Here is a 72,089-nt window from a genome sequence, read left to right as displayed (position 1 = left end):
CAAGCTAGCCCTTCAAAGCTCTACTGAGAGCTCACTTCCTCCAGGAGGCCTTCCCAGACTGAGCCCCCTCCTCCCTCTCCCCCTCCTCCAACTCCCCATTCCCCCCACCTTACCTCCTTCCCCTCCCCACAGCACCTGTATATATGTATATATGTTTGTACATATTTATTACTCTATTTATTTATTTTACTTGTACATATCTATTCTATTTATTTATTTTGTTAATATGTTTGGTTTTGTTCTCTGTCTTCCCCTTCTACACTGTGAACCCGCTGTTGGGTAGGGACCATCTCTATATGTGGCCAACCTGATTAGCTTGCATCTACCCCAGTCCTTAGTACAGTAACTGGCACAAAGTGAGTACTTTTCCCCCTCTAGACTGTAAACTCATTGTTGGCAATGTATATGTCTGCTAATTCTATTGTATTGTACTTTCCCAAGTGATCTGCACAAAGAAAGCACTCAATAAATTATATAATTCTACATAATTATAATTCTATTTCTTTTTATTAAATACAGCTATAATTCTATTTATTTATAATGATACTACTGATGCCTGTTTCCTTATTATGTTGTCTGTCTCCCCCCTTCTATACTGTGAGCCCATTGTGGGCAGGGATTGTCTCTTTTTGTTGCTGAATTGTACTTACCAAGTGCTTAGTACAGTGCTCTGCACAGAGTAAGTGCTCAATAAATACAATTGAATGAATACCTCTGATTAAGAAATGCCATAAACAAAAAGCTTATGTCCTTATCTTTATACTCTCTTTCTTCCTCCAAACCTGTAACTTATTTTAATGTCTGTCTTTAAACTGTAAGCTCCTTGAGAGCTGAAATCACTTCTGCTGACTCTATTATACTCCCATGCACTTAATTCAGTGTTCAGCACATTCAATCGTATTTATTGAGCACTTACTGTATGCAGAGCACTGTACTAAGCGCTTGGAAAGTACAAGTTGGCAACATATAGAGACAGTCCCTACCCAACAATGGACTCACAGTCTAGCAGCACACAATAGGAAGCAATGGGAAGCACGGAAAGGGAAGCAGCATGGCCTAATGGATAGAGCACAGGCCTGGGAGTCAGAAGGAACTGGGTTCTAATCTCAGCTCCACTATTTGTCTGCCATATGACCTTGGGCAAGTCACTTCACTTACTCTGCACCTCAGTTCTTTCACCTGTAAAATGGGGATTACGACTGTGAGCCCCATGTGAGACAGGGACTGTGTCAAATCTGATTAGCTTGTATCTACCCCAGTGCTTAGTAAAGTGCTTGACACATTGTAAGTGCTTAACAAATACCATTAATGATGATAATAAGGTCTCGATTGAGTGATAAAATGGAATGTTTCCTAGTTTTGTGGACTAATGCTGAATGACCCTCCCCCAAGAAGATAATTAGAACTCCAGAACAATGTGCTTCCCTACAAGCCACTGGCTGACACCCCCTCCTGGCCCTCCTCCCTCCTCCTGCCCCCCAAAATGCAAGGCAGCTTAAAAGCGTCCTGGCTTCAGAAGCAAGAATTGACGAGGATGTGAAGGGAGCTTTCTCTCCCCTAGATGGCTCCCAAGGGTATGTTACTGCTTTCTTTTTATTAACTGTATTTTCTAAAATAAGAGCAGAAGGGAAAAGATAAATGAATTTAATTCTTTCATTTGTAAAGTGACAAAATGCCTGTTTTTCAAATGGGTGACAACTCATTTTAAGAAAAGTCAACTAATGGTTTTCACTAATGCTCTAGGCCTTTAATTAAGATTAATTGATAATGAACTTCGATGATCTCCTGAGGTTTCTTTCAGCCTTATCATCTGAGGTTGGATACATTTATCATTGGCTCCCTCAGAATGCCACGGCCTTTTGCTGGACCACACATTAGATAAGCAATGGTCCCTGGCCTGAGTTCATGCTTTCTCAGAAGACTAGAGAAAAATGGGAAGAGGGACATTAAAATGCCATTCTTCATCAGTCAGTCAGTCAGTCATATTTATTGAGGGCTTACTGTGTGCAGAGCACTGTACTTTGCACTTGGGAGAGCACAATATAGCAATAACCAGACACATTCCCTGCCTACAATGTGCTTATATTCTAGAGGGGGGACTGAATTCAATCCACTGAGTGCAGGACCCTTCTGAGCTGGAAAACGACTTTAAGGAATGCATTTCTCTGACGGATACTGTTGGAGGATTGCCAGCCATATTGTGGGGGTGGGGGAGAAGTGAGAGAGAGAACAGATTCATTCAGGGCCTGGCCGATTGTCAGTGGAAGCAGTGTGACTGGTAGTATATGGTATTTGTATTTGTGGTATTTTAGCAAACACCACAAATACAGTACTTGCTATATATCAAGCACTGTACTAAGTGCTGGGGTAAATACAAGATGATCAGGTTGGACACAGTCCATGTCCTATATAGAGCTCAGAGTCTTGCAGATGAGGTAACCAATGCATGAAGAAGTGAAGTGACTTGCAGCTGACAAGTGGTGGAGTGGGGAGAGACAGGAGGCAGGGAGGTCAGCAAGAAGGCTGTTGCAGTAATCAAAGTAGGATAGGGTAAGTCCTGAGAATAATGTGGCAGCAGTTTGGATGGAGAGGAAAGAGTGGATATTTTAGTGATGTTGTGAAGGTCAAACTGACAGGATTTTGTGACAGATTGAAAATGTGGGTTGAATGAGAGAGAGGAGTCAAGGATAATACCAAGGTTATGGGCTTGTGAGAAGAGGAAGGATGGTGGTGTTATCTATAGTGATGGGAAAGTCAGGAGGACAGGGTTTGGATGGGAAGATAAGGAGTTCTGTTTGGGCACATTTAGTTTGAGGTGATAGCAGAACATCCAAATAGAGATGTCTTGAAGACAAGAGGAAACGTGAGACAGTAGAGGAGAGAAATCAGCACTAAAGTTGTAGATTTGGGACTCACATCTATGTAGAAATAGTAGTTGAAGCCATGGGAGTGAATGACTTTTTCAAGGGAGTGGATGGAGATAGAGAATATAAGGGGTCCCAGAACAAAGCCTTGAGGGATTCTCAAGTTAGGGGAGGGGAGGACCCCAGAAAAGAGACTAAGAATGAATGGTCAGAAATATAAGAGGAGAACCAGGAGAGGACAGTGTGAGTGAAGTCAAGGTTGGAAAATGTTTCTAGGAGAAAGGGGTGGTTGACATTGTGAAGGTATCTGAGAGGTCAAGGAGGATTAGTATGGAGCAGAGGCCATTGGATTTAGCAAGAAGGAGATCACTGGTGACCCTTGAGAGGGCAGTATCTGAGGAGTGAAGGGGGCAGAAGCCAGAGAGGAGGGAGTCAAGGAGAGAATTGGAGGAAAGAAAATGGTAGCAGCAGGTGTAGATTACTTTGTCAAGGAGTTTAGAGAGGAATGGTAGGAGGAAGATGAGCCGATAACTGGAGGGTGTTGTGGGGTCAGAGGTGGGTTTTTTTAGGATAAAGGAAACATAAGCATGTTTGAAAGCAGTGGGGAAACAGTCACTAGAGAGCAAACAGTTGAAGATGGCAGTCAGGGAGGGAAGAAAGGAGGATGAAAGCATTTTGATAAGGTGTAAAGGGATGGGGTAAGATGTACAGGTACAGGGAATGGATTTGGAGAGGATGTGAGGGATCTCTTTGAGATACTGCTGGGAAAGATGGGAGAGTTGAAGATGGGGCAGGAGAAGGAAGGGACTGGAAAGAGGCAGGGGAGATTTTAGGGACACCATGCTTGGTGGTTTCAATTTTCTCAAAAAAGAATGTGGGCAGGTCACTAGGAGGAAGAGATGGGGGAGGCAGATGCGGGGGGGGGGGGGTTGAGCAGGGAGTTTAACGTCTGAAATTAATTGACAAGCGCAATAGGTACTGGGGTCAATAAGGATGGAGAGGCAGTGTTGTTGGGCAGAGGAGAGGGCAGAGTTATAGCAAGCAAGGCTCAATCTGAGGGATGAATTCAGTTTGATTTGTAGATTTCCACCAACATTGCTCCGTGGCTCTTGCTCAGGAATGAAGGAAGCAGACCGTGGGGGTGATCTAGGGCTGAGGGTTAGTGGTACGAGATCGGCAGAGAGGGTGGTTTTGAGGGTGTCAATTTGGTTGTCAAGGGAAGGTATTTGGTTATGGAGGCTAAATGGGGCATGATGACTTGAGACATTTGGATGAGGTCAAAAAGACGGAGGTCTCCGTAGGGTCTCTCTAGAATTCTGCCCACAGAAGACCTAAGGGTTTCTCATTTGACTTCTCAAACAGTTCTGTCGGCTTTTCTTTTGATATGAAAATCCAATCAAAGCAACGTGGCAGTAAATGAAAGACCAAACTGAGAGTCCATAAAACATTTGCTGAGTTCAATCTGTGAGATCTGGATTTATCTTCCATGCAATTCCTAATTTGATTGCCTATCTAAAGATCACGGGCCTAGGTTCTAATTCTTGTTCTGTCACTTGTCTGCTATGTGACCTCAGGCAAGTCACTTAATTTCTCTGTTCCTCAGTTTCCTCATTTGTAAAATAGGGATTCAAGACCTGTTCTCCCACCCACTTAGACTGGGAGCTCCAGACACCTGTGTCTACCTGGATTAATTTCTATCTACATCAGTGTTTAGAACACTTCTTGACACATAATAATTGCTTTTTAACAAATATCATTATTATTATTACTAACAATAATCACAAGTAATTATTAATCAGTCAAATCCAAGCAATAGGAGCAAACAAAGACAAGGAGAGCCATAGTAGCTCCGTCTTACCTCCTTCCCTTCCCCACAGCACCTGTATATATGTATATATGTTTGTACATATTTATTACTCTATTTATTTATTTATTTTACTTGCATATATCTATTCTATTTTATTTTGTTAATATGTTTGGTTTTGTTCTCTGTCTCCCCCTTCTAGACTGTGAGCCTACTGTTGGGTAGAGACTGTCTCTATATGTTAACAACTTGTACTTCCCAAGCGCTTAGTACAGTGCTCTGCACACAGTAAGTGCTCAATAAATACGATTTGATTGATTGATTGATTGATAGTAACATTTTAAAGACATGGGGAAATGAAACCTCAGAAGATTTGGTAAACTGTGAAGAGCAGGGAGAGAAGGACATCTAAGAGTTACAGCCCTGGTATGCACCAGTGGGTAATGGAGTTGCTGTGATTTGAGCAGTGTCTGTAATATGAGAGCAGTATCAAAAGAAAGAAACCAAAACATAGCTAGGTGGTGTGGAGAACAAATTCAGTTGTGAAACCAAAGGAAAAGTTAACAGGCACATGGTTTGCATAGAATTGCCAGTCATATGTTCATCCTAATCACAGTCACTGATCAATCAATCAATCAATCATATTTATTGAGCGCTTACTGTGTGCAGAGCACTGTACTAAGCGCTTGGGAAGTACAAGTTGGCAACATTTAGAGACGGTCCCTACCCAACAGTGGGCTCACAGTCTAGAAGGGGAAGACAGAGAACAAAACAAAACATATTAACAAAATAAAATAAATAGAATAGATATGTACAAGTAAAATAAATAGAGTAATAAATACGTACAAACATATATACATATATACAGGTGCTGTGGGGAAGGGAAGGAGATAAGGCGTGGGGGATGGAGAGGGAGAGGAGGGGGAGAGGAAGGAGGGGGCAAAATCTCAAAATCTCTAACACACACACACACACATGCCCACATACACTCAAGTACACACATTCACACAATTCTATTTACATCTTTATAGCCTGTGCTCTCCATACAGGAGATTCGCTAAAATGTGTAAGCTCGTTGTGGGCAGGAGATGTGACTACCAACTCAGTTTATATTGGACTCTCGTGAGTGCTTAGTACAGTGACCTGAACACAGTAAGTGCTCAATAAATACGATGGATTGATGGATTTAAAAACTTTCAGAGATCATTCTTCTGGCAATGTGATCCTCTTTGGGGTTCCACGTATCAGATTATAGAAAAATTGCTTGTACACCTCCCTGACTTCACTTGTTCACGTCTGCTATGTCAGAGTGGATGTAGATTTTCCTCAGCAGTTTTTCAGGAATGCCACCTGGAATAATAGGATAACTCTGTGTGTGTGTGGGATGTGGGTGTGTGTTTGCATTCGAATATGTAGCTGCTCTGAGATTCACTGGTTTTAGAATGAACATTATTTCATCTGAAAGTACCAAACCTCAGGGTCATGCAGAAGATTTCCTTTTAGCCCTCTGCACACCATGGATAGCCACACACATTTTGTGGAGATTATTGGAAATGATTTGCTCAGTGTGGACTGTAAACTGGAGGCAGATGTACTATCTGGAGAATGCAGATCAGATTTGGAGCAAGCCCAATTTCCCCTCCTTTTCTCTCATGAGTCTCAGTGTCATCATTCATCAGAAACTGCTCTGCATTCTTTTTCCTCCAGCTGAATCAGGAACAAATTGCATATCTCTGTAAGAGGAATTAACACTTTCAGGACAGAAGAGTACTATTTAGAATACTTTTCAGAAAATTAACATTCCCAGGTACTAAATGCCTCCCTGTAGAAGGAACTTTTAAGATTAGTATTTAAAAATCTGATTAAAAATCAAAACTCTCTAATTTCTTCACAAACTTTCATCGAGAAAAGTGATAGAAACTGCTGAAACTGAAACCCAAAGCCTTCTGACTTTGAATTTCTATGCCTATCTATAAAATCAGTCTGTCCGAACACTTCACCCAAACGCGTAAGAACTAATAGTGATAACAATTTTGGTATTTGCTAAGCACTCTGTGCCAAGCACTGTACTAATCTCTACGCATGATTAGCATATTGGATGCTCTATCTGTCCCACATGGGACTCACAGTCTAAGGGGGTGGAAAAGCAACTCATCTGTACGTATTTATTACTCTATTTATTTATTTATTTTACTTGTACATATCTATTCTATTTATTTTATTTTGTTAATATGTTTTGTTTTGTTCTCTGTCTTCCCCTTCTAGACTGTGAACCCACTGTTGGGTAGGGACCATCTCTATATGTTGACAACTTGTACTTCCCAAGCGCTTAGTACAGTGCTCTGCACACAGTAAGTGCTCAATAAATATGATTGATTGATTGATCTGGTGGAGTTTGAAGTAAATATAGTGATTACTTTAGAAGCAGTCTGCTTTTCTGTCTTTAGTTCTTTCTGAGTACCTAGTTCATCTAGTGACAATGATGTGAGCTATTAGGAGGTACCATGGACTAGTGGAAAGAGCATAGGCCTGGGAGTCAGAGGACTTGGGTTCTAATCCAGGCTCTGCCACCTGTCTGCTCTGTGACCTTAGGCAAGTCCTTTATGCCTCACTTTCCTCATCTGCAAAATAGGGATTAAAACCTACTCTATCCTACTCTCTCCTACTTAGGCTGTAGATCCCATGTGGGACAGGGCCCGTGTTCAACCTGATTATCTTGTGTGTACCCCGGCACTTAGTACAGTGCTTGACACACAGTGAGAGCTTAATAAATACCATAATAATGATAATATCAGTCAGTCAATTGTACTGACTGTACTTGGGAGAGTACATGAGCTTGACAAATACCATCATCATCAATACGACAGACATATTCCCTGCCCATGGCGAGCTTAGAGTCTAGAGGCGGAGACAAACATTATTATAAACAAATAAATGACAGGTATGTACATATGTGCTGTGGGGCCAGGATGGGGGGATGGTGATGAAAGGGAGAGGAAGAAGAGGAAAGGAAGGCTTAGTCAGGGAAGGTCTTTTGGAGGAGATATGCCTTTGATAAGGATTTGAAGGGAGGAGAGTCATTGTCTGTCAGATATGAGGGGTGAGGGCATTCCAGGCTAGAGGCAGGATGTGGGTGAAAGGTTGGCAGCGAGATAGGTACATGGAGAAGGTTTTCATTAGAGGAGCAAAGTGAGAGGGCTGGGTTGTAGTAGGAAAGAAGCAAGGTGAGGTAGGAGGGGGCGAGGTGATTGGGAGCTTTAAAGCCAACAGTGAGGTGTTTTTGTTTGATGCGCAAGTGGATGGGCAATGACTTGAGTTTCTTGAAGAGAGGGGAAACATGAAGGGAATGTTTCTGTAGTAAGCCAAGCGAAGAAAGGACTTGAGTGAGGAGAGACAGGAGGTAGGGAGGTCAGTAAGGAGACTGATATAGTCATCAAGGCAAGATAGGATAAGTGATTGGATTAAGGTGGTAGCAGTTTGAATGGAGAGGGAAGGGAGGATTTTAAGGATGTGATAATATCAAATTAATATTATAAGAAAACAGTATGCATAGAGATTCAGATTTTTGTTTCTTTAAATTGTGAATCCTCTATTTCAGTAACAAAAATTTAATGCCACACTAAAGAGAAAATCTATGCCAAACCATCCCCTTTTGTGATACTTTATTTTTCTAGAATACTTTCCTTGTCAATTAATCTCATAACATTCTTATGAGGTGTTGAGAGGCAGGCATCATGTTCCATAATTTTATAGCTGAGAAAACTGAGGCGCAGAGAAGTGAAGTGACTTGTCCGAGGTCACACAAAAGACAGAGAAAAAATCCAGTAAAACCCAGGCTTCCAGACTCCCGGCCTGATGCCATTTCAGAGGAGCCAGCTGCCTGCCCTAAATTCCAAGTGTATAAAAAGTGATGAAAGAATTCTAGCCTCCTTCTTGAGCTCTCAAGTGCTTAGTACAGTGCTCTACACAGAATAAACCCCAGGAAATATGATTGATTGATCGATTGATTGGTCATGTCATAGAGAAGGAACATGGCTTAGTGGAAATCCAACGGGCTTGTGAGTCAGAGGACATGGGTTCTAATCCCTGCTCTGCTACTTCCCTGCTGTGTGACTTTGGGCAAACCACTTAATTTCTCTGTGCCTCAGTTACCTCATCTGTAAAATGGGGATTAAGACTGTGAGACGCAAGTGGGACAACCTGATTACCTTGTATCAGGTTGCTTAGAACAGTGCTTGGCACATAGTAAGCACTTAACAAATACCATTAGTTATTATGTAGTATCATGGCATAGTGGAGAAGCAGATATTGAGACTGTGAGTCCCACATGGGACAGGGACTGTGTCCAACCCAATTTGCTTGTAACCACTCCAGTGCTTAGTACAGTGACTGGCACATAGTAAGTGCTTAACAAATTCAACTGGTTTGGAGTACAAGCTAATCATCAACTATTTGAAAATCCTTACTGCACATACACCAGTTGCTCAACTAAGGCACTTTTTCCATGCATGAACTATTCTACAAAAGAGCTATATTTTCTGGGTTTTTAATCATGTTAGTGTTCTTGAATTTCAACTGGAATCTACCAATGATATAGTCTACATTAAATGTCCGGTACAATTCTTTCTCAAATACATCCAGTCCCTCCTCTTGAATTTCAGGGAACAAGGAAATGGCAACTATTGGTGTTTTGTCTATTCCCACATCATGTTTTCCTAGCTGATCTTGGCATACCTAAAACCCTGGAAAGTCACAATTCACTTCCCATGCAATCATCCCCGACAGCTCCGAAGCAGAACTCAGAACAGGATATCCAGCTATTGAAGGCTGCTGTCACAGGTGGTCAGCCCTGCAGCTGTAAAGAACTTCCCAGCAGCGGGGGGCGGCATGGGTCCACAGGAAGAAGTGTTCCCTTCCTCTGTCAATCTGTTTTCGGCTCTAGAGGAAGATACGGTCCACTCTCCTCCATACCTGCCTATGCAGCACTTTTCTGCCAGGGTGATGAAGAGGGCACTCTAACAACGAGTGTCAGAGGAGAGTCAAGACTTCAGCAGAATTTGGAGCTGGAAGCAACAAATCCAGAGGAAAATTGTCCCTGGAAAATCAGCTTTAGTATTGGCATCGTGTTTAAACAAATGCGGTATTATAAATCTTCTAGTCCATATATGAGATCAACTGTTTCTCTAAGAGGAAAGGCATGTTTCAGAGTTGGGGTTGTGTAAACCAGTTTCTGATCTCTACTAAATGTCAGGAATTTCCTGCTTTTCTTAATTTAATATTGCTAATTTTGTTACAATTTTTTTATTATTCACTTTCATCCAGGAGAGAGAGGGTAATGGGTGTGGGAGAGAGGAACACAGAGAGAAAACTATCAGAACTATCTTTGCGGTCTTGGTCCTTTATGGTTCCCTGTAAGGGTGGAGAGTCCCCTTATCCATCTCTATTTTCTTTCTCTTTCTTTGTTCCTGTCCACCTGTTTATGAAGTTAAGCTGCTGTTCTGGCTCCATCCCTTCTCTCTTTTTTCGCTCTCCTCGAGCATCTTCTCTGACTAGTCTTCCTCCTTTGTCCTTTACTGGCTGTGTTGGAGATGATTTCCAGCTTTTCTTTCTCTTGTGCTCCTCCAACCCATCCCTTTTGATTCACACTCATTTACCTCCCTCATCCCGAGTCCTGTATTACAATCATTGCCAACAATGATGTCATATAGAAGTCAATGGTGTCTGCCATGTGACCTTGGGTGAGTCACTTCTCTGTGCCCCAGTTACCTCATCTGCAAAATGGGGATTAATACCTTGAGCCCCATGTAGGGCATTTTTTTTCCTTCCCTTCCCACCTTAGATGGTGAGCCCCCTGTGGAGCAGGGACTTTAATTGAAGCCATCTCTATCAGTGCTTAGTTCAGTGCTCAGTACACAGGGAGCACTCAACAAATGTCACAACTACTGCTAACTCTACCACGTGTTGTGGCAATCAAAGAACTATGTAATTGTCCCCAGATGCAATAAGAGTTGGACTTTTCTTTTTCCCCCATCATTCTCTCTCTGCAGAGGAAATAAGATAACATGGTTTCAGGTGATTTGTAGAGAATACAGATTTGTAAGATCTGTCCTATTTTACACATTAACAGTGTAATTAAACACTACATTTCCCTGAATTTTATGATCATTTTGTCTTTAGATCATTGAGCTTTTAAACTACATCAAGGCCTAAAAATTAGGGTCAGAAAGAATTTTGGGGGCCCTATATTATTCAGGTAGATAAACCATTATGAAGTGATTAGATACCAGCTTGAAATATGCCATAGACCAACATATAATTAGTTTATGCTATTCATCTCTGTTTTGGATTAAATTGCAAATTTTCTGGTCCAAGATTTATTCACATGATGCCAGAGAAAATAAACACTGGCTTATCATCACAAAGAGGAACTTTTATCAAATAATTGAAAAAATAGAGCTAAACTTGTGTTTTATGGAGGGCAAAATCCTATCAGAAAAACAACTCATTTTGTGAAGTAGGTCCTGGGAGACAGCTGGCACATTCAGGTTGTAACAACCCCCACAGAGTGCAATGAATACAAATGTATACAACAAAATCTGTCAGTCAGTGACTAATATTCACGGACTATCAACATAGAAATCAAGTTCAGAAATGCAGGCTGAAAAGCTTATTTCCTGAATGGGTGTCTGATAAAACATAATCCATAAATGGATGATGAAATGATTAATTGCAGCAGTCACCCCCAAGGGAATTCTACCAGCATCGACCAATTTGTTAAGAAACGCCACAGGTAGAGTCAAAGGAGGCTGTTATATTTCTAACTGTTTTGAGGGTCAAATGTGCTTGGTCTCTGGTGGTTAGTGAGGGGAGAAACATACAGGAGACAACCTTCCCATCCCACTTAAATATAAGATGATGTCTTTGACAGAGAGATAAAATCCTACTCTAATCTTTTTGTAGTTCATAAGTATGTTCAAGGTGATCAAAGTTATGGCATACTTAATTAACAACACAATGATTCACTTATAAACTCATTTTTTCTTTCTGTCCTTTTCCTCCCCAAATTATTTCAGCAACATTACCAACTAACAGATGGAAAGTGTCTCAGTCAATCAATAAATCCATCATATTTATAGAGTGCTCACTGTGTGCAGAGCACTGTACTATACATTCAGTCATATATTGAGTGCTTACTGTGGATAGAGCACTGTACTAAGCACATGGGAGAGTTCAATACAACAATAGGTGGATACATTTGCTGTTAACAATGAGCTTTCAGTCTAAAGGGATGTGTGGTATTTGTTAAGCGCTTATTGGGTGCCAGGCACTGTATTAACTTCTGGGGTGGATACAAGCAAATCGGGTTGGACACAGTCCCTTTTCCATGGGGGCCAAGGTCTTAATCCACATTTTACTGATGAGGCAATTGAGGTACAGAGCAGTGAAATGACTTGCCCAAGGCCACAGACAGAGTAGAATAGTGGAGCAGCCAGGTTTAGAATCCATGGCCTTATGATTCCCAGGACTGGGCTCTATACACTGGGCCATGCTGCTTCCCTGAAGCGCTTGATTTCAGCAGATGAGCACTTCAAAGAGTTGAGGAGCTCAGAATCAATCAATCAATCATATTTATTGAGTGCTTACTGTGTGCAAAGCACTGTACTGAGGTAAGGCGGAGTGGAAGGAGAGGGGAAAGAGGGGGAGAGGAAGGAGGGGGGCTCAGTCTGGGAAGGCCTCCTGGAGGAGGTGAGCTCTCAGTAGGGCCTTGAAGGGAGGAAGAGAGCTAGCTTGGTGGATGTGGGGAGGGAGGGCATTCCAGGCCAGGGGGATGACGTGGGCCGGGCGTTGATGGTGGGACAGGTGAGAACGAGGCATGGTGAGGAGATTAGCCGAAGAGGAGTGGAGGGTGCGGGGTGGGCTGTAGAAGGAGAGAAGGGAGGTGACGTAGGAGGGGGCGAGGTGATGGAGAGCCTTGAAGCCCAGGGTGAAGAGTTTCTGCCTGATGCTTAGGTTGATTGGTAGCCACTGGAGATTTTTGAGGAGGGGAGTAACATGCCCAGAGCATTTCTGGACAAAGACAATCTGGGCAGCGGTGTGAAGTATGGATTGAAGTGGGGAGAGACAAGAGGATGGGAGATGGGAGAGGAGGCTGATGCAGTAGTCCAGATGGGATAGGATGAGAGGTTGAACGAGCAGGGTAGCGGTTTGGATGGAGAGGAAAGGGCAGATCTTGGCAATGTTGCGGAGCTGAGACCAGCAGATTTTGGTGGTGGCTTGGATGTGAGGGGTGAACGAGAGAGCGGAGTCGAGGATGACACCAAGGTTGCAGGCCTGTGAGATGGGAAGGATGGTGGTGCCGTCAACATTGATGGGAAAGTCAGGGAGAGGGCAGTGTTTGGGAGGGAAGACAAGGAGTTCAGTCTTGGACATGTTGAGTTTTAGGTGGCAGGCAGACATCCAGATGGAGATGTCCTGAAGGCAGGAGGAGATGCGAACCTGGAGGGAGGGGGAGAGAGCAGGGGCAGAGATGTAGATTTGGGTGTCATCAGCGTAGAGATGATAGTTGAAACTGAGGGAGCAAGTGAGGTCACCAAGGGAGTGAGTGCAGATCGAGAACAGAAGGGGACCAAGAACTGAACCTTGAGGAACTCCCACAGTAAGGGGATGGGCGGGGGAGGAGGAGCCTGCAAAAGAGAGTGAGAATGAACAACCGGAGAGATAAGAGGAGAACCAGGAGAGGACGGAGTCTGTGAAGCCAAGGTTGGATAGCATGTTGAGGAGAAGGGGGTGATCCACAGTGTTGAAGGCAGCTGAGAGGTCGAGGAGGATTAGGATAGAGTAGGAGCCGTTGGATTTGGCAAGCAGGAGGTCATTGGTGACCTTTTGAGAGGGCAGTTTCCGTGGAATGTAGGGGACGGAAGCCAGACTGGAGGAGGTCGAGGAGAGAGTTGGTGTTGAGGAATTCGAGGCAGCGCGTGTAGATGACTCGTTCAAGGAGTTTGGAAAGGAATGGTAGGAGGGAGATGGGGAGATAACTAGAAGGTGTGAGGTGGCGTCAAGAGAGGGTTTTTTTAGGATGGGAGAGGACATAGGCATGTTTGAAGGCAGAGGGGGAAGGAACCAGTGGAGAGTGAGCGGTTGAAGATGGAAGTTAAGGAGGGGAGAAGGGACGGAGCGAGAGATTTCATGAGATGAGAGGGAATGGGGTCAGAAGCACAGGTGGCTGGAGTAGCACTTGAGAGGAGGGAGGAGAGCTCCTCTGAGGATACTGCTGGGAAGGATGGGAGAGTAGCAGAGAGTGTTGAGAGCTGGGGGGTTGGAGAAGTGGGGGGAGTGACTTTGGGGAGGTCAGACATTTGTTCTCTCATCCACCAATATTTCCTGAACTCCTACTGTGTGCAGAGCGCTGTTAGGAGTACACTATAAAAATCAAAGAGACAGTGGCATCTCTCTAGGAGCTTGATTGCGAGGGACTCTACCTAAAACAAACGTCAAAAAGGAAGCGGCAGAGACTAGTGAAAAAAGGGGAAGCAGGGGAGAGAGAGGACGCAGCTTCTAATCCCAGCTCTGCCACTTGCCTGCTGTGTGACCTTAGCCAACTCACTTAACTGCTCTGTGCCTTAGTTTATTCATCTAAGCAGCATGGCTCAGTGGAAAGAGCACAGGCTTGGGAGTCAGAGGTCATGGGTTCTAATACCAGCTCTGCCACTTGTCAGCTGTGTGACTTTGGGCAAGTCACTTTGCTTCTCTGAGCCTCAGTTACCTCATCTGTAAAATGGGGATTAAGATTGCAAGCCCCACGTGGGACAACTTGATTACTTTGTATCTACCCTAGCGCTTAGAACAGTGCTTGGCACATAGTAAGCACTTAACAAATGCCATCATTATTATTAAAACTGGGATGAAATACTTGTTCTCTCACTTCCTTAGACTGTGAGCCAGATGTGGGACAGGGACTGTATCTGAACTGATTATCTTGCATCTCTCTTGGCGCTTAGTACAGTTCTTGCCACATAGTAGGCAGTTAACAAATTATAGAAGGGTTTACTGTTTTACTAAAGACATACATAATGATCTACTTATATGGTAGAGTGAGTTCCCCTAAAGCCCAGGAATTACAGTCACGAAGAACAGCTTGCTAAGGTGAAGTTTCTCTAAATTTTGTGCCCCTTAACCCTCTAGACTTTAAGCTATTTGCAGGCTGGCAATGTTTCTGCCAACTCTCTTATATTATGCTCTCTCCCGGGTGCTTAGTACAGGACTCTGCACACAGTAAGCACTCAGTAAATACCATTGATCGATTGATTGATTGATTGACCCAAGCCATCTGTATGTGCCCCTCCATTTCCTGCAGCGTATTGCATTGTATCCAGACTTATGTATGTTGTTGAAAAAACATTCCCTAATTCCTCAAGCCCCTCTCAGAATGGCTGCAAAAGAGTTTCCAGTACTCTACCAGTCTCGACTATGATGATGATGATGATGATGATGGGATTTATTAAGCGCTTACTATGTGCAAAGCACTGTTCTAGGTGCTGGGGAGGTTACAGGGTGATCAGGTTGTCCCACGGGAGGGCTCATAGTCTTCATCCCCATTTTATGGATGAGGTAACTGAGGCCCAGAGAAGTTAAGTGACTTGCCCAAAGTCAAACAGCTGACAATTGGCGGAGCTGGGATTTGAACCCATGACCTCTGACTCCAAATCCCAGGCTCTTTCCACTGAGCCATGCTGCTATGGGAGGGAGAGTCAAGCAGAGGCCTACCCATTCCACTCCTAGCTTGGCCAGTGGCTAGCGAGTGGAAGGCAATCTGCTACAAGTCAAAACTCACTTGTGCTCAATAAATACGATTAATGATGATATTATTATTATCATTATTGTTATCATTGCTAATAATAATAATACCCATAAATGACTTGATAGGACCAGGTTCTAATCTCACCTCTACCACCTGCCTTCTATGTGAACTGGGACAAATCACACGAATTCTCATTCAGACCTCTTTCGAGAGTCTGCGAAATCACGTGAGAAACTAAGATGGAGCAAGTCACCCCAACTCCACTTTGTTGGTTGAAATGAGATAAAAATCTGGTACTGACAATGCAATCTCAACCTGTGTAAATTGTATGGAGGAGAGTCAGCTAGAGTTTCTGGGAAAATAGAGAAAAGAATGATCCCAGTGCCATGAAATTGTCCCCCTTCTTTTCTGTAGAGAGGGCCCAGGGCCAAAGAATTCTTTCATTGCCACCTCCCCTTCCTTTGGCAGCTCCTTTAACTCCTTCAGGCTACTAAGATCAGTTCACCAAATCGTTATTTCATTGAAAATCGCACATCTTTGTTGTCCTCGGAGGGTTAATGCCCAGTTAAGCTGCGAGAGAACCTAATTTTACCAAATCTTGAATACAGTGTGATAAGGATAGATGAGCCTGATATACTTTCATCTAGTTCTTTATAAAAAAAATACCTATATACATACGTACATACATACAGGTTTATTATTTCTTTACAGGTTGACTATAGTTTTGTAGCATTTAAGTTTGGGGCAAATCAATCAACTATCAGTATTTACTGAGCACTTTGTGCAGTGCACTGTACTAATTGCTTGGGAAAATACAACAGAGTTGGTAGACATATTCTCTGCCCACAAGGAGTTTACAGTTCTATGGGGGGAAACAGACATTAAAATGAAGGACTGGGGCAAGTATCATAGCTTAGGGTACCAGTCAGGTATATAATAATAATTGTAGTATTTGTTAAGCCCTTACGAGGTGTCAAGCACTGTATTCAGCCCCGGGATAAATACAAGCAAAAGCAGTTGGACACTGTCCCTATCCCATTTGGGGCTCACCATCTCAATCTCCTGTTTATAGATGAAGTACAGATGAGACACAGAGAAGTGAAGTGATTTGCCCAAGGTCACACAGCCAACATGTGGCAGAGCCAATATTAGAACCCATGACTTTTTGACTCCCAGGCCTGTACTCTTTCCACTATGCCTTGCTGCTTCTCTGGTATATAAGTACATAGTCAACCTAGGGGGGAAGGTGGGAAGGAGAAAAAAGAGCTTAATCAGGGAAGGGCTCTTGGAGGAGATGTGATTTTAGAAGGGTTTTGAAGATGGGGAGAGCTATGGACTGCCAGATCTGACTATTGTAACTTTCTTGTACCAAATACCATTTTTATCATTATTATTATTGTCTGCTGGCCTCCAGCTTTCTTTATTCCCTATGGGCAGGGATTATGTGTGTGCAATGTTATTTTGTACTCTCCCAAGCACTTAGCACAGTGCTCTGCACACCGTGAGCATCCAATAAATACAACTGAATTAATTAATTAATTTATAGTATCTAAATTCATCTTCCACACTGGTCTGCTGCATTCTTTCTATTTTCCACTCTCATCTCTCCAATGGCTCCTCACTGTCTTCTAGATCAATTACATGTTTCTGATCGTTACTTTAAAAGTTCTCCATAAGGTAAAAGTTCTCCATAAGGTGGCCATACTTACGTTCCCACCTCACCTAATAAAAATATTCGTCAAGCCACTTAATATACTAATAATGGCATTTATTAAGTGCTTACTACATGCAAAGCACTGTTCTAAGTTCTGGGGAGGATACAAGGTAATCAGGTTGTCCCACAGGGGGCTCAGTCTTCATCCCCATTTTACAGATGAGGTAAATGAGGCACAGAGAAGTTAAGTGACTTGCCCAAAGTCACACAGCTGACAAGTGGCGGAGCCGGCATTTGAACCCATGCCCTCTGACTCGAAAACCCAGGCTCTAATATGTTTGGGCACATTGCTGGGTTAGATACAAGATAATCAGATAGGATACAGTATCTGTTCCACACAGGCTCACATCCTAAGCAGGAGGGAGAGTCAGAATCGAATCCCCATTGTATAGATGAGGAAACTGAGGCACAGATAAATTGTCACTTGTCTCAGGCCACACAGCATGCAGGTGGCAGAGCTGGGATTAGAACCCATGTCCTCCGACACCCAGCATTGTGCTCTTTCTACTAGGCCATGCTGTTTTTCTAATTAGAACATAGCTCCAAAGTCCTAACCATTTAGAATTTTGATATCTCCACCCTCAATCCTATCTCACCTGCTTTCAAGACTTTGTAGTGAAGCTCCACATATTTAGGTTGAAAAATTATAGAGGTTGGGAATCATGTCTGCTTACCCTGCTGTATTCTCTCTTCTCTACTATTTCTTTACTCTCTCAAATTTCACTTAAAACAGCCACCTCCTCCAGGAAGCTATCCACTGTGGACAGCACCCATATTCTCACCTATCAACACGGCCTAGTGGATGGAGCACAGGACTGGGAGTCAGAAGGATCTGGATTCTAATCCTGACTCTTCTACTCATCTGCTGTGTGACCTTGGGCCCGTCCCTTAACTTCTCTGTGCCTCAGTTACCTCATCTGAAAATGGAGATTAAGACTGTGAGCCCCATGTCAGGCAGGGATTGTGTCTAACCCAATTACCTTGTATTTACCCTAGTGCTCAGTACAGTGACTGGCATATAGTAAGTGTTTAACAAATAGCACCATTATTATTACTATTATTATTATGCCTTTTCCCCCAAACCCTTCTTGAGTAACTACTGTATTAATATGAACATAATTTATGTTTACTTTATGTTTTCTTCCTTGTCGCCTCTATTACACTGTGTATTCCTTGAGAACAGGTTGTTCTTTTATAATAATAATAATAATAATGGCATTTATTAAGCGCTTACTCTGTGCAAAGCACTGTTCTAAGCGCTGGGGAGGTTACAAGGTGGTCAGGTTGTCCCACGGGGGACTCACAATCTTAATCCCCATTTTACAGATGAGGCAACTGAGGCACAGTGAAGTGACTTGCCCAAAGTCACACAGCTGACAATTGGCGGAGCCGGGATTCAAACCCATGAACTCTGACTCCAAAGCCTGGACTCTGTCCACTGAGCCACGCTGTTTCCCCAGTAAATACTGTCTGGTTGCCTGGCTATACCAGGCCTAAAATACTATTGTAAGAACACTTTTACAGGACGCGGATTAAGTATTTGGATAGTCCTCTCTGACAGTTAATATCCCTCTCATGGGCCAAATCTTACTTATTTTTCAGGCCAACAGTCTAAGCTTTATCCTTTCTAACCACAGGACTGTAAAGCCATTTAAAACTCAGAAGAGACAGGATCAGGATTTTTGACATCACCCTACACATCTATAATAGTCATGTTTGTCCTTTTTCTTAGTCCTTCAAGTGGATCATTTTTGTCCCTTTCCAGGAAGTATTTTTTTTCCATTTGCCTAATGCTATCAGTCTTCCCACAGTTCAGATGTAGATAGTAAAGCATATATCTTGGTACCAAGAAAAAAAATACTAATTTAATCCAGAATCAAGTGTCCTAGGGTGCTTATTAATAAACCTCAGTGGAAGAAATGGTCTTTTTATTTTCTTTCTGGTTGTTTTTGCAAAACAACCACTTGTTTGTTTCCATAATTCTGACCCAAGTTCTCCTCATTACACCTCAAGGTGATTTTAATCTTCCTGGGTAGGTGCAGTAGCAGGTGTGAGGTTATTGAAAACAAAATAAAACTGAATAGTCTCTTTCATATCTTTGGAATCTGTTACCATTTGTATTCTTGGAAAATCACTAACTGAGATAAATAGCATCATTTTATGAACCTCCAGCTGCTTGCCAAATTGGCAGCCTTTTCCCAAGGTCTTTTAAATGTCTAATCAATCAATCATTATTTCTTAAGCATTTACTGTGTTCAGAGCACTGTACTAAGCTCTTGAGAGAGTGTAATACGACAGAGTTGACAGACACATTCCCTTCCCACAAGGGGCTTACGTGCACTTCTAATCCTTTATTTTGAAATTTAAAATCAGTACTTGTAAGGCAAGAATCTTTAAATGAAAAATGTTCACCTCTCTCTCATCCTGGCATACTTCATTCATTCATTCAATTGTATTTATTGAGTGCTTACTGTGTGCAGAGCACTGTACTAAGCGCTTGGGAAGTGCAATTTGGCAACATACAGAGATGGTCCCTACCCAACAACAGGCTCACAGTCTAAAATAGTAGACTTAAAATAGTAGAAATATTCAGTACCTCTGGATTTTTCAAAATTGGAGCAAGGCAGTCTACATTGGAAGTACAGTGCTGAGTATAATCTGCAGAAGCTTGCTTGGTTTTAGAAGCAATTTAACTGCAGAGATCAGGGCTATTTTCAAAAGGGCAGGTCGGGTTTGAACAAAAGATCCTTTGTTTTAAAATGTGAAATCAAAGCATATTATTTGAAGGGGCAACCAAATCTATTGCATTGTAATCTCCCAAGTGCTCTGCATATAGTAAGTGCTCAATTTATACCATTGATTGACTGAGTGATGGAACTGCAAAGTCCCAGTATATTGTGTAAGCACCTGATGTACCTGTAAGGTATGTAATTAGGTTTATGAAATGGATCATTAGATACCGAGTTACCTAATGTAATGTGTCCATTCTCGGTCAAATCTTGATTTAGCTCATCAACAAGGTCTGAGAAAATGGGTTATACAGTGCTCAGCTTAGCTAATAATAATAAAAATAATGGTATTTGTTAAGCGCTTACTATGTGCAAAGCACTGTTCTAAGTGCTGGGAAGCTTACAAGGTGATCAGGTTGTCCCACAGGGGGCTCACAGTCTTAATCCCCATTTTCCAGATGAGGTAAACTGAGGCTTAGAGAAGTTAAGTGACTTGCCCAAAGTCACAGAGCTGGCAGTTGGCAGAGCTGGGATTTGAACCCATGACCTCTGACTCCAAAGCCCATGCTCTTTCCACTGAGCCACACTGCTGGATAGAATATGGATGTCCCTCTGGGTTTAGGAGTGAAAAGGAACATGGCAGCTAGATAAATTAAAAGGAAGAGTGCGGATTTATGTTTTTGAAATTCAGCATGATTATAATGCCCTTTCTCTGGAGGAAAAAACACATTCATGGAGCCATCTTATTACTCTGTCGCTATGAAGTATTCATTCAATTTAATTGTATTTATTGAGCGTTACAGTGTACAGAGCACTGTACTAAGTGCTTAAGTAGAAAAGTCTATGTAAATGCCACCAGTCTGAAAATGGTAATTATTATAATAATGCTAATAATAGTATTTGTTAAGAACTAAGTATGCATCTTCAGAAATATTTCAGGGCTCTACTATCTGCATGATATTCTCATTTTATTTCTGTTTGTTCACATTACTAGGTAACTAAGAGGTTAAGAATCCCTCCTGTGACTGAAGCCTCTTGGAAAATATGCTTGGATTGGATTATTGGACTTGAAGAATTTATCAGCATGGATATGTAAGGTTCTCCACAGATGTTCAATGACCTCATTGGCAAAAATGTTAGAATTCAGCTACCTATTAAGTTAATGTAGGGATGAAAATGTGGAGCTTAAAGTGATATAGATACAGCCATGCTGAAAGTAATCATCATTTTTTCAAGCTCATAAATATATTCTAAGTTTTTTTTTAATTCTCAACCATTCAGTTCTGTAATACTTATCAAACACTAAATTGATGCTGAATATGCTAAATTTTCTGCTTTGTAATTTTCACATTTAGGCCTTTAACTTTTTAAATAGCTGTTTTTCCCAGTCTGGTTCCGTAAGGCTGCACATTAAGAGCAGTGTAGATGATTGTCCACCACAGGCTTCTTGAAAAATGAGCCAATAAAGCACAATCAGTAGCCCTATGGGTCTTTTCCATTAATGAAGCCCTGTAGCCTCCAACTAACCAAATATTACCTTCAGTTCAGAGAAGCATGGCTGCAGTGTGGCCTAGGGGAAAATGCACAGGCCTGGGAGCTAGAGGAATTAAGCTCTAATTCCAGCTCTGCCACTTGCCAGCTCTGGGACTTGGGGCAATTTATTTAACTTCTCTGTACCTCAGTTTCCTCATCCATAAAATGGAGGTTCAACATCTGTTCTCCCTCTTGCTTGAGAAGTAGCATGGCTTAGTGGAAAGAGTCCAGGCTTGGGAGTCAGAGGTCATGGATTCTAATTCCAACCACTTACCAGTTGTGTGACTTTGGGCTTAGATTCTCTCTGCCTCAGTTCCCTCATCTGTAAAATGGAGATTAAGACTGTGAGCCCCTTAAGACTTTGAGCCCCTCGTGGGACAACTTGATTACCTTGTATCTACCACAGCATTTAGAACAGTGCTTGGCACATAGTAAGCATTTAACAAACACCAACATCTTCATTATTATTGTTATTATTATTACTTAGACTGTGAGCCCCATGTGGGACAAGGATTGTTTCCAAACTGATAAACTTGTATCTACCCCAGTGCTTAGACTGGCAATAATAATAATAATAATAATAATTAAGGTATTTGTTAAGTGCTTGCTATGTGCCCTGCACTGTACGAAGTGCTGGGGTGAATATAAGCAAATTGGGTTAAACACAGTCTCTGTACCACGTGGGGCTCACAGTCTCACAGCACTTAACACATAATAAGTGCTTCAAAAATACCATAATAATAACAATGGTGATATAAAGATTGAATGCCTGCAAGCCAAAGAAAGATTCTGGTAGAAGTTGGAAAGTCACACTATATCCTAGGATAAAGGTATCATTTCTCCTCCTGTGTTGTATGAATGAATTTCCATCTATGCTTTCTACCCTATTTCACCCCCTTCTGTAATTTCAGTGCATGTTTCTCCCATTAGATTGTAAGATCTTTGAGTTTAAGGATAGTATCTTCTAACTCTATTGTATTTTCCCAAGCTTTTGGTAAGTGCTCTAAACAATTGGGGATCAATAAATGCCATTACTGATTGATTGATTAAATTACTAATAGGCATTGTTCTAAGCACTTGAGGAAGTGCAACAGTATGACAATGACAAGACACAACTGACCATCCAAGCAGGACATGTGAACTTGCTTTATTTGGAGTCATTTTGATTAATACCAATGTGTATTACAATGGCAAATTCAATGTCAAGCATTAGAGGCCATCCGTTTTGAAGCTATGAATGTTATTTTATTCTGTAAAACATACTTTAACCCTTCCCAGTTGCTTCTTATTTGATTACTGAATCATTAAATCTGGACCCATTTTAACCAAATTAACTTTGTATTATACTTGGGGCAAATAAATACATAAAATTAGATTAATACTACAAGTATAGTACACAGATTAGTCAAAACCTAAAGAGAAATCATACCGGAGAAGCAGCATAGCCTAGTGGGTAGAACACAGGCCCAGGAGTGAGAAGGTCATGGGTTCTAAACCCACTCCTGCCAAAGGTTTGCTGGGTGCCCTGAGGCAAGTCACTTCATTTCTCTGTGCCTCAGCTACTTCATCTGTAAAATGGGGATTAAGAATGTGAGCCCCTCATGGGACAGGGACTGTGTCCATTTTAATTTGCTTGTATCCACCCTGGGGCTTAATACAGTACCTGGCACATAGTAAGCACTTTACAAATACCATTATTATGATTATGATTATTATACCTCAATTATCTCATTTGTAAGACTGTGAGCCCCATATGGGCCAGAGGCTATGTCCAACCTGATTAGCTTGTATCTACCCCTAGTGCTTAGTATAGTGCCTGGAAAATAGCAAGCACTTAACAAATTCCCTCCTGTTTCCTCCCCTGCAAAAAACCAAAAAAACAAAACATGATGCAAATTCCCTGTGAGCCCTGAAAACCTGTGAAAGGAGCTTCCCTAAAATCAATCAATCAATCATATTTAATCAGTGTTTCTTGTGTGCAGAGCACTGCACTAAGCACTAGGGAGAGTACAATATAATGAAGTAGGTACACATGTTTCCTGTCCACATGAGTTTACACTCTAGGGATGATCTTACAGTGTAAATGCTGAAATTGTTCACATGGTGGGCTCTCAGTTGATTGATTAATCAGTTGTATTTATTGAGTGGTTTCTGTGTGCAGAGCACTGTACTAAGCACTTGGGAGAATACAACGAAGCTGGGAGACACTATCCCTGCCCTTGAGCATTTTTGAAAGAGAGCTGCTTCTCCAATAAAAAGGTGTCTTATGGAGAAGGGGTTTCTGTGAGAAAAGAAAGGAAAGGAAAGGAAATAGTGAATTAGAAGCTGAAAGGGACCATTCATGGAACCTGAATGACCTTGGATGGAAGATCTGAATTGAAATTGTAGTGAGTTGAAATCAGCACCAAATGAAATTCTAGAAATGATGCTAAAGAAGCATATTGATAAAATGTGTTAAAGGAAATATCAACAATAAAGATGTTTGGACATTTAGAGCAATTTAACTTCTTGTGTCATCATGTCATTATTACCAATTTGGTGGTTTGGATGTCTGATTGATACAGCATTCAATTAGATTGGAGGGGCAAGATTTTCTCCCTGGGTCTTGCCCTAGCAGGGTGAATCAATCATTAAGATATTTCTTGAATGTTTACTGAGAGCTGCTAAAGCAGTAACAGGACTTTTCCATCCATCCTATGATTTCTGACATTCAGGGGGATAGGAGGTGTAAACTTAGCCTACATCAGGGTCCACTTGATTGTTGACAGGAAAGACGACCCACCCTGGGTTTCCTGATTATAAACAATGACCACTGCTACTTCAAGATACTGTTATTTACTGCCAGGCTCCTTTTCCTTAAAGAAGTACTGAGCTTCAGGGACCTTGGCCTAAAACAGCTGTTTCTGCTCTCATCTTTCTTTTAGGAAGTTTGACATTTTACATCATTCTATTACGGGAAAGAAAGGGTTTCTTGTTTCCAGGACATATTAATCAATCAATCAATCAATCATATTTATTGAGCACTTACTGTGTGCAGAGCACTGTACTAAGCACTTGGGAAGTACACGTTGGCAACATATAGAGACAGTCCCTACCCAACAGTGGGCTCACAGTCTAGAAGGGGGAGACAGAGAACAAAACCAAACATATTAACAAAATAAAATAAATAGAATAGAATATGTACAAGTAAAATAAATAAATAAATAGAGTAATAAATATGTACAAACATATATACATATATACAGGTGCTGTGGGGAAGGGAAGGAGGTAAGACAGGGGATGGAGAGGGGGACGAGGGGGAGAGGAAGGAGGGGGCTCAGTCTGGGAAGGCCTCCTGGAGGAGGTGAGCTCTCAGTAGTGCCTTGAAGGGAGGAAGAGAGCTAGCTTGGAGGATGGGCAAAGGGAGGGCATTCCAGGCCAGGGGGATGACGTGGGCCGGGGGTCAACGGCGGGACAGGTGAGAACGAGGCACGGTGAGGAGATTAGCGGCAGAGGAGCGGAGGGTGCGGGCAAAACATTATGAGATACTAAGAATTGTTTAGATCATCTGAGCACATTTTATGGGCATAGCCCAAGATGTGACTGAGTTATGTTAGTTGAAAGTGTGCTTATATTGTGAATAGTATGGGTTCATTGTCCCCAATTGTTATCAATTAGGATGTACTCCAGAATTGCTGACAAAATAATATGAAATTCCTTTACATGCCACATACTGCAATGATAAATATCCCTAAACTATTATTTAGTTTTCATCAGAGTACTTCAAAGTGTAACATCGCAATGTTAATTGAATTTGTTGAAATGTGATGCTGAGGGTCTTTGCTGTAGAAGCAGGAAGGATCTTGTTCCATTGACTCTGACAGCTTTTTCTGTAATTTCGTGAGAAATCTAACCACTTGAGGTTCTTAGAGGAATTTGCAGCAGGCTAACTCCTGCTGAACACTTCTGAGCAACTTTAAACCCTTCTCTACATTAGTGTCTTCTTCAGTCAATTAATGGTTTCTGTATTCAGTTACAAGTTCATCAGTTTCCTGAAAATTGATACCAGATTTCCCCTTAGACTGTGAACTCCACCCGGGGCAGGGAACTGTCTTGATCTAATTGTATTGTATCTACCCCAGCACTTACAAAGTGTTTGGCACACAGTAAGTACTAAACAATCACTGCAATTTTTATGTTAATTTTTGATCCCTAAATTTTACATAAGAATGTACTATTAGCTTCTTCTTCACCTGTTTCAGATTCTTGCCATGATGTACTGGATTTTGAAGTTTGATGGGGAACTCATTGTCAATACGATGAAATTCACACATCAACATTAATTTCACCCATTTCTAAATCAAGTTGCCTCGCCAGTTCAATCTGCTCAGGAGTCTTTTTCAACACCTTGAGAATCTAAATCAAACTGTGGGCAAAACGTCTACCCTTGGTGATTTGCTTAATCTCAGTTCAGGTGGAGGGGAGGAGAAGGGAAGGGATTTCCTTACCTAATTAGCACTCAGCTGAGGCTGGTCTGGGATCTGCATAGGTTAAGGCATTTGCCTCTTCAGATTCTATTCCCAGGATTTTTGTACTTTGGGATAGTGGTAACTGACGGTATGCCTGTATTATTCTCACAAGTTTAAGCCCCGCAGAGTCAGTCTTTTTCTCGGCAGACATCACGTGCAGTTTGAATCAGGTTTGTGATATTACTTACCAGGGGCAATGGTATGCTGCTGTAATAGATTCTCTTCTAACATGGTGCTCAGTTATTTAGCCTTTCATTGATGGGTTTGAGTGATTATGTGAATAATTCTAGTTTACAAGATATAAAGATTGTGTTTGAGGAAGAAATGACCTCATTTCTAAAGGTCATACAGCAGACAAGTGGCCGAGCTGATAGTAGAACCTATGACCTTCTGACTCTCAGGTCTGTGCTCTATCCACTATGCCATGCTTTTATTATTAGTAGTAGTAGTAGTATCATTGTTATAGTATTTAAGTGCTTACTATGTTCCAATTACTGTACTAAGCATTGAGGTTGATACAAGATAATAATGTCTGCCCTACATAGAACTCACAGCATAGGTAGAAAGGAGTAGGATGGAATCCCTATTTTACAGATGAGGAAATTAAAAGCCTAGAGAAGTTAAGTGACTTGCACAAGGTCACACAGCAGAGCTGGGCAGAGGTAGGATTGGAACCCAGGTTCTCAGACCCAGGCCTGTGCTCTTTCCACTGAACAACATTGCTTCTCAACAGCATGATATTGTGAACTGTAGTAAGAAAATCAGGTGAAAGATAAGATTTTGGAGGGAAGTTGAAGAGTTCAATTTTGGACATACTGTGCTTGATTAGGACACTGGACAACATTAATTAAGTGCTTGCAACATGCTCAACATTGGGGTAGATGCCAAATGATGCAAGAGTGGAGTGTATATCAAGTGCCCAAAGGATACAGGTCCAAGTGTAACTGGAAGAACTAATTGTTACAGTGCTCTTTAATGAATGAGTTCATCTGGAACAGATGGCTTACTTCAATCAGTCTCATTTATCACATGCTAACTGTGTGTAGAGCAGTGTACTAGATACTTGGGAGAGTACAGTGTAAGACAGTTAGTAGTCACATTCCCTGCCCAGAAAGAGCTTGTATTATAGGGGGAGGGTGGGGGCAGGCATTCATAAATAAATTATGGATATGTACATAAGTACTGTGGGGCTGAGGGAGGGGTGAATAAAGATGAAAATTCTAAGTGTAAGGGTGACACAGGAGAGAGTGGGAGAAAAGGAAATAAGGTCTTGGGTCAGAAAGGCCTCTCAGTGGAGATATGATTTTTAATAAGGCTTAGGAGGTGGGGGAGAGTGAGGGTTGGGAGGGATATGGAGGCAGGATGTGGGCAAGGTGCAGCAGAGAGATAGGTAAGATTGAGGTGCAGTGAGTATGTTGGCATTAGAGTAGTAAAATGTTCAGCCTCTGTTGTATTAGGAAAATCAGAGAGGTAAGGTAGGAGAGGCTAAGGTGACTGAGTTTTTTAAGTTTCTGTTTGATGGGAGAGGTGGATGGGCAACCCGCTGGAAATTCTTGAGGAAAGGTGGGCTGAATGGTTTTGTAGAAAAATGTTCTGGGCAGCAGAACTCGGAATGAAATGGAGGGAGGTAGGGAGGTCCACAAAGAGGCTGATGCAATAATCAAGGCCAGGGTAAGAGACGTACTTGGATTAATGTGGTAGGAGTTAGGATAGAGAAGAAAGGCGGATTTTAGTGATGATGAAGGAACAGGATTTGGTGACAGGTTGAATGAGGGAGATGTGTCATTCAGCCAGGCGAGTGGGGCCATTAAGTCCATTTTTATAGTATTTGCTAAGCACTTTCTATGTGCCAGGTGCTGTGCTATGTGATGGGGTAGACACAAGATAATCAGGTTGGGCAGTTGCTCCCACATGGACTTCACATTCTTAATCTCCATTTTAAAGATGAGGTAATTGAGGCACAGAGAAGTTAAGGGACTTTCCCGAGGTCACACAACAGACAAGTGGGGGAACCAAGATTAGAACCCAGGTTCTTCTGACTTCTAGGCAGATTCTCTATCCATTAGAACAAGCTGCTTCTCATGGCCTGCAGCTTCTCACTTCCTGTCTGTTAGATAATACTCAGGAGCCTTGATGTTGGCAAGCCCTATACACTCATTTGTGAGTACACATCATCAGAATTCTGTCTATCTGAGAACTTTTGTGTGTTTGGTAGTTTGGTCATATATCGATGTCTGTGTAAGCGTTCAATTCTGGTTTAGTTTTCCTCCTTTTCTCCCCCTCACAGTGTATTAAACTAATTTTATGTCTGAGCTTTGAGTGTTTGAGAAATTTTCTTTTGGAATCAGAATTTTTTCTCTGGTTCTTCACCCAGTAATACTAGCGGGACCAGCTTTAACTGAATACTGTGAGGGTCATTATTATAGGCTTGTGGCTTGGAACCTTGATCTGGGAAATCTTAAAAGGCTGAGAATCAGCCGGGGTGAATCCTGGCATTAAAAGATCTAAGAATTCCTTAGAGTAGCTGAGTAGACCAAAAATTGAAGATTAAAAACAGCTTTTCCTAGCCTGTCTGTCCCTCCTTAAATGCTTTGCATCTTTTTCATCCTCGTCCCAAACAGATAGTTGTACCCCTGAATCTCTGAGGATTTCAGTATTTCAGGTTTCCCCAAACTCTCTAGCCAATAAACTCAGTCTTGTATTTGCTAGTACTAAGGAGTATAGTAAGTTGAGAAGCAGTATGCTCTAGAACCTGGGCCTGGGAGTCAGAAAGCCCTGGGTTCTAATCCTGACTCCTCTGCTTGTCTGTTGTGTGATCTTGGTCAAGTCACTTAACTTCTCTGTGCCTCAGTTACCTCATTTTAAGATTGACTGTGAGCCTTATGTGGGACAGGTACTGTGTCCAACCCAATTTGCTTGTATCCACCCCAGCTCTTAGGCCAGGGCTTGGCACATAGAAAGCTCTCATAGCACACGTTACTGTAATTTGCAGTAGTTATATCTGCCAAGGCCAGGGTAGTCAAATTTCTCACACAGAGCAAATTCCTACTGGAAAGACCATAGGTCTGGGTGTCATGAGAAGTGGGGTTTTAATCTCTGCTCTGCCACTTTCCTGCTGTGTGACCTAGAGAAATTCATATAACTTCTCTGTGCCTCAGTTTTCATCATTTGTCAAGTGGAGACAATATCCTTAGACCATGAACTCCATAGTGACAGGCACTGTTCCTGATCAGCATATATGATATCTACCCCAGACTTAATACAGCATTTGAGGTGTGATGAGTCATCTGGAATTTTCAGGAAGACCTTTATCTAGGATAGTTTCCATAAATGGTGTAAACAAATTTCAATAGGAAGAGATGAAGGAACGGGGATCTTAGTTTTCCTCTTTTTGAAATATATCTTTTTTCTGAAATCCGGGTTTTCTTGGGGGTGAATAGAATATTTAGGTTAGCTTGTTTAAGTATATTTTTTTAAACTTGTGGAAGTGTTTAAAATGCTTCCTAATAAGAACCAAAGCCGTTTTTTTTTAAGGTTGATGTGATTTCCCCTTGTTAGCCAACTCCTGTTCTTGGAAAAAAAAATAAGAAAAATGAGACTAATTTTTTTCCAGTGCTTTAGGCATTCACTGTGAAAGAATTCATAAGGGATCGAAAACCTATTACCAACCTGATCAGCATTTTTTTCTTACTAATAAACTGCAAAGAAGCTACTAATCTAATTCAAGACCCTGAAAAATAATTTATTGCTTCATAAAATACAAAGAAATGAAAGCGTATTAAAAGTCTCTCCTGATGAAAGATACCAATATGTTGCAGGATTGGCATTAATTTATGGACATTCAAGCACCCTCATAGTTTGTTTTGCATTTCCACCAGTACTTCAAGATTCATCCAGATATTTAGCACAGGTATTTTCAGGGAAATGGAACTAGATCAATGTAAGCCAGGCTAAGCACTGTTTCAGCTCACAGCTACGCAGGCAGAAAGTGGAGCAGTGAAAAAGTCATACTCATTTATCAAACTGCTTTATTATTATGCTCCTATTGTTTCCTCTTTGTTTCAGGGAGACTATGCTTTCATCACTTGAATCTTTTCACAAGTCACCTTATTTCTTACATTGCATAATTTGTGTCCATTCCCTCAATAAATGAAGGGGGAGAGGGAGCTAATTAGAGCACTTTTATATTCCAAGGAAATTCTAGGAGGAGCTTATTGTAAATAAACACATTTTTGAAGGCAAGGGGATGAGATACGTTTCAGTTGTCATCTGAAACGTCATCTCAGGAAGAGGAACTAGTGATCTAGTAAGATGGAGGAGAGATTCCGATTTCAGGGATACCCTCTTGGTTTCAACTCTCCTCAAATACCCAGCTCTGATTCATTAATACATTCAAACTATGCAGACTGATCTCTTGCATGGAACTAGCTTCAGGTGATAGGCAAGGGAGGCAACTGGGGGGCAAGCAGGTAGGTAGGGGGGGTGGCAGAGGGGACAGTCATTATTCAGAATGTCAATGAGCCGGTTCATCAGAGGTTGCATCGGGATGAATGGGGGCATGGGAGTGAAATTCGAGAGGGGATACGGAGACCCCAGAAACACATTCTGGTTTCTGGGGTTTGAAGAGATTTCCACATTCATTCAATCGTATTTATTGAGCACTTATCGTGTGCAAGGCACTGTACTGAGCACTTTGGGAGAGCGTGGCATCCTACAGAATGTTGCATGTACACATAGTACAGCAGCATATAAACAGCGTGGCCTAATGGATAGAGCGTGGGTCTGGGAGTCAGAGGATCTGGGTTCTAATCCCAGCTCTGTCACTTACCTGCTGTGTGACCTTGGGCAAGTCACTTGACTTCTCTGTGCCTCAGTTTCCTTAACTGCAAAATGGGGATTCAATACCTGTTCTTCCTCCTACCTAGACTGTGAGCCCCATGTGGCTGATTAACTTGTATCTACCCCAGGGCTTAGAATTGTACTTGACACCTAGTAAACATTTAACAAATACCATAAAAATAATGATGTCATGAAAAATAATAATAATAATCATTGTGGTATTTATTAAGTGCTTACTATGGACCAAACACCTTATCACACATAGGACAAACAGTCCAGGGGAGGACAGGCATTTAATCCCCATTTTACAGATGAGGGGACTGAGACCCAGAGTCCTAAGTGACTTGTCCAAGGTCACCCAGCAGGCAAGTAGTAGAGCTGGGGATTAGAAGCCCAGTCTTCTTGTTTTCCAGGCCTGTTCTCTTTCTACCAAGTCATGCTACTTCTCACCAGGCCATGTGGATAAAGAATAGAAGAGGAATTATGAGAAGAACAGTGGAAAAGAAACAGAAAAATAATTTGGTGATGAAAGGGACAATTTCTTCTGTCTGTTTTCATTAGTCAACAACTGCCTTATTACACTATGTTGAATTTGCATGACTTCTACAATAGTTTTTAAGATTATTTAATAATTACACATTTTATTTGAAATTGTTATTCAGTTGTTTCATTTGATTCAACAGGGGCATTCCTTATGAGTATCAGTTAGTTTCTGATCCAGTGATTAATGTTTAAAAGTAATGCATTTCTCCATAATCAAATATTACTCTTCTAACAAATCTTTAGTTTTTGTCGTTCTAGTCAACAATATTCCAAAACTCCAATAGTTTTATTTCTTCTAATTTCTTATACCTGTTGGAAACCCCTGAGTCCTCTTGAGCTCTTTGTTCTCCTCACCATTAAATCAAAGAACTGAATCTACATATTTATCAAGTAATCTTTATTAGTTCCAAGCCATAGCTCTTTTTTTCCAGTCTCTTCAGCAGTAGACCACACCTGGTTTTCCTGACACTTTTATTTAACTACTTCCAGCCGTTCAGCATTTCACTCTGCCCTCTGAGTCTTTGAGTTAGAGAGATCTTTCTTGACTCCACATGTCTGGGAAAGGGCATGTGGAATCAATTGAATTTTAGAACATTTGACCTCCCTGGCCACCCGTTGGTACTGTTTTAATTTAGGTAAAAGGGAACATTGATCAGAAAAATATTATTAATTTACAAGGTACCATTTTCCATTTTAATTTCAGTCAGAAAATAATTCTTTGGGCTATCTTGTGGTTGTTTATTTTTGGACTCTGATAATAGAGGAAATACCATGGAAATACGGAAAATACCAAACCAGAGATGGGAGTGACTTTAAAGCATTGTTTATAAATGGTGGGGAAGAGAACAAAGTCATTAAAGATGAAGTGGCTACCCCGGCATCATTTCAAGGGAAGGAAGCTTCAGCATCATTTCAAAGTGACAATGTCAAGAAAAGACAGCCACATCCTGGTTTGCATTTTCCACTATCATCATAGTATATTTTATCAAGCATCTTGAAATAAGTGCAGAGTTCATTTAAAAAAAAAATCTAAGTCCCTCCCCAAAAGCCTTGTCAGCAAGTTATGTATCGAGCACTGAAGTTTGATTTCCTCACATTCAACACTAATAAGGTTCTTAGTCACAATTCAGTTATTTCCTTCTTTGTTACAAAGTTTATTTGCTCTTTTTTTCCTCATATAAGCAGGAATAGACTACAGAAAGATTAGATAAGTTGTTTAAAGTAAAAAAAAAATTCATTCATTCAATCATATATATTGAGTGCTTATTATGTGCAAAGCACTGTACTAAGTGCTTGGTAAGTACAAGACGGCAACATATAGAGACTGTCCCTACCCAACAAAGGGCTCACAGTCCTAGAAGGGGGAGACAGACAATAAATGTTCCCAGGATAGAGGAGGATTAGAATGAATTGAAAGTATTTTCTACATTTCCCAAACTGTTGTAGCTCATTCAATCGCTCATCCTATCCCAACTGGATTACTGCATCAGCCTCCTCTCTTATGTCCCATACTCCTGTCTCTCCCCACTTCAATCCATACTTCACTCCGCTGCCCGGATCGTCTTTGTGCAGAAACGCTCAGTGCATGTTACTCCCCTCCTCAAAAATCTCCAGTGGCTACCAATCAACCTTCCACATCAGGCAAAAACTCACCCTCGGCTTCAAGGCTCTCCATCACCTTGCCCCATCCTACCTCACCTCCCTTCTCTCCTTCTACAGCCCAGCCCACACCCTCTGCTCCTCTGCCGCCTAATCTCCTCACTGTGCTCATTCTCGCCTGTCCTGCTGTCGACCCCCAGCCCACGTCATCCCCCCTGGCCTGGAATGCCCTCCCTTCACACATCCGCCAAGCTAGCTCTCTTCCTCCCTTCAAAGCCCTACTGAGAGCTCACCTCCTCCAGGAGGCCTTCCCAGACTGAGCCCCCTCCTTCCTCTCCCCCTCCTCCCCCTTCCCATCCCCCATCTTACCTCCTTCCCTCCCCACAGCACCTGTAATTATGTATATATGTTTGTACATATTTATTACTCTATTCATTTTATTTGTACATATTTATTCTATTTATTTTATTTTGTTAATATGTTTTGTTTTGTTTTCTGTCTCCCTCTTCTAGACTGTGAGCCCTCTGTTGGGTAGGGACCGTCTCTATATGTTGCCAACTTGTACTTCCCAAGTGCTTAGAACAGTGTTCTGCACACAGTAAGTGCTCAATAAATATGATTGATTGAATGAATGAATGAATGAACTCTACTGTATAGGACTCTCCCAAGTGCTTATGACAGTACTCTGCACACAGTAAGTGCTCAATAAATATCATTGATTGATTGATTGAGGAATGATTTTGTTGTGCAGTTGAACCACACTGGAACAAGGGAATATAAGCAGTGCCATTACTGCATCCAACTTTTAATCACCACCCCAGTATTCCATCTCTGATAATGGCTACAGGACTCTGTGGCTGTGTGATGTCTTCGAGAGTGTTGTTCAGTAGATAAATCAAATAGACTGAAATAGCTTCTACAGATTTACTTATTTATCAAGGCCTATATGCTAGAGGTTCCATTTTAAATACCTTTAAATTGTGCTTAATTATCTCAGAATTTCTTATAACTGAGTGGAAACTCAGTCAATCAATCAGTGGCATTTACTGAGCACTTATTGTGTGCAGAACACTGTACTAAGCATTTGGGAGGATACGGTACACCAGAGTAGGTAGACAAAAGGAACAGAGAAGTAGCATGGCCTAATTCATTTCATTCATTGTCTTATTTATTGCAGCACTTACTGTGTGCAGAGCCACTGGTACTAAGCTCTTGGGAGTACAAGTCATGCAACATATGGAGACGGCCCCTACCCAACAACGGGCTCACAGTCTAGAAGATGGATAGAACATGGACCTGGAAGTCAGAAGGACCTGGTTTCTAATACAGCCTCTGCCGCTTGTCTTTTGGGTGTGGCCTTGATCAAGTCACTTCCCTTCTCTGGGCCTCAGATTCCTCATCTGTAAAATGGGGATGGAAACTGTGAGCCCCAGGTGGGGACATGGGACTGTGTCCAATCTGTATAATACCTTGTATCCACCCCAGCGCTTAGTACAAGTGCCTAGCACAGAGTAGGCACTTAATGAATACCATTAAAAAGGAGCTTAGAGTCTAGAGCAGGAGACAGACATTAATATAAATAAATATTACAAATATGTACGAAAATGCTCTGAGCCTGAGGGAGGGTGTAATACAAGTGCTTAAAGGGTACAGATTCAAATGGGTAGCACAGATGGAAGAAGGAACAGGGAAAATGAAGGTTTAGTCAGGGGAAGACCTCAATCCATGGTATTTTTGAGCACTTACTAAGTTCAGAGTGCTGTACGGAGCACTTGAGAGAGTACAATAGAGCAGAATTAGCAGATACATTCCCAGCCCATAATGGGTTTACAGTCCAGAGGAGGAGAGCCTCATGGGGGGGGGAGATGTGATTTTAATAAGGCTTTGAAGGTGAAGATGGTGATGGTGTGTTTGCATATGGGAGGTGTGGAGGTTCTTTACCAGAACTTGGGCAAGGGGTCCACAGTGAGATAGATGAGATTGTGTGGCATTAGAGGAGTGAAGCATGTGGGCTGGGTTGTAGTACGAAATCAGAGAGTTAAGGTAAAAGGGGGGCAAGCTGATTGAGTACTTAAAGTCAATGGAAAGGAGATTCCGTTTTGATACGGAGGTGAATGGGGTAGCCAATGGGGGTCCCTGAGGGAGTGGGGAGATGTGAATTGAAATTTGTTTTAGAAAAATGATCTCGGGCAGCAAGGCGAAGTACGGACTGGAGTGGGGGAGAGAAAGGAGGCAAAGAAGTCAGGGAGGAGGCTCATTCATTCAATCATATTTAATTGAGCACTTACTGTGTGCAGGGCACTGTACTAAGTGCTTGGGAAGTACAAGTTGGCAACATATAGAGACGGTCCCTACCCAACAGTGGGCGTCATGGTCTAGAAGCTCATACAGTAATCAGGGAAGGATAGGATAAGTGTTTGGATTAGCACGGTAGCAGTTTAGATGGAGAGGACTGGACAGATTTGATAATATTGTGAAGGTAGAGCAAATAAGATTTGGTGACAGATTGAATATGTGGTTGAATGAGAGAGATGAGTGGAGAATAATGCCAAGGTTGGGGGCTTGTGAGACAGGGAGGAGGATGGAGGGGCGTGTCTACAGTGATGGGAAAGGTTAAACGGGGGGGACAGGGTTTGGGTAGAAAGGTGAGGAGATCTGTTTTGGATATGTTAAGTTTGAGGGCATTGGTGGGGCATCCAGAGATGTTCTGAAGGCAGGAGGAAATGCAAAAACTGCAGACAACAAGAGAGGTCAGGGACTGGAGATGTAGATTTGGGAACTCCCTGGCTTTCCTGTGAAATCCTGGTGCTTCCTGATTCAAATTGTAGAACATTTTGAAAATAATTTTCTATTATTTGATTTCCTGCCCAAATCCTGAGGTGAGAGAGGGCCAGAAATTAGAATCAACAAAATTAAATCCATTGAAGATTTTAATTCCATGAGCGGATCAGACTTGTACACATTTTGAAATTTAGAACTGCTCCTGCTGTTCCCTAGTTCTTAGTATAGTGTTCTGCAAATAGTAAGCTTTCAAAAAATGCCATTGATTGATTAATACTGACTGATTCCTAAGGGGGAAAAAAATCTCAAAATTACATTCATTTATTCAATAGTATTTAGTGAGCACTTACTTGTGCAGAGCACTGTTACTAAGTGCTTGGAATGTACAATTCAGCAATAGAGACAATTCCATGCCCACAGCGGGGCTTAGAGTCTAGAAAGGGGGAGACAGACATCAAAACAAGTGAACAGGGTATTGATATAAATAAGATAGATATAAATAAATATACACATCAAAACAATTAGGGGGACCGTCTGTATATGTTGCCAACTTGTACTTCCCAAGTGCTTAGTACAATGCTCGGCACACAGTAAGCTCTCAATAAATCAATTGAATGTAATGAATGAAATAAACAGGCATCAACATATATAAATAGAATTATAGGTATATACACATCAAAACAAGTAAACAGGCATCAACATAAATAAATAGAATTATAGATATATAAATAAACGTAGGGGCTGTGGAGAAGGGTGTAGAGCAAAGAGAGTGAGTCAAGGCGATGCAGAGGGGCGGGGGAGCTGAGGAAAAGGGGGGCTTATCAAATGTAACTGAGTCAATGTGAGGTTGCAGTGACTACTCTGCCGAAAAGTGAAGAATATTCACCTTATCTCTGTCAAACTGAATAATCTCTACTAAAAACCTTGCTCTCAGCAGAATAGCATACAGTTGCACAAACATTCAGAAACAAGCCCTGATCTTCATTTTAGTTATTTAGTTAACAGGAGAACTTTCTTCTGCTGATTTTTTTGTGCTTTGTACCTGTCATCCTTTTCTGCAATCAAGTATATAGTAAGAGATGGTAGCCATCTTCTTGGATTATGGTAACCACAATATCAATTTGACGTGGGTCCAATCAAATATTTTGGAGGCTTCCCTTTTTTGCTCTTTGGATTCACCCTTAATTCACCCCTCCCTCAGTCCCCACAGCTTTTATATACATAACTCTATATTTGATTTATATTAATGGATTGCCTCCCCCTATAGACTGTAAATCTGTGTGAGCAGGAAACCATGTCTACCAACTCTGTGATATTGTTATTTGGATCTCTTCAGGGCTTTAATACAGATGCTCTGCACATGTTAAGTGTATTCAAATGAATACCACTGATTGATTGATTGCTACTTTGATCTAAGGTTGGACTATTGGGGGGGGGGGGGGGAGGGGTCTTAAGGTAGGAAGGACAAAATCATCAAAACCGAGCTAGAACTGATGGGGTTATAAGTAGGGGAAAATTGAGGGGGGAGGGGGACAGCTAGGAGAGGTGGTAGAAAATGTGCTGATCCAGATGGTGGTAGACAAAATAGACAGTGGAAATCTGGGGATTCAATCAATAAGTCCATCAATATTATTTACTGAGCACTCTGCACAGACTACTGTACTAAGTGCTTGGGAAACTACGATATAATAGTTACTATGATATTTTGTTATGGGCTTACTGTGGGTCAAATACTGTTCTAAGCAGTGGGTAGATATCAAACCAATCTGGCTGTACAAAACCCTGCCCTGCGTGAGGTTTACAGTCTTAAGTAGGAGGCCCAGATCTTCTTCCTCTTATTACTATTATTGTATTTCAATGGTTTGAAGAGTTGGTAGATGCAATCCTTGCCCATAAGGAAAATACAAGTCTCAAAGGGAATGGACGTTAAACCAGCCTATTCCTAAGTTCTCATTCTTTCTCTTCTTTCTATCTCCCTCCACTTTCTCTTTGTCTGTTTCCATTTACTCTAATGCGTTTTCTCATACTCCTCTCCATTTTCCCCTTTCCAGTCTAAGGTGGAGGGTGTTGGATTGAAATCCCCATTTCCTTCACATGAGGTAAGAGTCAGGCTCAGAGAAGTTAAGTGACTTGCCTAAGGTCAGCAGCAGAAAATTAGCAGTGGTGGGGACCTAGAACCCAGTCCTCTGGCTCCCAGGTTAGTGATCTTCCCACAGGCATGCTGCTTCTCTCTTCAGGGCACTGCAAATCCTTAACAAACAAACTTATGTGTGCAAAATCTGTGCCATGTATTATTCACTCAGCCACACACACTATGTCTGGTTAAACACCTCACACCAGTGATTTGTTCTTTTAAAATGAAAGACAGTGATATATGATTCTTCCTACTCTCCAAGAGTAGTAGATAACTCATGAATTATTCACTGTGACTAGCTCTTATCTGCATATGGACTGTGTTTACACACTATCTTCTGTGAATGTTGTGAAATATAGAATTTTTTATGCTTAATAGATCAAAGCATTACATTATAAAGAACAACCCAAAAAATGGGGATTATTTCAGAGCTTTCCATTGGTTCCAGAACAAATGTATTTATGTAGCCAATTCAGGAAAAAAATTGAAACATTTCAATATTGAGATTGCTCTTATAAATCTTGGAAGACTGACTAATTCCTACTGAGAAAAACATTACTTTTTCTTCTTTGTGGAGTTATTCCTCTTCTCAGTTTCATGGCACTTTAAGATTGCCTTCTGCTCTGTTTTTTCCCCGAAAATGAGTACTTGGCAATTATTCCTCACAATGTGCTCTTGATCTGTGATTGTTTCTGCATTCAAATGTGTTATTTTTATATTCCTTCTAACTATGAGAACACCAGTGAACTTCACTTGGCTCTTCTTCTTAAATGAAAAGAGCATAAAGCTTTATCGACTTTTTCTTCCCAATTCCAGTCATCACCAAACATTGCTGTCAGATCAAAAATTCCTCTACATTGCACAAAGATCTGCTCTACTTGCATGGAGGCACAGAGAGAACATAAATTAGACCCAATCCATACCCCAGTAGTCTAGTGAGGTTTTATCCAGTTAACAGTCAACGTTATACATTAGATTATAAGCATCCTGAGGGCAAAAATCATGCTTGCCTACACTATCCTAATAATAAGGATATTTGTTAAGCACTTACTATGTTCCAAGCACTGTTCTAAGTGCTGGGGTAGAAACAAGGTAATCAGGGTTCCCACGTGGGGCTCACAGTCTTAATCCCCATTTTACAGATGAGGTAACTGGGGCACAGAGAAGTTAACTGGCTTACCCAAAGTCACACAGCAGACAAGTGGCACAGTCAGAATTAGAACCCCTGTCCTCTGACTCCCAAGCCCATGCTCTTTCCACTAAGCTACACTACTTCTCATATTTCCTCAAGCACTTAATACAAATATTCTGCACATAGTACATGCTCAGTACATAGGATTAATTGATTGATTGCTTATTGTGGGCATGGAATGTGTCAGTTATATTGTGGTGTTGTACTCTCCCAAGCACTTAGTATAGTGCTCTGCACACAGTAAGTGTTCAAAAAATATGATTGATTGGTGGAACTATTACTGTGACTCTTCACCCATCCCCATGCTCCCTGGCTGGAAAAGCTATAATTCTAACATTTCCCCACTGCTCAAGAACCTCCAGTGGTTGCCATCCACCTCAGCATCAAACAGAAACTCCATACAATCTGCTTTAAAGCACTCAATCATTTTTCCCCCTCCTATCTCACCTCACTACTCTCCTACTACAACCCAGCCCATGCACCTTGCTCCTTTAATGCCAACCTACTCACTGTTTCTCAATCTCTTCCATCTCACCACCGACCTCTTCCCTACATTCTGCCTCTGGCCTGGGACACCCTCCCTCCTCCTATCTGACAGACAACTACTCTTCCCTCCTTCAAAGACTTATCAAATGTACATTCCTCCAGAGGCCTTCCCTAAGTCATCATTTCCTTTCCTCCTGCTCTCCTCTACTTCTCCCTGACTTACTCCCTTTATGAACAGCCACCCTCTTCAGCCCCGCAGCACTTTTGCAGATATAATAATAATAATAATAATAATAATGATATTTGTTAAGTGCTTACTATGTGCAAAGCACTGTTCTAAGCACTGGGGGGGATACAAGGTGATCAGGTTGTCCCTCGTGGGGCTCACAGTCTCAATCCCCATTTTACAGATGAGGGAACTGAGGCACAGAGAAGTTAAGTGATTTGCCCAAAGTCACTCAGCTGACAATCGGCGGAGTCAGGATTTGAACCCATGAGCTCTGACTCCAAAGCCCAGGCTCTTTCCACTGAGCCACGTTGATATCCATAATTTATTTTATTTATATTAATGCCTGTCTCCCCCTCTATACTCTGAGCTCTTTATGGGCAGGGAACATGCCTATCACCTCTGTTTTAGGATTATATTACACTCTCCCAAGCGCTTAGTACAGTATTCTGCACACGGTAAACTCTCAGTAAGTATGATTGACTGCCCTCCAAATTATAAAGATCCATTTCATCAGGGCACCAATTTCAGGGAGAGGTAGGGTTTTGGAGTACTCAGTGGGTATACAGTAGTAGTAATAATAATAATAATAGTATTTACTGAGTGACTGCTGGATATAATGCACTGTTTTGAGCACTAGGGAAGTATATCACAGAGGTGTGACAAGATCCCTGCCTCCAAGGACTGAAATCTAAATCCTGCCTGGCCCTAGCAGTTTTGCCCAAATTGAAAAATGAAAGCCTAGGTTGATACCGCAACAATTTTTAATAGTATTTGTCAAATGCTTACAACGCACTAAGTGTCAAGGTGGATACAAGCAAATCAGGTTGGACAAAGTATCTGTCCCACATGGGGCTCACATTCTCAATCCCCATTTTACAGATGAGATAACTGAGGCCCAGAGAAGTGAAGTAACTGCTCAAGGTCACTCAGCAGACAAGCGATGGAATAGAATTAGAATCTAGGTCGTTCTGACTCCCAGGCCAGTGCTCTATCCAGTAGGCTGTGCTGCTTGTGGTTTATTCACTGTAATCTCAGGCTAAAATTTATATTTATATCAAATCGGTTGAAAAAAATAAAACAACAACCTTCTTTCCTGTTTCGGAAGCCTACAACCTTCATGTCATCCTTGACATCTCTCTTTTATTTCTTATGTATGTTCAACTGCTAAATTCTTCCTGTCCTTCCTTCACAACATTTCCCAGGTTTGTCCCTTCCTCTCTAGTGAACTGTGAGCTCTGTAGTCCAAGCTTTTATTCATGTCATTGTCAGAATGTTGTGTCAGCTTCCAGCCCCTTTCCTCCCTCCAAACTGTCCTACTCATTGTTGCCTGGATCGATGTCTTGAAGCATTGGTTGACAGACAGCTCTCCACAACTTACAAACCTACAAAGACAATTCTTTTCCCTCTGTATCAGGCAGAAACTCTTTACTGCGATGACGAAAAGCTGTGTGGTCTAGTTGGAAAGAGCACAGGCTTGGGAGTCAGAGGACCTGGGTTCCATTCCCAGCTTCATCATCTGCTGTGCAACCTGGGGGCAAGAAACTTAACTTCTCTGTGCCTTGGTTACCTCATCTGCAAAATGGGGATTAAGATTGTCACCCAATGTAGTACAGGGACTGTGTCCAACCCATTACCTTGTATTTGCCCCAAAGCTTAGTTCAGTGCCTGGTGCCTAGTAAACGTTTAACAAATACCACAATTATTATTCTGATGATTATTATTATTGAATTGCACTTACTACTACTAATAATAGATAATGGCATTTATTAAGCATTTACTATGTGCAAAGCACTGTTCTAAGCGCTGGGGGGCATACAAGGTGATCAGGTTGTCCCACGTGGGGCTCACAGTCTTAATCCCCATTTTCCAGATGAGGTAACTGAGGAACAGGGAAGTTGTGACTTGCCCAAAGTCACACAGCTGACAAGTGGCAGAGCACAGTCAATCCAACACTACCATAACCCTAGATATAGTTCAGTTCTATCCTCAGAACTGATATACTTTTCTATATTTGTTCATTGAATTTTCAGTTATTTTTCAGCTATATCAAGTTTATATAGCTGAACAGCTATATATAGCTATATAACAGGTATTGGACAGTTCTACATGCTTGTCCCCACTATGGTAAGAATTTTATTTTCTGTCTGCCCTCCATGAGATTGTAAAGTCCTGGGACAGCAGTGATCACTCACTCGCCGTACCCTTGCACATTGCTTTAGTAGGATTCCATTCCTGAAAGAACCTGTGGTCCGAAGAACAGTAATGCATTTTCTTTTAATGGCATTTGTTAAGCACTTACTATATCCAGACACTATACTAAGCGCTGGGGGTGGATGCAAGATAATTGGGTTGGACACAATCCCTGTCTCATAAGGGGCTCACAGTCTTAATCCCCATTTTACAGATGAGGTAACTGAGGTGCAGAGAAGGGCCCGAAGGTCACACGCAGACAAGTGGCTGAGTGGGATTTGAACCCAGGTCCTTCTGACTCTCCAGGTCCCATGCTGTAACCACTAGACCATGCTGCTTCTCTAGGGGCCTGAGAGTGGGGATCTAGTTTCCCAAAACAATACTAGTTCTTTAGGATTGCCACAGTAGCAGACAATTGCATAATGAAGCTGTCTGTCTCTATTTTACACAATGCAATTTCTGTATGCACGAGTCCAGAAAGAGATAGTTCTGTGTAGCAGCTGTTATTTGAATTTTTCGCTTATCTCTGTCTCTTCCGCCAACGTTATAATTCACCCAGTTTGACACCCGCCTTGCAGAAGCCAAGTCCAGTGATTCCATGCCAAAATGGACCGCGGGGCTCTGAACTATGACACAATTCATCTTAGTTCTAGTTACCAAAAGGGGGATTCTTTGGTTTCCTCATTTCTCTGTCCGAACTCTCACAGCCCTGGGAGGGGGGGCGGGATGGAGTTGAGTCCCAAGAAACAGTCATGGCTCTGTGCGGATCCACGGAGCAGGGGTTACAGGAAAAAGCAGAAGACAAGGCTAGTTGTATGGGATGGACACAGATAATGAAATTCCTCTCCATTTAATTTTGAAGAGTTGGAAGGAAATGAGAGAATATTGAGTCTCCAAAACACACTGGTGTCCAATTCGGCCCCTTTGAAAAGTTCAAAGTGTACTTTTTGACACTTTCTGATTTGGGAGGGTTGGATTTAGAATCAAGGCAATTGGATTGTGGCTGTCCAAAAATTAGCCATGTTTTGGTTAAATAAGGATGCGGAACAAAATGTAAAAAAGGACGTCTTAGTCTGAGCCACTGTAGATGCTGTTCTTTCCCAGTAATAGTCAAAGCGCAGAAATTTTCCTTCCAAAAATGAATCATTTCGACTTCATGGAAAAGCAGTGATTGTTTTAATCCTCACTAATTTCATTTCCCTTTTTTATATACTTGTTATGAGGCAGGTCATGGTTCAATATACAGAAGGGCCCTGTAGTTGTCCACAGCTTCAGGCTCAAGAGAGAACAGCATTTTGCATTCTGGGACTTTGACTTTCTGAAAGAAACTGGGATGAAAATATGAAAATAGGTCATTTAAAATGTTTTATCAGTTTCTCACTGAGGGAAAGGAAAGAGAGAAAGAGACAGGAGAGACACAGAGAGGGGAAGCATTTCTTGTCAACGACTGGGTCTTAGCTCTAGTGGAGTTCTGGCATAATCAAAAACCTGCTTTGAATTCACCCTTTGTTTATTGTAATTTGTGTAATTTTACAGTCAGGCTTCCTAAAAGTGTGGACTAAAACCTTATGTTTTTGGCATTAGGACTTTATCAGGGGTGGTAGAGAAGATTGTTAATGGTTAATTAAAACATTGAGTCTTGAATCCATGACTACATACTGCAGGAAACATTTTGGCCAAAATTAAAATTTTAAAAAAATCTATTTGCATAGGAAGTGTTTGAAAGTTATATATAAATCATTCAGATTTGATGGAGAAAGATGGCTACAGTGCTTTCAAGGCACTGGGAGATATGCATGTATAATATGCACTTTTTTTATTCTAATTTCCTCTGGGCACATTCGAATCCAGTTATAAATAGCACAAAAATGTACACACTGCTAACCATTCTGGGTTTCATATTGGGAATTCAAGACTAAGTGGAGAAGTATCTACCTTTCTTCCATGTTCTTCCATGTAAATCAAACATGAGTTTTTTATGGAGAAGTTAAGTGATTTGACCAAGATTACACTACAGGCAGAGTCATCAGTAGAATCTGGTTCCCCTGATTTCCATCCTAGGCTCTTTCCATCAAGCAACACTGTTTCTCATGTGGGATATGGACTGGGTTCAATCTAATTATTTTGCATTTACCTCAGAGTTTAGCACAGAACTTTGGCATCTATTATGTACTAAATTAAACACCATAAGGGAGATGGAGGCAGATGGTCAATTGGAAAGAGCATGAGCCTGGGTGTCAGAAGACCTGGGTTTTAATACAGACACTATCAATTGCTTGATGTGGGACTTTGAACAAGCCACTTTACTGCTCTGTGCCTCAGTTTCCCTAACTGTAAAATGGGGATTAAATACCTGTTTCTCCCTCTGTTTAGACTGTGAGCCACAAGTGTAGACAAGCACCTGTGACCAACCTCATCAACTTGTATCAAGCCTAGCTCTTAGAACAGTGCTTAACATATAGTGAGCACTTAACAATATCATAAAAATAACAAAATCCTCTAGATTGTAAGTATCTTGTGGCAGGGAACATATCTACCAACTCTGTTGAACTGTATTCATTCATTCATTCAGTCAATCATATTTCTTGAGCACTTACTGTGTGCAGAGCACTTGGCTTAACGGATAGAGTACAGAACTGGGCGTCAGAAGGACCTGGATTCTAATCCTGGCTCCACCTACGCTTGCTGTGTGACCTTGGGCAATTCTCTTAACTTCTCTGGGTCTCAGTTATCTTATCTGTAAAATGGGGATTGAAGAGTAAAAAGTTCAGGGATCTGAATTCCCCTAAGCAAACAGAATAGGCATCTATCCCTTTGCCAAGAGGGAGATAGGTCAGGATTCAATCAATCAATCGTATTTATTTGAGTGCTTACTGTGTGTCAGAGCACTGTACTAAGCACTTGGGAAGCAGCAAGTTACTACTAGGTCAGAATCGTGAACAATCTTGGAATCACTAGTGGCTGATCTTTGAAATCAATCGTCCAAGGGATGGAGATGTTTTTGAAGATCAATAAATAGCCAGGTGTCAGTCAGAAAGGTGCCCCCACATGGGGAAAGACTAAATCAATGGAACTGTCCAGGCAATCTACGGTATTTATTGAATGCTTACTGGGTGAAGAGCACTGTACTAAGTGCTTGGAAGAGGTAAAGTGCAACAAAGATGTTGTCACATTTCTGCCTGCAAAGAACTTACGGGTCTAGAGGTGCTTGCTTTTACAGTCATAGACTAGGCCTGGTGCATACTCCTTTGGTTGTCCTTCATGATGCACCATGACCTTTATGGCTCTGACCTTTTGGAATGCATCTGACTGACCCTTTTCCTTTATCAGACAGCAGATATTAGTCTAAGATGCAAACTTCCATCATTTAATCAAAGCACTTACGTGAACGCCTGTTTGTGCAGGAGCACTGTAATAAGCACTTAAGAGAGGACTAGAGAATTAGTATACATGATCCTGCCTTCATGGAGTTAGTCTGGCAGGAAAGACAGACATTAAAATAAGATTATGGGTGAGAGAAACAGTGGAGTTTAATAGTTATATACACAAGGGCTACCTGGGGTTGTGGGGAGGTTAAGAGAGAGTCTTGGCACTAAAATGATAAGACAGTAAGTGGGGAAAAATAAGGGTGGGAAATAAGAGATTAACTTTGAGAGGATTTCTTGGAGTTGTGATTTCAGAAGGACCTTGAAAATGGGGATAGCAGTGGTTTGCTGAACATGAAGTGGAGGGTAGGTTTCCAGATAGACTTGTGATAATAATAATAATAATAATGATGATGATGATGGCATTTGTTAAGTGCTTACTATGTGAGCAAAGCTCTGTTTTAGCACTGAGGGGTAGATACGAGGTTATCAGGGTGTCCCACGTAGGGGCTCACAGACTTCCTCTCCATTTTCTAGATGAGGGAACTGAGGCCCAGAGAAGTTAAGTGTGACTTGCCCAAAAGTCACACAGGCTGACAAGTGGCAGGAGGGATTAGAACCCACAACCTCTAACTCCCAAGCCCCGGGCTTTTCCACTAAGCCACGTGATTCTTGTGTGGACAGGGAAGGGTCACTCTTTATTGTCATATTGTACTTTCCAAGTAGTTATGTTCAGGTGCTCTGCACACAGTAAGTGCTTAATAAATACAATCGAATGAATGAATGCATGAATGAGAGACTAGATAGAGGTCCAGTGAGTGGGTTGGTGTGAAGAGGAACAAAATGTATAAGCTGAGGGTTTGTGGGAGAGGATTCCCCTGGAAGAATTATGCCTTTTTGACAGAGGTCTGCTGCTTTGATGAATCCTTTAAAGATTAGTGGCAGTGAAGCCAGGGCAATAGACCAACTCAGTGCTTTCCCAAGTTCTTTAAATATTGCTTTCCCCTTTACCGGGTGAAGAAGGGCTGGGGCAGGGGAATCCCACAGATGGAACTTCTTCTCACCTCTCTCCAGGTCTCCCTCCAGCCTGCAATTGCAGCATGTCCACCTCAACATCTTTCCCCGGTGCCCAAGGAGTGAGGTTGAATCCAAACTGTGCTAGGAAGCCAACTTCTACTCCCTCGCCTATTCTCCCCCACAGATTGCAAATTATTTTCACTATGTACACTTTAAAATAAAATTCTAATCTAGTTTTCTTCAGGGAGTTCTTCTGATCTAGTTTTCTTTCAGGGGATTCTAGAACATTTTAAATTGCAAAATATGAAATTTCCAGTAAGATGTCCCAGCCATCACCACCATTTTGTTTCCCCCATCCACCAATCAGATCATGCCTAAGGAAACCAGTCAGAAGAAGTGACCCATAATCACATTATTGAAGACAGTCTTCCAGGATTATTCCATATTCCTTTGTGCCGTTTAGCAAAATGCATCTTTCTCATAGCACATTGTGGCAGGAATGTGCCTGTTTGTTGTTATATTGTATTCTTCCAAGCACTTAGTACAGTGCTTTGGCACACGGTAAGTGCTCAGTAAATGCGATTGAATGGATGAATATATTCTTGGAGGGAAGTGAGAATCAGTAGGTCATTGAATGTCTTAATGCTAATGGCAAGAGTTTCTATTGGTGTGGACAGGGAATGGACAGTCATTAGATTTTTCTAAAGCATGGGGAGATGTGTGCAGGAGAACTTCATTGAGTATTTAGTTGAAAATCCCATTTACTTAGTGATTTTTGAAATTTATGTCCTATTGACTATAGCTTAATAATAATAATGGCATTTATTAAGTGCTTACTATGTGCAAAGCACTGTTCTAAGCCCTGGGTGAGGTTACAAGGTGATCATTTTGTCCCATGGGGGCTTACAGTTCTTAATCCCCATTTTACAGATGAGGTAACTGAGAGCCCAGAGAAGTTAAGTGACTTGTGCAAAGTCACACAGCTGACAAGTGGCGGAGCTGGGATTGAACCCACGACCTCTGACTCCCAGCCCGGGCTCTTTCCACTGAGGCCACGCTGTTTCTCTAATTGTGAACACAACATGAGCAGAATTCAGTCTTCCAATATATTTCCAAATGTACTTCCAGTTTCTTGTCTCTGGAACAAAGAGATTGGTAGGAGAGTCAAAGTGTCCTGCAATCTTCTTTCCAAGAGAACACTTTCTCATCATCAACTTTACAAGAACATCCCTCTAAAAAAGAGGATCAAAGGATCCCTGCTTAGTATAGAATTTGGTTTGAACATTGCTTTTGCTAAACTAGAAAGGGCAGTGTAGGGCATTATTTGGGTCTTGGAATAGATTTAGGTGCTTTTGGATCTGTTCTTGTTGGCCCTACCATAGAAAAAAAAACAAGTATAACAGCCTCAGGGTTTGGCATATCTTTGCTGGGCAGGCAGTAATTTTTGCCATGAAAGCCATCTGGAAGCCTTAGAATTTGGAATTAAGTAAATATTTTCAGAAGTTAAATAATCTCTTCTTCTTTCTATTCCTGCCAGGTGTCACTTCTGTAGTTCTGCCCCACCTAAGCATTTAAGCACTCACAATCACCACTGAACTTATGAATTTTATCTTATCAGCTTTCACTTCCTCCAATGTGTGATTTATTCTACCGTCACACCCACTAAATTGTAAGCTCTTTGAGGGCAGGATGTCATCTCTCAATTCTATCATACACTCCCAAGTAGTAGTCATTCCGTCAGTCAGTTGTATTTATTGGGCACTTACTGTGTGCAGAGCATTGTACTAAATGCTAGGTTAGGTACAATATAACAATACAACAGACAATCCCTGCCCACAACAAGTTTACAGTCTAGAGGACTGTACAGTGTTTTGTACACTGCGCTTAGTACAGTACTAGTAATAGTACAGTGCTCTGCACATAGTAAGCGCTTCAATAAATACAATTGATTGATTGATTGTACACATTAGGGGCACTCAAACTACTGATTGATTAACTGATTTATAGAATAATATTGTTTCTCTTCTTCTCTGCATTCACTTTTTCAACACCCTTCTCCCCATGATAGCGATTGCTTTTGAAAATACTGCAGAACAATTTGGATATTTTATCAGATAATGATCCCTTGGTGTTTTGCTAGCCTGTTAAATGCCAAAACACACCAGCAAAAAATAGTTTTTGTCTCTGTTTTTTTGTGCTTTCTTTTTAAAATTCTTTGTCACTGAATGTACTTTCCAAGTGCTTAGTACAGTGTTCTGCACACAGTAAGCACTCAATAGATATGATTGAAAGAATGCATGAATAAACTGATCCAGGAACCCAGAGAGAAAGCAGTTTAAAGAAAGCAGAGGGGTGTGGATACTTTAAACCTCAGTTCACTTATATTTGGGATCTTGCTGCCAGCTCTTTATTTATTTTTTTATGGTATCGTTTAAGTGCTTACTATGTTCCAGGCACTGTACTAAGTGCTTGGGTGGACACAAGCTAATTAGTTTGGACACAGTCCATGTCCTCATGGGCTCACTATCTTAATCCCCATTTTACAGATGAAGTAACTGAGGCACAGAGAAATGACTTGTCCTAGAACAGGTGGCAGAGCTGGAATTAGAACACAGAACCTTCTGACTCCCAAACCTGTCCTCTACCCACTAGGCCACACTGCATATGTTGATAGAGATTCAGTGCCAAAGATTATGGAGGTTTATGTATTTTAATGTACTGTGCAGTGACGTTAATTTCTCTGAGTGTACAGAAAAAACTATCTTTTTTAATAAAAGAAATACATGTAAGGTATCCCACTTGCCAATTTAAATTCCACACTGAACCAATTTTTCCACTTTAGTTTTTGTCAAATTATCCAGAAACTTGTGGTTGAAAATGTCTTTGAACTCAACAGTCGCAACATAATAAAATGACCATACAATGTACTGAGCTGTCGATTCCCTTTCCATGCAATTTACAAATCATGAGTGATGCATACAAGCAATAAGTCCCATTTGGAAAATTTTCAATATATCCCAACAATTTGGAGTGCCGAGAGGTGTCTTTGGGACTACTTCCCGAAGACACTTCCAGTGGATATTGTTGTGTCCTCTCCCAAGCTTTTAATACAGTGCTCTGCATACAGTAGGTGCTCAATAAATACACCAATTGATTGATTAATTAATGATCTTCCTATCACTGATCACCTTATACATTTCCGCTAATCCTGTCAGAAGTACAGAAGCTTTAAATTTCAGATCGAGAAAGGTCAGAAGTCCAGATGACAGAGGTTCCCAGGTATAATGAGTTCAAGATCACCAGAAAACTTTTAGCTAGGGAACAGGAGGAAAGCAACATAGGAGTTGTAACCTCTTGGCGGGTTGGGATCATGTCTACCAAACTCTATTGTATTTCACTCTCCCAAGAGTTTAATACAGTGCTTGTCAAACAGGAAGTGCTCAATAAATACCATTTGCTGATTAATTCAGTTCCAAAATGCACCTGTCATCTCCCACAGAAAAGAGGAAGGGTGAGAGCCATTAATATATAATTAATAATGATATTGGCATTTGGTCAAGTGCTTACTATGTACCAAGAATTGTATTAAGCTAATCTAAAATAATCAGATGGACACTGTTCCTAACCCACATGGGGTCCACTGCCTAAATAGGAGGGAGTATGATTTAATCCCCCATTTTACAGATGAGGACACTGAAGCCCAGAGAAGTTAAGTGGCTTGATCAAGGTCACCTAGCAGAGAGGTGGCAAGAGCTGGGATTAGAATCCAGATCCTCTTATTCCCAGGCCTGTGCTGTATCTACTAGGCCATGCTGCTTGTAGCAGCTTCCTAGAGAAGCAGCGTGGCTTAGTGGAAAGAGTCCAAACTTGGGAGTCAGAGGTAATGGGTTCTAATTCTGACTCTGCCACTTGTAAGCTGTGTGACTTTGGGCAAATCACTTAACTTCCCTGTGCCTCAGTTACTTCATCCGTAAAATGGGAATTAAGACTGCAAGCCCCAGGTGGGGACAAACCTGATAACCTGTATCTATCCCCATGCTTAGAACAGTGGCTTGATACATAGTAAGACGCTTAACAAATGCCATCATCATTATTATTATTGTAAACTATCTTTCCTGGCTGCTGCTGGAAGGAATGAAGCCAGACTAACATTGAATTGTCCTAACTGTTCAATTAGGCAGAAAAAATTACTTCCCAAAAGCCAGTGTGGGCTTTTGATCTGAGTGTAGCACAACTGACTTAATTTTTATCACTTACGCAGCTGCAGGAGAAATGCAGAGAGCAGAACAAGGACTTGTACAGAGAAATTCATAATTGCCTCTGTTTTATACAAGTCTGCAAGGGGTTAAGCAAGTGTCGACGAAGGGAGAGCAAGAGAGGAAATGGCTTTTGAAATCATTCCTACAATCACCCAGCTAGGACTCCTGATGTCAATCCATCAACCAATCAATCGTTGGGATTTATTGAGCACTGACTGTGTGTAGAGCACTAGAAACACTTGGAAGAATACTTCCCTGCCCCCAAGGAGCTCTGAGTCTAGAGAAGGAATTTATGGCAAGCTTGCATTTAGGGCTTTTCCACTCTCCCTCAGCTCTATCTCTTTGTCCACTGCCACTGACGAAAGCAGCATGCGGTTGCACGTGGCCTAGTGGAAAGAGGACAGGCCTGGGAGTTGGGAGACTTGGGTTGTAATTCTGACTCTGCCACATGTCTGTTGTGCGACCTTGGGCAAGTCGGTTAACCTTTTCTGTGACTCAGTTATCCTCATCTGCAAAATGGGGATTCAATCCCCTGTTCTTCCTGCTTACTTAGGCTGTGAGCCCCATGTGGGACCTGATATCTGGTATCTACCAGCACTTAGCACAGTCCTTGGCATATGGTAAGAGCTTAACAAATATTATTACTGAAGAGAGGAGTTTGAAAAACAAAGCCTTAACAAATTGGCACATGGTAAAGTGCTCAATAAATACCATCGATGGATTGATTTGAAAGGCAGAGGTTGAGGGAGTGGCAGGTCAATTTTCATTTCTAATCCTTTATATATATACTTCTTTAAGTAATCATGAGGGGCACTTGACCCTCTTTTTGCAACTTGGACATTATTTTAAAGTGTAAATCTATAACAATGCAGCAGTCAAGCATATTTATTGAGCATTTACTGTGTACAGAGCACTGAACTAAGCTTTTGGGAGAGAACAGTATAACGAGTAGACACATTCCCTGCCACTATGAGCAATTGAGATTCATAAACAGTAAGGTGAGATATGAAGAGTGGAAACGGAGGGATTAGCAGCCTAGTCAAGAGTCAGGGACATCCAGAGCCAAGCTCAAAACCGAGGTCTCACAGGATAAAAACCAACAATCTGACTTTTAGGGTTAGCAAACACATGACTTTCAGCTGCTCCACCTAAACTGTGAGGAAACCACAGTTGCAAATGCCCTTTCCAGTTTTGATGGAAAATATGTGCTTATATATGCCTTCTGCACACAGTAAGTGCTCAGTACTGACTCCCAGGTTTGGTGCTCTTTCCTCTAGGCAAAGCAACCTCCCCTGACCATGATAGTTTCTGAGAGAAGCAACCTCACCCCATTCTGGCTGATCCAAACAGATATTCAGCAGCCGAGAAATGAGATAGAAGCACCCTCCAGCAGGGGATGAAAACAACAAAATGTCAGAGGGCTTTTCCCCTAGAAATCTCATAGAGAAACCAAGCTCCACGCCAGGTTCCCCCCGATCAACTCTCTGGAGACTTAACATTCTCCATCACAGGAAAGCTGGAGACAGAGGAGCAGTGTGGGCCTAGTGGAAAGAGCCCAGGGGATGGGAGTCAGAGGGGTCTGGGTTCTAATTTTGGGCTCCATCAGTTGTCTTCTGTGTGGCCTTTGGGCAAGTCGCGTTAACTTCTGTGGGCCTCAGTCTTTGCATTGTAAAATGAGAGAGCAACTTTGCCTAGTGGAAAGTGCATGGGCCTGAGAGTCAAAGGGACGTGGATTCTAATACCAGTTCTGCCACTTGTCTATTGTTGTGACCTTGGGCAAGGTCACTTCACTTCTCTGAGCCTCAGTTAGCCTCTGCAAAATGAGCATTCAGGACCTGTTCTCCCTCCTACTTAGACTTTGAGCCCCATGTGGGATCCGATTATCCTGTCATCTACCACAGGGCTTACTTACGGTCCTTGGAGCATAATAAGTATTTAACAAATACGACAGTGATTATTCCTATAACCTTCTCCAATCATCTTATCTTCTCTTTTTACTAAGTGCTGGGGCCAGAAACAAAATAATCGGGTCCCACATACAGCCCACGTCCTAAGTATGAGGGAGAACAGGTATTGAATCCCCATTTGCAGAAGAGGTAACTGAGGCACACAGGAAGTTTAAATGAATTATCCAGGGTCACACGGTAGAAAAGGGGAGGGGGCTGGGGATGAGAACCCAGGTCTTCTGACTCCCAGTTCCATGCTTTTTACATTAGGCCATACTACTTTTCTGTTGTGGACGCACGTTGAGAACACCTTTAGAGGAAAAAATATTGAAGGAAAAATGTTTCCCTTCCAAAACTCAAATTGATTAAGCTCATAGTTTTGAGCTTTGTTTCTTGTGACTGGTGTCACAAAAAATAATGGTAATCTGTTCCCAAGAAATAGGTGCCAAATATTCCAGCCTAGAGAGGGGCTAAGTCACTTCAGCACTTAATACGTGTTTATAGAACAACAAGGAAAAAATAGGGCGGCTGTACAGTTATTAATGTGAATCCAGGGGAAAGTTTTCAAACCATTGAGAAATCAAAACTCCAGAGTGGGCTTTTTCACTTGCTTGAATGAAATTGAATTTGACGGGCAGACATCAGTCTCTCATTCACGAAGTCCTGTGCGTTTCTACTGTTTCTTCTCCCAGCTTCCCTTGGGGTTAGATCGATTGATTGAGATAGCTAATCCAACCATTCCTATGGGCCAGGTTCAATTTCAGCCTTGCTTTTCGATGGCCCATTTCCTAGAAGTTCATACTTGGTTACCTTTTGTCCATGTGCCTGCTCTCCAAGAATGCACGACCATTCAAAAAGGTTGCCTTGTCCAGGTTGCAGATTAAATGAATGTACTGTTAACATATCAACAGTTTGGTCCTCTTCTCTCTTTGATAACTAGATGGAGTGTGTGGTGGGGGGGCAGTTGGGGGAGAGGGGTGTGTGTGTGTGTGTGCATTGAAAATATTTGTCCCTCTCCATGTACAAAAGATAATGCAAGAGTAAATGAGATTTCATTAGTGTAGATCTGCACACAGTAAGTGCTCAATAAATACAATTGAATGAATGAAAGCAGTGAAAATGAGAAGAAGCGTGGCTCAGTGGAAAGAGGCCTGGGCTTAGGAGTCTGAGGTCATGGGTTTCTAATCCACCTTCATTGTTTGTCAGCTGTGTGGACTTTGGCTAAGTCATGTAGCTCTCTGTGCCTCAGTTCCCTCATCTGTAAAATGGGGGAATTAAGATTGTGAGCCCCATGTGGGGCAACCAGATGCCTTGTATCCCCCGCAGTGCAGTAGAACAGTGCTTGGCACATAGTCCTTAACAAATTCCATTATTATTATTTTTAGAGAAGCAGCATGGGCTCAGTGGGAAAGAACCCAGGCTGGGAGTCAGAAGTCATGGGTTCTAATCCCGGCTCCACCACTTGTCAGCTGTGTGACTTTGGGTAAGTCACTCTTCACTTCTCTGTGCCTCAGTTACCTCATCTGCAAAATGGGGGAGTTGAAACTGTGAGCCCCATGTAGGACAACCTATCACCTTGTATCCCACCCAGTAGCTTACAACAGTGCTTTGCACATAGTAAGGCACCTAACAAATACCATTATTATTATCATTATTATTAGTATTACTTACCTCCAATCTCTTCCCACACCATTAGGACAGGGAACTGTGTTTGATTTATCTCACTATTTCCAACCTCTGACCTTTGATCTAATTGATCTTCCTTACACCTCTTCTTTAAGAGATCTCCCCCATCATTCCTGGTAACTGTAAGGTTATTTGCTTTGGCCTGATATTACAGCCCTCAAGAATCATTCACCAGTTGAATCACAGTATTTATGGGTGCTAGATACCTCACTGAACAAAAGTATATCCACACCTCCCTTCATCAGGAAATACCATACAGGTAGAATATATCCATTTAGTAAAAGCAGCGTGACTCAGTGAAAAGAGCATGGGATTTTGGAGACAGAGGTCATGGGTTCAAATCCCTTGCTCCGCCAATTGGTCAACTGTTGTGACCTTTGAGCAAGGTCCCTTAACTTCTCTGGGCCACAGTTACCTCATCTGTAAAATGGTTGACGAAGACTGTGAGCCCCCCGTGGGAGCAACCTGATCACCTTGTAACCTCCCCAGCACTTAGAACAGTGCTTTGCACATAGTAAGCACTTAATAAATGCCATCATTATCATTATTATCAATTATTATAGCCCCAAAAAGCAGCGGTGGATAGTGCTTAGAACAAACCCTCAGTCCTGCAGCACTCATGTACATACCCTCAATTTATTCACTCATATAATTGAATAAATATAAATATAAATGTCGGTCTCCCCCTTTAGCCTGTAAGCTCTGTTGTGGGCTGGGACCGTGTCCTGGCAACTCTGTTATATTTTATTTTTTCCAAGTGCTTAGTACAGTGTTCTACCCAAAGTGAGCACTCAATAAATATGACTGATTGATTGATTGATAAGGCCTCTCTTTTCAGATCATAAGGTCCTGGAAGCCAAAGTCCATGTCTTTTAGTATTCACTATAATTTCCCAAGCATTAGTTAAAGCAGCATTCATTGCAGTGATTCATTCAATGCATTTATTGAGCACTTACTGGGTACAGAGGACTGTACTAAGCACTTAGGAGAGTCCAATATAACAATAGACACATTCCCCTGCCACAGTGATCTTATGGTCTAGAGGGTACTAGCATGGCCTAGGGGAGAAAGCATGGTCCTGGGAGTAGAGGTGAACAGGGTTCTGATTCTGCCTCTGTCTCCTGCCTGCTGTGGTGACCATGGGGGAAAATCCACTCAACTGCTCTGTGCTACAGCTTCCTCATCTGTAAAATAAGGTTTAAATATCTCTTCTCCCTGTCATTTAGACTATTTGGGACAGGGTTTCCATCCAACCTGATTATTTTGTATCTACCCCAGCAATTAGTACAGTGATTGGCAAGTGTTTAGCAAGAATCACAACCATCACATAGTACAACTTTCTGGACACAGTAAGTACTGAAATAATTCTGTTTATTTCTGAATACTTGATACTGTTTATTAGTAGTATCAGCATTTAACAAGTGCCCCTATTCTGTCTACTTCCTTCACATGTCAGAATTCACAGAAATCAATTCCCAGCAAACATATTTTTCTTTTCAAAAATGCTCCTAAAACTTATTTTTATATATTCCATGATAGCATTCTAGGTGAGACTGCAGTATTTATATCCACACAAAAAGATTCACTAAAATAGATTCTAGGATCTTAAATAACTATAAAGTAAGCCAGTAACTTGTACAAGAATCTTTTGGATACTGAAGTTAGCAAAAGCATGACAGTTTAATTTGCTTAATTATGGACATTAAAACTGCTTCTCCTTTAAAGTAAAAGAGGGAATTTCAAAAAGGCTCATATTTAAACAATGAAATATTAATTTTATCTAATCTATCATGAATTGTGTGTTTTTAAAAATCTAACTTCCTTTTCTTCTGCTCAGCTTAATTTGTTGTGGGTTGCCATTTTGGGAGTATAGCTATACTTAACAATTAACATAATTAACCTGAATATGCATGAGATTATATAATTTAGAACCTGTAATTGCAACAGTTAATGGGACAATTATGATGTAGATTGAAATGATTATGAAGTGTGACAACTCATAAAAACTCTTCTCAGTCTAAAATGTATCGCCATTATATACTATTGTATTATTTTAATTTTTAAAATAGAAAAAAAATCTCTGCACTGTGTGCAAAGCCATTCCACAAATCAATAGAAACATATCCCCAGGAGTAGAGGAAAAAAAAAAAAAAGCTTGTTGCATCGTGTTCATTGCATTCTCCAGATTAGGCTCTCTCTTGGGAACAGGAAAATAATTACTCAGGGTTTTCTCTTTTTTTTCCCTCACCCCAAGAACCACAGAACTCTCTGTATGGCAACAGTTAGCAGAAGGGTTCACTGCATGAGCCAGAGGTAGCCACAGAACGGAGTACGGACCTGAGAGTCAGAAGGTCATGGGTTCTAATCCTGGCTTTGCCACTTGTCTGCTGTGTGACCTTGGGCAACTTGCTTCACTTCTCTGGGCCTCAGTTACCTCATCTGGAAAATGGGGCTTGAGACTGTGAGCCCAACATGGGACAGGGACTATGTCCAACTTGATTTGTTTGTATAATAATAATGATAACAATAGTATTTGTTAAGCGCTTACTATGTTCCAGGCACTTAACTAAGATCTAGGATGGATACCAGCAAATTGGATTGGACACAGTCCCTGTCCCATGTGGTGCTCACAGTCTCGCTCCCCATTTTGCAGATGAGGTAATTGAAGCCCAGAAAAGTTAGGTGACTTGCTCAAGGTCACACAGCAGACTTGTGACAAAGCAGGGATTAGAACCCATGACCTTCTGATTCCCAGGCCCATGCTCTATTCAACAAATCATGCTGCTTCTCATATCCACCCTAGGGCTTAGTACTGTGCCTTACACATAGTAAACACTTAACAAATACTATTATTATTATTATTACTAATACTTATGCCTGTTTACTTGTTTTGATGTCTGTTTCCCTCCCTTCTAGACTGTGAGCCTGGTGTGGGCAGGGATTGTCTCTGTTGCTGAATTGTACTTCCCAAGAGCTTAGTACAGTGCTCTGCACACAGTAAGTGCTCAATAAATACGATTGAATGAATAATACTAATACTAATAATAATAATTTGCCCTGGAGACTACAGTTAGACTCGCAGCTGAGGGCCTGGTCTATTTTCCTAGACAATGTTAAGGGGTGAGGGGAAAGGGAAAAACAGACTCACTGCAAAGGATAGCTTAACACAGGAACTGTGTTTGATTCAGCTCACTATTTCCAACTCTGACCTTTGATCTCATGATCTTCCTGAAAGCTCTTCTTTAAAAGATCTCACCCATCATCATCATCAGTGGAACATTGCAAAAGTAGTCTATCAGAAATGAAAATAATCATGTGGCTTTTAAAAGGGAATGATTAGTGTAATTAATCAAACAATCAGCGGAATTTATTGAATGATTCCAGTGTGCAGAGCACTGTACTGAGCACCTGGGAGAGCACAATAGAAATATATTTAGTTGTCCTTTACATTTGAAGACTATTAGTGGTAAAGTTCAACCATGAGTGTGTGTGTCCCTGAAAGGGACCATGTGGGATCTGTCTAGACTGTAAGCTCATGTGGGCAGGGAGTGTGTCTATTAATTACACTGTACTCTCCCAAGCCTTTTGTACAGTGCTCTGCCTACATTAAACACTCAATAAATACAACTGACTGATCCTCAGTCTAGGCCACTTTGGGCAAACCGATCCGTCGATAACAGTTACTGAATACCACTACTGTTGTTATTATTATCACTGTGTGCAGAGCAATGTACTAAGTGCTTTGGGAAGTAAAATAGAGTTAGTCAATCTGATCCCTGCCTTCAAGGGACTTACAATCTAATAGGAGAAACAGATACTATAATAACTAGTAGGGGGAAATAATAAAATAACTATATATGTACAAAAGTGTTAGCTGGATGGGTAAGAATACCCAAGTGCTTAAGTGGTGTGGAAATATTGCAGTGACAGTTGGAAGGTCATTGTGGGAGGGTTGGTGGGGGTTGGGGGAAGAGATGAGAGCTTAATTGGGAAAGACCTTCATGAGGAGATATGATTTCAGGATTGTTTTGTTCTTTCCCCCTCCCAGACCCACAGCACTTATGTGCATATCTGTAGTTATTTTTTTATATGAATGTCTGTCTCTCCCACCCCAGACTGTAAGCTCACTGTGGGCAGGGACTGTATCTGGTTCTTGTTGTATTGCACTGTTTCAAGAGCTTAGTACAATGCTCTGCACACAGTAAGTGTTCAATAAATAGGATTGAATGAATGAATATGGTAAAAGCAGTTGGTCTGAGAGCTGATAAAGAGAAGGGAATTCCAGGCAGAAAGGAGGGCATGAGAAAATGATCAGCCTTGGGAGAGATGAGAATAAGGCACAGAGAGTAGGTTGACATGAGAGGAGAGAAGCATGTGAGCTGTCGTGAAGTGGAAGATAAATAAGAATGAATGATGGGGGAGAAGAGCTGATTGATTGTCTTAAAGCCAACAGTCAGGAGTTTCTGCTTAATGCAGAGGTGAGTGGGTAAGCTTTGCAGGTGTCTGAAGAGTGGGGAAACATGGAGGAAACAGTGTTTTAGAAAAATGATCTGGGCAGCAGAGTGATATATGGTCTGGAGATTCTGGAGGCGAGGAGATCAACAAGGAGGCTGATGTAGTAGTCAAGCCTGGATTTGACAAATGTCTAGATCAGTGTGGTGGCCAATTAGATGGAGAGGAAGGGGTGGATACATAGCTTCATTTTAAAAAGATGAACTATCCAGCCCCATACAGATCTATTCTCTAAGTTTGAGCCTGTCTCTTGACTTTCTGGACTTCCTATAGCTTTTTCCTCTGGGAAGGTAAACCCTTAAACAATTCCTGCCTCACAACCGGTATGCTCACTGCAATCATTGCCCTCCAGAGCACTACTTGGTATCCACTCTGACACTCTGCTTCACTGTATCTTTAAATCATTGATTCTTCCCACCTGGCTTCTATCCTTCAGCAGCTTCCTAAGGATCCAGCTGTTTTCTATTGTTCTCATGTCTCCCTTCTAGGAAAACTGTGCTGGAATGCATCAATCAAGGTCATTTTTGAATGCTAATTGTGTCCAGAGCACTGTACTAAGCACTTGAGAGAGTACAATATAACAGAGTTGATAGACGTGGTCCCCACACACATTGAGCTTACAGTATAGAAGGGAAGACAGACATTAATATAAATGAATAAATGAAGACTATGTGTATAAGTGCTCAGGGGCTGAGGGAACAGTGAACCAGAGATACAAATCCAAGTTCCAGGGTGATTTGGAAGAGAGTGGGAGAAGAGGAAAGCTGGTTGCATTCCAGGATCTCACTGTAAATAATCACATCTACCTTTCTTTAATCTTGATTATGTTCCAAAGGTAGTGGGGGAGCAATTGCTCCAGAAGCTGAATTTTTTTAATGGCCTTTGGCACTTACTAGGTGCCAGACACTGTGCTAAACACTGAAAGAAGATAATCAAGTTGGACACAATCCATGTCCCTCATGGGGCTCCCAGACTTAATCCTCATTTATACAGATGACGTACCTGAGGCTCAGAAAAGTGAAGTGACTTGCCCAGTTTCACACAGCAGACAAGTGGCAGAGGAGGGATTAGAACCCAGGTCCTCTTACTCCCAGCCCTGTGCTCTTTCCACTAAATAATGCTGTTTCCCTTGTGGATGTGTCTTCTATAATATGTCCAGGCCTCGAAGGAATGTAGAAGGTCAGACACCACAATGGCCATGTCAGGCTGCAACTTATACTGAAGTTTGATGCCCTAAAAATAATGATTGCTGTATTAGTTTAGTGTTTCCTTGGTGCAAAGTTTCAGGGTTACAATGGAAACAGATTGGACACAATCCCTGTCCCACATGTGGCTCACGGTCAAAGGGGGATGAAGAATAGGTCCATTTTACAGGTAAGGAAATTGAGGCACAGAGAAGTTGAGTGACTTGTCCAAGGTAACACAGCGAGGCAGGGGAAGAACCTCCTCCAGGAGGCCTTCCCAGACTGAGCCCCTTCCTTCCTCTCCCCCTGATCCCCCTCTCCATCCCCCCATCTTACCTCCTTCCCTTCCCCACAGCACCTGTATATATGTATATATGTTTGTACATATTTATTACTCTATTTATTTGTTTATTTTACTTGTACATATCTATTCTATTTTATTTTGTTAGTATGGTTGGTTTTGTTCTCTGTCTCCCCCTTTTAGACTGTGAGCCCACTGTTGGGTAGGGACTGTCTCTATATGTTGCCAACTTGTACTTCCCAAGTGCTTAGTACAGTGCTCTGCTCACAGTAAGTGCTCAATAAATATGATTGATTGATTGATTGATTAGAGGCCAGATGGCTGATTCCTGGATCCTGGACCCTTTCCACTAGGCCAAACTGTTTCTCTTGCCTAAAGTCTAAAGTTACTTAATTTTAACAAGCAGTGATTTTTTTTTTTTAAGAAAAGAGCTCTTGGACTGAAGCAGTACCAAAACTTAACCTGAAGCAAATTTTCTGTGCTCATAGTTTAAATCATATGTTCAACTTCAGTAGTTGGAAGGCACTTGAAAAGAACTATCTTCAAAGGAAAGGTAAAGAAAGAAAATCAGTTTGAATTTACCTTCAAAGGAAATCAATAAAAGATGTTGTTACTGAGTTTATTATTTCTAACACCTTTTTTCCTCAGTAACTTACAGTGGCAGTGATAATGCTTCAGAAATGGCATGAACGGAATCTCGGGCCAAGAGGATAATTCTATGCAGTTGTGCCTATTTTTAAGCTACCAAATACATCCAAGTCATCTGAGACTTTAGTGGAAAATGTTGAACTAGACTCACATGATTATCCCACAGGATGCAAGCCCAGATTAAGGAATGTCGAAAGTTTTTTGAGGTGCTCTTTTTCAGTACAATATATAAAAAAATACAATTCTATTGCCCTGAGTTCAAAAGGGTGACAGTAGTGTAGATGAGTTGAATTTGTATGTGAAATGTATCATTTTCTTATTCCTAAATTTCTGCCACACTCATCAGAGAAGCAACGTGGTTCAGTGGAAAGAGCATGGGCTTGGGAGTCAGAGGTCATGGGTTCTAATCCTGGCTCCGCCACTTGTCAGCTGTGTGACTTTGGGCAAGTTACTTAACTTCTCTGTGCCTCAGTTGCCTCATATCAAATGGGGATTAAGACTGTGAGCCCCACGTGGGACAACCTGATTACCCTGGATCTACCCCAGTGCTTAGAACAGTTCTTGGCACATAGTAAGTGCTTAACAAATGACACAATTATTATTATCATCATCATTATTATTATTATACTCTGTACCCAACAGGAACGTGTTTCATAGGAGCAAGAGAATATGAATGCCCTCTGCAATCCCCGGGCACTACAATCAATTCCTGTGTGCTGATATTTGGTTCCTGAAACCTCAGACTGTAAGCTCGTTGTGGGCAGGGAATGTATCTGTTTATTGTTATATCATACTCTCCCAAGAGCTTTAGTATGGTACTCTGCACACAGTAAGCACTCACTAAATATGATTAACTGACCAATTGACTTATTGAAGTTCAACCATTGTCCTGACAGGACACTCATTAGAAATAGAAAAAATGTGGGCAAATATGCTAACTCTACTCATACTACCCACTCTGGAAGAAAAGAAGCAGATTTTGGAGTGTGGATGGATGAGGGAATAATAATAATAATAATATTGGTATTTGTTAAGCACTTACTATGTGCAAAGCACTACTCTAAGCACTGGGGAGGATACAAGGTGATCAGGTTGTCCCGTCTGTGGCTCACAGTCTTAATCCCCATTTTACAGATGAGGTAACTGGGTCACAGAGAAGTTAAGTGGCTTGCCCAAGTTCACACAGCTGACAAGTGGCTGAGCAGGGATTCGAACCCACGACCTCTGACTCCCAAGCCCGCGCTCTTTACACTGAGCCACACTGCTTCTTGACCTGGAGGAGAGGGATGTTTATAAAAAAAAATTACCCATACTCAAACCCAGAACCCTGTTCACTGATGCCTGTCTGTCAAACTGTCACACTTCTCTGCATCATAAACTCTTACTGACTCTGTTTTTGCCATTCTTTATTTTCAAAGGCTTAAACAAGTTTCCTAGAAATTCTCTAGGGGAAAAAATTTTGCTTTCAAGACAACTCCCATCAGAGATTATTTAAATGATTGCAAAACAGTAATTCCTCCATCACAGTGATGTCTTTAGGTGATGATATTGGCTACTATTATGAAAACAATGAGTTCCATTAGCCCTTTCAAGAGCAGGTGAGGTGCTAACACTGTTAAAGAAGGTGGTACAGTGTTATTAAATCTAGGAACAGAGATCCCTGGGGTGAGCTTGGAAAAACAAGATTTTGGGAAACTTCTCTGATCTGGCCTTGTGTTTTCTCCCCTTCTAGACTGTAAGCTCACTGTGGGCAGGGAATGTGTCTGTTATATTGTTCTATTGTACTTTCCCAAGAGCTCAGTACAGTGCTCTGCACACGGTAAGAACTCAGTAAATACAATTGACTGACTGACTGCTATCAGTAGACAAAGTCTGACATCATTTTACATTCAAAATTAACTCCAGGAGCTGTAGGATAATGGCAGCTAACAGACAGACTTGAGTCAGACATTATTCTGACTTCCTGGAAGACAAGGTAAGGGATAGTGACAGATAGCTGAGTGAAAGAAAAGGAACCATGTAGATACTTATCCCTCTACTCTGAAGTTTCTCCACCTTGTAGTTTCAGTCTTTGTCTCCCTCACTGGATTGTAAAAACTCTTTGAGGGTAGGGATCTACTATACCAATACCAGTACCAATGCTATTGTACTCTCCCAACTGATTAATGCAAAGTAAGCACTGTAAGCTTATTGTGGGCATGGATTAGGTCTGTTATATTGTTGCACTGTACTCTCCCAAGCACTTAGTACCATGCTCTGTGCACAGTAAGTGCTCAATAAATACGACTGACTGACTGACTAAATCGATTAATTCATCCACAATGGGTCCAGGAAAGCTATGCTAAATTTATCTTCCTCTATTTTCCTTGTCTTTTTTTATGGTATCTGTTAAGCGCTTAACAAATATTATTTAAAAAGAAGTGATTACTGTGTACAGGTGCTGGGGTAGATACAAAATAATCAGGTTGAACTCAATCTCTGTCCCATATGGAGCTCACAGCTTTAATTCCCATTTTTCAGATGAGGCAACTGAGGCACAAAGAAGTTGAGTGACTTACCCAAGGTCCCACAGCAGACACCTGGCATATTTTGTATTAGAATCCAGGTCCTTCTGACTCCCAGGCCCTTGATCTATCCACTAGGCAATGCTGCTTCCCAAGAAAGACAGGGAAAGGAGGATAGGGAGGGAGGAAGAGAGGAAAATAAAAGCAAAAACAGGAGAAAGAGCTTAGCAAAAGTTTCTCCCTCATTTCATGGATCCTTCCCCTAAAACACTACCTTCAGAGTTTCTTTTTTTTTTTTTTTTTGATTCCTTAGTCTGCTTCTTAGCTGGCTGTCATTATGATGGTTCTGCCTGTCAGCATTCAGTCTCTGGTAGCTGTAATCTCTTCCCAGCTACCGGAGTGGATTTTGAATGTAAAGCAATGTCAAACTTAGTTTACTGATGGGAGAACTCCGAAGAACATAAGACTGGGTTTAGTAGTCCCTGGAGGGATCTGGAGAATCACTCTGCCTTTAGTGAAGGAAAAGCAATGAATGGCACCTTCAGTCTCTCTGGAGACCTGACCTACTGAATTTCCTATTTCCTCACTCTAGTTTTCACAGGCAAGTAAAATTTAAAAAAAAGCAGCTGACAAATTTTGTTATGCACCCACAAAATTTATCCAACAGCATTTTGTTTCTCCAGTTCCTCCCCAGTGTCATGCACCGTCAGAGTTATATGCTCAATCTTTTCCCTCATCCAACTTGTTCACCATGGGATTTCTTTTAGACTCTGAGCCTGTTAATTTGGATCCCAAACTAGATTGCATACAGACTGTGGAAGCTGAGAGAAACTGAAGAGAAGCTATGCATTGCTGGGCCATTAAAAAGCAACAAGAAACCTGTCAAAAGCTGCTTCTTTTTCTCCCCTTCACCTCATTTACACCTGCTAACAGTTTTCAGGTACTCTAATGGAGTTGAATTCTAGGCTGAAGAGAAACAAAAGAATCACATATCCATGATAGGTTAATGACAAGGTAAATATTTATATTTATTTTATATACCACAGTAACAGTGTATTTGAATTTAGATTGAATGTAACCTGCAGTTACATTCCTGCAAGCAGGAAGATCAAGGCAAATCACTTAAATTTTCTTGCCTAAGCAATTGTGATTCATGAGTTGCTTTAAGGCAAGTTTTGGAGGCATCGAGAGGATATGCCTTAATAATTTGCCAGCTATGATGCATTTAAGATATATATTTGGAAAATTTTCTCAGTGTGATATTTATGTGGCATTTCCTGGAGTAGGGGTCATGAAATAATATCACGGTGGATCTGGAAAATCATAAAACATCCTCTAATAGCATTAGAGGAATGAAGTGTGTGGGGTGGGTTGTAGTAGGAGGATAGCAAGGTGAGGTAGGAGGAGGCAAGGTGATTGCTTTAAAGCCAATGGTGAGGAGTTTTTGTTTGTTGTGGAGGTGAATGAGCAACTACTGGAACTTCTGGAGGAGTGGGGTCTTATTCTCTCCCAAGACTTTGTACAGTATTCTTGCACACAGTAAATGATTAATAAATATTAATACATGAATTGGACTTTTTGAAAAATTATTTTTACTAGCATTATTGCCCCACAATTTTTGTCTTAATATTTGAAATCCAAAAATGGGGGAGGGTTGTTTTCTTGGGGAATTTACTCCAGCAATAAGGGGAGCAAAAGAAAAAAAAAGAGGATAAGAAAAGAAAAGCCGAAGAAGGGAGGGGAGAAGGACAGAGAGCACTGTCCTGCTTCTATTTCACTTTACTCAGTACTACTACTACTACTATTACTACTACTGCTACTACTACTACTGTCCTAGTGAGTGCCTCTATTACCACTTCCAAAAATAATTGTTGATTTCCTCCTCAAAAATTAGCAGGTATTGAACTATATGGAGGAGGCAGATAGGTGAATAAATATGATGTTCTAAATACTGGTTCCATTCATCTTTTCCCATTGAAAAGCATTCATGTAGAAGTGATTATTTTAAAACAGAACACTCTGAACAATTCCTAGGCATAGCAGACCTCCATTTCTCTGCAAAGAGTCATGCTGGAAGATTGAGAAAGCATAATATATTTTTCCTCAGTATTTTATTTGAATACCAGATGGAACTACCTACATCAAGTCATAGATAATGCACAGGATGCAGGGGCTGGGAGAAAGAAAAATAGCAGAGCTGGTTTCCAAATTTAAATATCTATGCATATTTATTATCCTCTCCCAGAATTAAGATATAAAATTAGAAGGATGAAATTTGCCCCAATATTTCTCAGTATTTCAAAATATTTATCTTAATAATAATAATAATGGTATTTATGAAGCACTTCCTATGTTTGAAGCACTGTTCTAAGTGCTGGGGCGGGGGAAACAAGGTGATGAGGTTATCCTATGTGGGGCTCACACTCTTAATCCCCACTTTACAGATGAGGTAACTGAGGCACAGAGTAGTTAAGCGACTTGCCCATGACCTCTGACTCCCAAGCCCGTGCTCTTTCCACTGAGCCACGCTGCTTCTCTTGCACTGGAAGCATGTGGAGCCCAAACAGAAGTGTTTTTAGTAGAGTTATTTCTACAAATATCGCCTTGGTCTGTTGGTGTGAGCGGGCTTTGGAGTCAGAGGTCATGGGTTCAAATCCCGGCTCTGCCAATTGTCAGCTGTGTGACTTTGGGCAAGTCACTTAACTTCTCTGTGCCTCAGTTACCTCATCTGTAAAATGGGGATTAAGACTATGAGCCCCCCGTGGGACAACCTGATCACCTTGTAACCTCCCCAGCGCTTAGAACAGTGCTTTGCACATAGTAATTACTTAATAAATGCCATCATTATTATTATTATTATTATTACCATGGCAATCTCCTGGGCAATTTGATTGATACCACAGCATTCAAAGATTCTCTTTTTCAAATTAGATCACTGGGGAGTAAGATTACCCTACAATACAAAATATTTTTAATCCTTTATCTTTAAATGAATGTGAAATAGAAAAAAAACCCATCACTACATCCATGAGAAAATGACTCGTGCCAGACAAAGAGTTTAGATTAAAATATAAAAGCCCTGAAGAAAATTCAAGTGTGATTTTTACCCTACCTCTCTTCCTACTAGAGCCCATGAATGTAAGTTCAAAGCAATCAGTGGTATTTACTGAGCACTCAGTGGGTACAAAGCATTATACTAAGAGCTTGGCAGAGTAAAGTAAAGCAGAGTTGGTAGACTTGTTCCATGCCTACAGTGAGTTTACAGTCTAGAGGGGGAGACAGACATTAATACAGATAACTAAGTTATGGACACCTATTTAAATGCTGAGGGGCTGAGTGGTGTAAATACCAAGTGCTCACGGTGTGCAAATCCAAGTGCACAGGTGACACAGATAGGAGAGTGAGTTGGGAAAAGAAAGCGTAAATGGAGAAGGCCTCTTGGAGGAGATGTGTCCTTAATAAGGCTTTGAAGGTGGGAAGAGTGGTGGTCTGGTGTATAAGGACAGAAAGGGAATTCCAGGCCAGAGGAAGGATGTGGTAAAGGCATGTTAGACGAGATCGGGGTCCAGTGACCAAGCCGACGCCAGAGGAGCAAAGGGTGTGGACTGGACTGTAGTAGGAAATCCGTGATGAAATGCAAATATTCTGGTAAAACTTTCTCCCTGCCCACTTTCCCAGCCACTGGGAAAGTTCGAAGATTACCTTGATCTCCCAGGCTCTGCTGAGGAGTCACATTGACTTCTCTCTCACTGTAACCTCCTGGAGGGCAGGAATCATGTCTACCAATTCCCAAGTGCAAAGTACAGTGCTCTGCACACAGAAAGAACTCAATAAATACCAATGATTAATTCAAGCAGACACCAAACCTGCCCCTTCTTCCTTTAGAGTATCTTCAGGATGGATCATCACAGCTCCATGCTCTAGTGAACTGGTTGATTCATCCATTCACCTGTTACGTCTGGGTGATGTCTTGGTATTCGAGTAAAGAGGGAAAGCGGAGAGATTCGTTCTGTCACCAAATCTCCATTCTTTTGAAAAAGGCAATGCTTGGAGTTTACTTATATTAATGTCTGTCACCCCCTCTCCCCAGAGGGGAGAGTATTCTAAGCCTGCTGTGGGTAAAGAATGCGTGTACCAACTCTGTTGTAGTGTTGTAGATTTCAAGTGCTTAGAACTGTCCCCTGCACACAGTAAGTGCACAGTAAATACCACTGATTAGAGTGCTGATCTCCTATGGTCATTTTCATTAGAAGACCATTGGAAATAGTGCTGTGTCAGACATTATACTAAGCATCAGGGTACATACAAGATAATTGGGTTGGACACAGTCCTTGCCCCTCATGAGCTGGTCCCCAACTTACAGATGAGGTAACAGAGAAGTTAAGTGACTTGCCCAAGGTCACATGTAGAAAAGTGGCAGAGTCAGGATTAAAACACAGAATTTATGAATGATGCTTCTCTTTTTCTGGCTCATTTTCAGCCATAGTGTTGGACTATCTTTATAGCATGGTATAGTGGATAGAGCACAGGTCTGGGACTCAGAAAGTCATGGGTTCTAATCTCAGCTCCACCACATATCTGCTGTGTGACCTTGAGCAAGTCACTTCACTTCTCTGTGCCTCAGTTACCTCATCTATAAAAGGGAGATGAGGCTGTGACATGGGACAGGGACTGTGTCCAACCCAATTTGCTTGTATCCACCCCAGCACCTAATACAGTGCCTGGCACAAAATAAGCTCTTAACTAATACCACAAGCACACAGCACTTTTCAGTGGTTTATCTTCTTTTGGAGATTACGAACACAACAGTCACCAGCAGGCTCCTGTACATCTACCTCTGAGACCTTTGGTGATATTAGAAGCCTTTTGACTTGAAAGTGTTTCCCAATGTAGTGGAAATGCACTCTAATACCCGTTTTCATCCAAGGTACATTCGGCCATGGAAACTCAAAATCGTTTGATTTATATTACTCTCCCCAAGTGGGGAGAGAGTCAGAGCGAGTTCCTTGAACCCTGACCAATCTTGCAGTCAATCAATCAATCAATCTTATTTATTGATCTCTTTCGATCAATCATTTATTGAGCACTTATTGTGTGCAAAGCACCATACTAAGTGCTTGGGAGAGTACAATATAACAACAGATAAATTCCTGCCCACAAGAAGATCACAGTCTAGAGAGGGAGACAGACATTAATATAAAGAAATACCCAAATAAATCAGTAAATTACAGATATACACAGATCACTTCCTCTGTGCACAGCACTGTACTAAGCATCTTGGAGGGTACGATACAACAGAGTTGGTAGACACATTCCCTGTCCACAATGAGCTTTCAGTCTATGTTCTACAGACCTCTTTTTTCTCCAGTCAGTCCAAAATACCATTCGAAAATGGTCGTCTTTGCCACGCATATGAATGATTCATGGTACACTTTTCACTGTATTGCATATTTAGCTACACAACTCAAACCACACACACAAAAAAACACACATACACCTTATTTTACTTCTTGGGTGATTCACATTTATTTGCAGAAATCACATATCCAAAGCCTTGGACAACAGAGAAGTATCTATAAAGAAGTAGCCAATCTGCTAAGGACTGCTTCACTTTTTTTTATTAGTATGGTATTGGTTAAGTGCTTACTATGTGTCAAGCACTGTTCTATGCCCTGGGGTGGATGCAAGTTAATCAGACAGGATTGAATTCTGTCCTACATTGAATCCCCATTTTGCAGTTATGTCAACTGAGGCACAGAGAAGTTAAGTGACTTGCCCAAGGTCACACAACAGAGAAGTGGCAGAGTTGGGATTAGAATCCAGGTCCTTCTGGCTCCCAGGCCAGTGTTTTATCTGCTGGGCAACTCTGCTTCTCTATTTGGAGAAGTGTCAGATGTGAATGGAATAAAAGCTATCACATCCAAGTGAAATGTTTTTAAGTGCATTGGTGATATGTGTCCACCAGTTTCCTTATTAGATTGTAAACTCCTCAAAGGTAAGGATGGTCTTAACAGCTTAGTCCTGTTCTCTGGGTACAGTAGGTGGTATCACAGCTACTGCTGCTGAGAATAGAGCATGCAAAATGGAAACCAGAAACCAACTGTTTCTATGGTTGTGAATACTCACAGAATTCTTGACAGCCAGATTCTTATTATCTCTTATTGTCTGTAATGAGAAAGAGTCCTTCAAGCATCTGACAGTTCCTGATTTTTCTCTGCAAGCCAGTGCCAGTGAAGAAAGGGCACATAATAATAGCTAGAAACACCTCAATGATTGATTTATTTCTGCAAGGAAAGCAGTTCCTTGAAAATCTTATCCTCTTGTGTTCTCAATCCTACCATCTGAATGATTCCTAATGGTGTGAACAAAGCAGGCAATCATAATGCATTTTATTTATTCTGGAGAAACTGCAGTTTATCCAGATTAAATTTCTTGGAAATGATAAAGTCTAACAAACACGAAGTGTGTCTTATCTAGGGTGCAAAGAAAAGCTAAAAAGATTAATTCATTTTCACATGATTTAACCTTGTGGGCTGGGCAAGGTTTATAAGATATTAATGGCCTACTCTATTCATAACGAAAGCATCAGTTGTTGTTAGAAATGAAACTACATGAACTCCTCACTCTACCTTGCTATTTTTATGTCTTTCGAAAGAACAACCCCAGACTATTAGTCAAGAGAGTGCAGAAAATAAAGGAAGGAAATGGAAAGATTCAGAGCCCCAGTTTGGAGGAACTAAGAGGAGAGGGTGAAGGAAAGGGAAAGATAAAAAACAAGAATCTCAGCCATCTCCTACTTAGCTGATTTTCAAAATTGTGAAAGATGGCATCTCTCAGAGGTAGTTAAGCAATTTGCATAGACATTTTCTGGATGGTTTACATTGCTCTCACAGTCAGCATCCTGACCTGCTTTCTTAAATTCAAGGAAGTTTTGGAGAAGAGGAAAATGGTAACTGTGAGGAGTATGTGTACTTTGGAGGGTCAGGCTGCTTCTTTGAAGGATAAGTGCTGCATTTAGAAAAATATTTTAAGGTACTTGGTAAGGGGATTCCATTAGAGAACTCAAACTTTATCTTCTCACCTCACTGAGGACAGTAATAATGATATTTGTTAATCACTTTGTGCCAACTACTGTACTAAGCTCTGGGGTAGATAAAAGATAATCAGGTTCCACCTGGGGCTCACTGTCTAAGCAACAGGGAGAACAGTAGAGGTTTCTGCTTAGACAGACACTCTTGTTAAAACTGACCAAAGATCCCAGCGTGAAGCAGGGAATAGCAGTTCAACGGCATGATGCCAGTTAGAATTTGGGATGATGGAAGGAGCGAGACCTAGTAGAAAGAGCCCAGGCCTGAGAGTCAGAGGACACAGGTTCTAATTCCAGCTCTACTTGCCTGCTGTGTGACCTGGGAGAATCAGGTCAAACACAGTCTGCCCCACAAGGGGCTCAGAGTCTAAAAATGAGGGAGACTGGGTATTGAATCATCATTTTATAGATGAGTAAATGAGTCATAAAGAAGTGAAGTGACTTGGCCAAGGTCCTACTATAGGCAACTGGCAGAGGCGAGATTAGAACCTAGGTCCTCTGATTCCCAGGTCTGTCTGTATTCTCTCCACTAGGCCATGTTGCTTGCTATGAAGCTAATTATTGAATGTTATATCCAAATTCTGGCTTTTAGGCCTGATTCATTCTTTTCCAAAGTTCTGAAGATATCTGTGTTATAATTTTCATCAAGGAATCAATAGTGTTTATTGAGTATTTTCCTCTTCCAAATGCTTAGTACAGTGCTCTGCACATTGTATGCCCTCAATAAATATGAATTATTGATTGATTGAATGTTTACTCTGCACAAAGCACTGCACTTAAGCACTTATCTTATCACATAGCTTTGGTATACATGATCATTGCCTTCAGGAGGCGTATAACCTAGTGGGGGAGACAGACTAAAAAATGAATTTCAGGGTAATCTCAAAAGCACGAGATTAATAGTATGAGAGAGAGTGTGAGTCAGAGGACCTAGAGTTTAATTCCAGCTCTGCAACCTTCTGGATGTGTGACCTTGGGCCAGTCACTTAACTTGCCTGGGCCTCAGTTTCTTCAACTGTAAAATGGGGATTCAATGTCTGTTCCCCCTCCTACTGGACTGTGAGCCCCATGTTGGACAGAGACTGTGTTCAACCTGATTAACTTGCAACTTAGAACAGTGCTTGACACTCGCTAAGAACCAATTCCACAATTACTAGCAATGCTGGGAAATCATAGAGAAGTGGAGGGCAAGGTTATTGTTTAGTGAGGACAAAGTAATATGACATATTAAGAAGTAAGATATATTTAAAATCCTTGGAAAAAACAACTGAGACCATTTTATTTTCCCTGACAAAATAGATCTAAATCACCTCACCCTAAGGTGGGGATGTAAACCATAATCTCAAAACTCTGTAAAGTGAGAATTCCTTAGGGCCCCATAGTGATATTTTATTTGGTTTCCTTCTAGATGTATTCCTTGGCTTCTGAGGGTATGAAAAGGCCAACAGTACTGCCTTTAATGAAAATATTTAAACTTGAAATTAAACATTGTGGTTGTAAGGGTTTGGATATACTTCAAAAGCTATGCAGTTCTAACCATCCTTATTAGAAAAAATAGAAAAAAATATTGAAGAAATCATTTGGGTATACCCTTTAAGAAGGAAACTGGTGACATTACCTGAGGTTTATAGTAACTG

Source organism: Tachyglossus aculeatus, chromosome 19, assembly GCF_015852505.1.
Source record: "Tachyglossus aculeatus isolate mTacAcu1 chromosome 19, mTacAcu1.pri, whole genome shotgun sequence".
Taxonomy (NCBI): Eukaryota; Metazoa; Chordata; class Mammalia; order Monotremata; family Tachyglossidae; genus Tachyglossus; species Tachyglossus aculeatus.
The sequence above is the reverse complement of the archived record's forward strand: the minus strand, read 5'-3'. Positions refer to the sequence as shown.